This window comes from Camellia sinensis, chromosome 14 (genome assembly GCF_055761805.1).
Source record: "Camellia sinensis isolate YWXY chromosome 14, ASM5576180v1, whole genome shotgun sequence".
Taxonomy (NCBI): Eukaryota; Viridiplantae; Streptophyta; class Magnoliopsida; order Ericales; family Theaceae; genus Camellia; species Camellia sinensis.
In genome coordinates, this window is record NC_138974.1 from 46,531,609 (window position 1) to 46,603,697 (window position 72,089).

The 72,089-nt window shown below is 37.7% G+C and overlaps 3 protein-coding genes across 9 annotated transcripts; 2 read left to right on the forward strand and 1 right to left on the reverse strand.

Annotated features, from left to right (window-relative positions):
- The first annotated feature begins 3,252 nt into the window (after nt 1-3,252).
- Nucleotides 3,253-23,399, forward strand: LOC114300298 (uncharacterized). Of its 7 annotated transcripts, none has more exons than XM_082904408.1 (16): nt 3,253-3,459; nt 3,638-3,787; nt 3,900-3,943; nt 7,468-7,528; nt 10,064-10,163; nt 10,256-10,375; nt 11,987-12,040; nt 16,344-16,418; nt 16,513-16,608; nt 16,702-16,737; nt 16,842-16,877; nt 16,982-17,017; nt 20,822-20,860; nt 20,999-21,070; nt 21,481-21,714; nt 22,958-23,399. In XM_082904408.1, the coding sequence occupies exons 2-16, from the start codon at nt 3,702-3,704 to the stop codon at nt 23,036-23,038; spliced, it is 1,170 nt and encodes a 389-aa protein (XP_082760534.1). In that variant the 5' UTR covers nt 3,253-3,459; nt 3,638-3,701; the 3' UTR covers nt 23,039-23,399. The 7 variants fall into 7 exon arrangements, with proteins under 7 accessions (XP_082760534.1, XP_082760536.1, XP_082760535.1 ...); XM_082904410.1 differs by having other exon boundaries at nt 22,998-23,399; XM_082904409.1 differs by lacking the exon at nt 16,842-16,877.
- Nucleotides 23,034-24,896, forward strand: LOC114315781 (uncharacterized). Its single transcript, XM_082904416.1, has 4 exons — nt 23,034-23,245; nt 23,524-23,600; nt 23,818-23,884; nt 24,040-24,896. Exons 1-4 carry the CDS (start codon nt 23,065-23,067, stop codon nt 24,222-24,224), a joined length of 510 nt encoding a protein of 169 aa, XP_082760542.1. The 5' UTR covers nt 23,034-23,064; the 3' UTR covers nt 24,225-24,896.
- Nucleotides 24,897-29,086: 4,190 nt separating this feature from the next.
- LOC114300313 (small ubiquitin-related modifier 1) lies at nt 29,087-33,589 on the reverse strand. Its single transcript, XM_028245203.2, has 3 exons — nt 33,183-33,589; nt 29,613-29,762; nt 29,087-29,405 (listed from the first exon to the last, which is right to left on the reverse strand). Exons 1-3 carry the CDS (start codon nt 33,270-33,272, stop codon nt 29,334-29,336), a joined length of 312 nt encoding a protein of 103 aa, XP_028101004.1. The 5' UTR covers nt 33,273-33,589; the 3' UTR covers nt 29,087-29,333.
- Nucleotides 33,590-72,089: the final 38,500 nt, after the last annotated feature.

A 72,089-nucleotide genomic window follows, 5' to 3' on the forward strand; every position in this document is an offset into this window, starting at 1 on the left:
CCAGCACAGGTGTTCTGTGTTCGAAAAATAAAAAGGGGCCTCAAACGGTGTCGAAAAGAGGCATGGTTAGAACGGTTTGCTAAATTTTTGAGTTTGGAACATATTTCCAGAGAGTGTGAAGACTGAAAACCAGTAGAAGATGGTCAAATAATTTTTATAAGAAAACTGGACAGATTCTGTCACATTTTGAAAAAATTGGCGTTTCTCTCTCAATACTTAATAAAAAATTATGAAACCAGAGGCATTTGAAAGGTAACTTAAAAATATAACTTTTCCGATTTGAATCACTTGAAAATTCATTCTGTGGAATAAACAGTGACCTGGTAAAGTCAACATTGCTGCTGCCTCCAAACAGCAATGAAGTTAAAAATATATTCAGGCCATGAAACGTTGTCAAATAATTTTCTTCAATATTCTAGTACCATGAAAACATGTTAAATAACTCTTGTAGTTTCAGATTTTATGAAAGTGTTCTCATGAGTTTGTTTAGGGTTTATTCAAAATGGATTAAAAATCTATTTTGCTGGAAGTTCATTAGTTTGCGAAAAACGCACTTTGTATTCACCATGAATCACATGTAAGACTAAAAAAAAATGTTTCTTACTATTATTCCATGTGAAACTCTAATCCTTCATATTTACTTTCATTAGTGATAACAGAAAATAATGTTTAGGAAGAGTAAACACAAATTCATAAACATGCAAGATTGATTCAACAATGGAGAATACTTGAACACATAAGGAGCAAAATCAGTAGCTAAACCATCCAATCCATACTTGTAAGAAGGACAAAAATCATATAATCATAAGATTATCATTCTATCCAAATGTAACATGCATTGAGCATTTGTGTATTATCAATACATACTCTTGTATATTTTTAATGTATAGATTTAGTTAGGAAAAACATATAAAGGAAGATAGAGGTTGAGTATTCTTACCTCAATAAAGTAAAAAAAAATCCAAGTGTTGAGCCTTTCTTTCCCTCTCTTCTCTCATTTCCTTCTTGCTTTCTCTCCACTCTTTCCTTTCTTTCACAGTCGTGTGTATGTATTATGGCTGATGGTGAGGTCCCTTATGTAGGGAATATGGGAGCAACTTTTGTTTTATTTTATTATTTCCTTTCTTTAGCAAAAAAAAAAAAAAATAATTTATTTGCTTGGAATTGCCACCTTATGCCATGCTTACTTCTCTAGGGATGTTGAGTGTGAAATTGGGAAAACAAGCATGCCTTGCATGCAGCATAGCAACCTAGGGAAAAAGAAGTGACAGTCATCCACTTTTCTTGCAATTTGACCCTTTTTTATTTTTGAATTGAATTGAATTGAAATTGATGCCAGTATAATAATAGTATATATATAACCTTATTTTTATTTTATTTTATTATTATTATTATTATTTTATTTATTTATTTTTTAGTACAAAAATAAAAGTCAATGAATATATATATATATATATATAACCTAGTCACTAGATATTTTACTCCCTACTATTTTTTAACTAACTTAGTTATTATTTGTTTAACTCATTTACAACTGTATTTAGATACAAAAATTTAATCACATAAATAAATTTATTTAAAGGAGTTTAATATTGGTATTAATCATGATGCTATTATCATTATAATTTTATAGTTTAATAATCACTATTAATTGACTTAATATTATAATATTATTATATGTAACTAAAAGACTTGAGATTGAACCAATTAATCTCCATGGGTTAATATTTCTTGCATACAAATTATTAATGTAAAACTTTATACAGAACAATTATACAAAATAATGTATTTTAAGAATTAGATTTGTGTAGTCATAAAAGTGACGACAACGACGATGACGACAACAACAATAATAATAATACTATGAAGATAAAAATTGCACTAATTAAATAATTAAAAGTTGATTATAGAATTTCATCACAAAATGTTGTTACGGAATTGGGTTATGGCTGTTGATTACAAAATTTAAGTAGCTAAATATAATTACCAAAATAATTTAATATGCAAAAATATGGATTCTCACAAAAGCCCCAAAAAAAAATTCCCAAATTAGGGCTCACTTAATTTCTAATTGCAATAGAGCCCTCATTTGACATGTTGAGTTAGGAAGCTAAAAGGCTAAAAAAGTCACCAAAAAAAAAAAGGTAAAAAGTCAATAAGATAAAATATTACATTCAAATTATAATCATTTTATTTTTCTTTCACAAAAGTCAAAAAAGTCAAAAGGTCAAACCTAAACGAGATCACCCAAGCTAAAATAATTAGAAAGCCAAAAATAATATATTTTTCAAACCAAGCCGAAAGTGGATCCCATGAACTATTTAGCCCTGTTTGTTGCAAGAGTTAGAGTTGGGATTGGGATTGAGATTGAGATAGAGGTAGGACTCACTATATGTTATATTTGTTTTGAGAAATTGAGAGTGGATTCAAGAGATTAGAATGGGCATTGGGGAGAGTATTAGGACGGAGGCTTGGGACTTGGTATTAGAAAAATAATCTCCCAGACTATTTTTTATTTTTTTATTATTGGACATTTTTTTTTTTGAACATTAATGTTTAATGTTTTTGTATTTTTTTATTTTATATTTTTTTATATAAAAATAATTTAACAATTCTTACACCAACAACTATCATCAAAATAAATACTATGTTTGGTTAGGGGATTTGAGGAGAAATTTAGAAAAAAAAATGAAAAATGTGTGTGAAATTAGGTGAAATATAGATATATTTTATTCGTATTTCACTTATCTTTTCTATTTCCCTTTCAAAATCTCTGCTCAAATCACCCAACCAAACACAACATAAGGGTTTTACTATTATGAGTTGTAATGACCTCCGAAACTGTTGCACCAATCGTAAAATTCGATGCATCATTGGTAGCATGATTCTGAGACATTATTGTTTCATGATATAAAAGAAATGTTGTAGAGAACATTATTTTTGAATATTTTTGCTTTTGTTTGTTCTATAAACATTATAGGAAGTTGAATCTACTACTTCATTGAGGGAAAATTGAATCTATTAATTATTTTTGAAATTAAAATCAATCTTAAATTATATTAAATCTCGAAATTAAGGGGTTGTTTGGAATGACCTAAATAAGTGCATTTTTATTTTTTTTAAAAAAGATGTGCAAAAAAATAGAGAGGTGATGTGATAGAAAAAAGATAAAAAGATAAAAAGATAAATTATTTTAGTGGGGGTCAAATTTGACCCAAAAAAGAAATCCAATACATAAACTGCATGAACCGTACCGTATACGCACAAACCGCAACACCTACTTTGTCAGTTGCAGATTGAAATGTCTTTAAACTGCATACATGCAGGGGATCCAAACCGATCCACAAATCATCAAAAACCGAACCTGAACACCACTAGTCAGATTTAATAGACGAACCCTAGACTAGAGGATTTCTCTTTCACCAGGGTCGGTCGGGGCAACAAAGTTTTGTTCGTTAGGTCAGAATGTTGATGTTTGCGATGCCTAGTTTTCTTTCTCACATCTTCCTGAATGTTATTTATTATTGTTATTATGTTTTGATTGATTGTTTTGTTATTTGATGGAATGTAATAATTAGTTTGATTTTAATTGTTTTTTCACGATGTAATGGTTTGGCTGTGTGGTGTGGTGTCTCAGAGACGAGGAATATCACGAAATAAAAGAGGTTCAATCGAATCGAAGATTGAAATACAAGGCAGTGATGGAGGAAAACACCTTGATCAATAGTAGTGCTTGTATTGTTTCTGGTAGCGAGGGTGAGAACTTGGGTGATTATCGTAGCTCAGAGTAAGCTTTATCTGCACTTGTCTTCGTATCATTATGTTGTTTTATTGGCGTTTTTGTTTAATTTTTCCATAGCAATTCATGCTTCTTATGCATTGTGGGCTGGCTGAATTAGTGATTCTACTGCAATTCCGATGGCTTACGGTTGCTATAGCTATTATGATTGTTAGAATTTACCAATTTACTCCTCCACCTACCATCTCCACTAGCACCCACTTCACCTACCACCTCCACTACACTACACCTACTACCCAAACCCTCTCCTATATAATGTCACTCTGATTTGTAATACAAGACATCAATATACACATCAATTAATAATACATATATTTTTACATGGTATCAGAGCAAGGTTAAAGATCTTGGTCTTCTTCGCCTTTCGGCGGGCGGCAACCTTGCCTTGACCGCCCGCCGGATCTCAACCAATTCAAACCTCCCTCTCCCTCTCGGCACCTCACTGTTGCCATCACTCCCTGATGACACACAGATACATGCATACACTAGCTCTCTCTCTTCTCTTCCTCTCGGAAAACACACAGACAACCTCACCACCCCAGCTCCGCCGAATACTCTAGCCCCAAACCAAACCACCACGTCCACTCGTCTCAACCAAATTGTTATACCAAAACCCATGAAACAACAGATTACTTTAGCACCAGAAATTCCACATGTCAGCACAAGAAAAGTGATAGAGCAACCGATTATCCGGCGGCAGCCTCGCCGGACCAACCCGGTGGTGTGGTGTGGAGCAATCCTCTGTATGATTTTCAGCATCCTCCTCATCTTCTTCGGAGTTGCAACTTTGGTAGTCGTCCTCTCGCCCTCTCTTAATGTCTGGTCTCAAGTAGTTGGTCCACCTCAGTCTGCAACTTTTTTCACATCTCAATAGGCCAGCTTGCTTAGGAAGAGCACGCCAGTTTCCATGGCCGTGTTGAAAGCGATCAAAAGTTGATCTTCTTCAGCTGTCCATGGCCCTTTCTTCAGTCCCATCTTCTCACAACAAGGAGCTCTCCCCATCCTAGTTTGTTCTTTCTGGGACTCACTCTGCTGATCTGCCTCTCTCTCTCTGATGTACCTGGAAAAAGCGGTTCTAAACTGAAAAGCTCTGCAAAGACACCTGCTGGAATGATGGATTCACATCCTCCGCCGGAAGAAGCTGTCGTCGCCACCGTCCCTCCGTCGCAATCCCCGCCTTCTTCCGCCTCCCCTTCCCGCTCCCGATCTGCATCGTCCTCTCGCCGATCTGCATCGTCCGTCTACGGATGGCTCTGTCGAAGGACCTCTTGAGAACCTTCCCCCGTCGTCAAGCTCCAGCAGTTTACCTGGAACAGGGAGCGCAATATCCTTTTCTGGAGTGATGGATTCACAGTAGATGCTGGTCCCAGACGTATTCCCATGGAGGGTACCTCTCTCATAATCACCCCACATGCCCCAAGCTCTTTCACTTAAAGCAACCAAAAAAAAAAAAAAAAAAAAAAAAAAAAACAAAATCATTTTCCACTCTGCACTCACTACCCTATTTTATTTCTTTATTTAAAACACTTTTCCACTTTCCAACCCACCATTCTTTTTTTAATCACCCCACTTTGCATCCACCGCCCAAAATTAATTGGTGCACTCCCTTGTTCCCCACTTCCTTTATTTTGTATATATATATATATATATATCTTTTTATTATATATTAAATAACATAAATAAAATAAAAAAAAAAAAACATCATCTCTCCTCCGTTTGATTTCAATCTCTATTATTTTTATTTATTTTCTCCAAATCACTTTCCTTATTTCCCCATCTTTCATTTTTTATTTCACATATATTTTTATTATTTCTTTTCTTTATTTTTCTTTCACATTATTTTTAATCTTTTTCCAATTCCATTCATCCCATATAACTTTGCACACCAACCATATTTTATTCATCTCCGGGATCAACCCCGATCACAATTTTACACCAAAAAAAAAAAAAAAAAAAAAAAAAAAAAAAACCAAAACCAACACCAATCGGAACAGTGGGATTTTTCTTCTCTACTCTGCCGCCGGTCTTTTCTTCTTGCCTCCGTCCTGGGCGGTCCTTGACGGTGCTGCCTCCGTGTTTTCCACGCCGCCGAGCACGTTCACTCCCCCATACTCCTCCACTGCAGCATATGGCGGACCTCCAAATCGGAACATCACGGTGGCCTTCCGCTTCAGCTCCTTGTTTTCTGCCCTTAGCACGCTTATCTCTGCTCCAACGCATCCTGCCTCCGTGTTTTCCACGCCGCCGAGCACGTTCACTCCCCCATACTCCTCCACTGCAGCATATGGCGGACCTCCAAATCGGAACATCACGGTGGCCTTCCGCTTCAGCTCCTTGTTTTCTGCCCTTAGCACGCTTATCTCTGCTCGCGCATCCTTATACATGCGTTGGAGCAGCGCCAGTTGGCCGTTCAAATGCTGCACCTCATTTGTTCTACTCTGCAGCCGGTTCGACAAATTTGTAACCGCAGTCATGGTTTCCACACATGACTTCAGTGTATATTGATTGGCTTCAACATCTGACTGCCCTGCCATTCTTTGCTCCACAGCCCGCATCGGAAAGTTCAACGGAGCAAACTCCGGGGCGCTTGGTTGAGTTTCCAGTGCCACCGCACCAGTTCTCTCTCTCGTTGCCTCGTTGAGGTCGGGAAAGAGGGTGAGCAGCCCGCGGGAAGACGATGAAGCCATTTTCTAGGCACCAGAGTGTTACACAGTATCTCTCTCAGCACTCTCTCTCAGAAAACAGAGTGTTACAGAATCTCTCTCCAAAATCTCTCTCAGAATTTCTCTCGCAGGTTTTTTGCCTCAGCCTCAGCCTCTGTCTTATAGCCGAGGCAGCCACGCGCATCGCGCGCCTCTTCCCACCAGCCGACAACACGGGCGCGCAAGCCAAGGCGCCCACGTGCCTCGCCATCATGTCCGGCACGTCTTTTGATGAATTGGGCACGCCTTTTGATGGCACGCCTTTTGACAAAATTGGGCACACCTTTTGAGGGTGCAACTTTCTCCAACGGTCCGACAAGACCCCATAAACTGTCCCGACATTTGATTCCGGTTAGCCTTTTTCAACGGTCCGACATGACCCTATAAACTGTCCCGACATTTGATTCCGGTTAGCATCTCCAACGGTCCGACATGACCCCATAAACTGTCCCGACATTGATTCCGGTTAGCATTTTCAACGGTCCGACAAGACCCCATAAACTGTCCCGACATTGATTCCGGTTAGCATACAGTGTCCTCTACAACGTTATGACACCACCATCCAGTGTCCTCTACAACGTTATGACACCACCATACAGTGTCCTCTACATCGTTATGACACCACCATCCAGTGTCCTCTACCACGTTATGACACCGCCTTTCAGTGTCTTCACCAACGGTCTGACACGACCATACAGTGTCTCCTATCTTTTTTTTTATTTTTATGTATTTTCTTGTTTTGTAACTCTCTCCAAACTCAAGTTGGTTAGTTCCTATCCTCCTTGAGTTTGCGGGGGGCTGTTAGAATTTACCAATTTACTCCTCCACCTACCATCTCCACTAGCACCCACTTCACCTACCACCTCCACTACACTACACCTACTACCCAAACCCTCTCCTATATAATGTCACTCTGATTTGTAATACAAGACATCAATATACACATATAATACATATATTTTTACAATGATGATGATAATGGCATTCGGTATCAAAGGAAGGATGTCAGTTTTGTTTGGGATGGATGGTGAGTTTTAGTAATTACTCTTCTTGTTTATCACATACAAGTTTCAGTTGCCTTTACTTTTTTTACTGAATGAATAAATTTGTTCATGGTTGATTTGTGTTGAGGTTATCAAAATTGGTATCTTACCTTCCGGATAATGATAAATTTGATATAATGCATGCATCTTTTACGCTACCATGAATTGTTATATGCTCCCCTGTCCCAAACAAAAGCAATTAATATGCTCAAATTCAAATTCAAATTCAAATTCGTAAGTGTGGTTTCCCATCGTTGCCCCTTTATTTCTTACTTTAAATATATTCCTTGGCAAAATAAAACTTGTATGCATTGACTTTTCAAAGTGGACATGTGTATTGTGTGGTTGGGACATCCAAAAATGAAATTTTGGACTAACAAAGTGACTAGTATTTATTAATAGTAATTATTAATGACAATTGCTAAAATTGTAACTAATATTGATTTTAGATTGAAATCCTGTTTTCATTTCTCTCTCCATACTATAGTTGGTGTATTTTTATTTTTTTATTCTCTCTTGCTTCTACTCCTCTTCCCCCTTTTTGCTAATCCTTATTTTATGGAAAAGGTTGATTTTCTTTTGCATTACATGGCACAATCTATAATTTGTTTTGTTTCTTCTACCTAATAACGAGTAAGCACTACTATTCGTTGTGCTCCACTGGCAGAGAACACAATTCACAATGTACCTCCGTTTTTTTTTTATTATTGAAGTTGCCTGAGTGAATGGTTGATCCTTAGATCATGAGTTTGGTAGTAGGACGGTCTGTTGCTGTTTTAGAGAGATGCTTCATTTGACTAGTTTTTTGGTGGTTCATAATTCATTCAATGGTTGAGGGATTTTCGGTCTATGAAGGCCTCACTTAATTTGTTGTGTTTAAATATAAATTTAGGCCTCGTTTGGGAACAGGTTAATTTAGTAACTTTTTGGCTATTTGGCTAAAAAGGTAGGTTAAAAAAACTTGTATGTTTGGGATGATTTTTTGGCTAATTACGAAAAGATGTGCAAAAAGTAGAGAGAAAAGAGAATCTTTGACTTTTTGGTATGGGTTGTTGGCTTTTTGGCTAATTTAGTAACTTTTTGGCTAATTGGCTAAAATAGCCTCTTGCCAAACGAGGCCTTAGTAATAGTAGGGGGTTTAATTTGAGCACCCACTATGGATGATCGAACCAAACCAAATAAGCCTTGTGTTCTCATCAAATAGGGTTCGCCACATGATTCTTTTGGCCATTTTGCTCTATCAAGAGTTGTGTTAAGTTAAATTAAATAATTCATATAATTTTTTACTACCACAAACTACATGTCAATTTAGGTCTTCTCCTTCCTTAGACATTTCTATTGACAATGATCATATTCATATCACTTTTGTGCATGAATAGAGTGTTTTTTCCTTTCCTGGTTTTGATAGTTGCTTTATATATCTAGTATTGTTAGCTTGTGTTGTGACATTGAACTCTCTCCGGGTATAAACTTGCAACCTTTACGTATTAAGCAACATGTTTTTCTTGCAAGAAAAAATCTATTTTACTCTTATTTAACACATTTTAAAAAGTGATTGAAGTGTATTTTTACTATCTCTCTCTCTCTCAAGAAGGTATTGTTTACTATAAGAACAAAATGTTAGTGAGAAATGTAAGTTTGTGGCCTTGTTTTTAGTTCCCAAAACCATGTCCATTATGTACTCTCTTGTACTCTTGCTTATCTTTTTTTACATAATGGTCGAAATATCCACATAATTATTTTTATTTTTTATAAAATAGATATTTGTTGCATTAACTCATCTAGTTAATCCCAAAATTTTGTTTTTAATATGTTCCTCCAATCCTATGTGGGATTCATAGGTGCTAATCACAGTAATTATACTTTCTCCAATTACAAGTTTAATTAACATGATTATGTTCTGCCTCCAATTCTCGTAATTGTTACTACCTTATCTTTAAGATGTTTAGGCTATTTAGATACAATTAATTGTACATCTTTTTTAGTCTAATGTATTGTATACCATATTTTCTTTTGATAAGCGTAGTGTGGTATATGTGAATGATGGGAAATTAAGTTGGATGGTGCGTCTTTGTAGTCCTTACCTTGTTGCTTCATGTCTTAAAACAATATTTGTTTACGTTCCCAGTTTTCCCGAGTTATTTTACCTAATTAGTTTCCTATATATGCTCATCGTTAATGCTTTAGTAGTTCTTAGGGAAACAACTTCCTACTGAACTAGTACCTTGAAATTTTAACTTCATCCTTTCTCGTTCATGGATGTGTTGGCTTATCTATTTGTTTTGTCGATAAAGGAATGTACATATATAGCTTCAAACCAACAAAATTGGCCCATCATGATTCAGACCAAGGGAATTGACTTCTTGAGAGTCCTTACTCCTTGGTAATGTAGATGCATCTAAAATCTTGTTTATAATTATGGTGCATCTTTTTGTAAGCACCTCAATGCCTTTTTTTTCTTTTTGGATAACAAATTATCATTCTTCTTCACCTATATTTGATTACTCATTCTTAAACAGGGAAGCTGCTCTAATTGTGTCTAAACGAAATATGGCTTGCCAAGTAGATACTCGAGATTATTATGCTGTAAGAGTTCCAAAAAAAGAAGACAACACAAGGGTATTGGCTCACTCATTGTAGAATGCTGAATATACTTGCCTGTGTGAGAATTTGATCTTAAATCCCCCTCTCTTTTGCTGTCTCTTTTTTAGGTGATGACACTTGAAGAATATGAGACTCATCTTGGAAAAAGGAAGGCTAGGCAAACATTGGAGCCTGAAGGAAGAGGCAAAGTCATCCGAAAGGTTTCTTGCTTGTGTCATACTAATCAGGTAAAGGAAGAGGACAACCATTTGTTGGAGTTGGTCTGTAAATTAGTTGTTTATTTCATCAGTGTGTGTTCTTGATTTTTTTAGCTTTTTGATTCAAGGTGTTTCTGACTTTTCTAATTACTACTAAAGCATTTTAGGAAGGACAAGCCTAAGAAGAAATATAGCCTTTGCCAAGTGTTATGAGAAACGGTAATACATTTTGGATGCACGTTTTGAAATATGGTACACTTTTGTTCCAAAGCAATAAATTATCGATCCAAAGCGATTCAAAATTTTTTTCCTTCAGTTTCCTTAGTGGAAAATATAAATATAATGAACTAGTCTTAGAAGTGTCGAAGTTTTTGAAGGAAAAAATGTTGATAATGCTAATAAAAAGGGGTTTTTTCATGATAAATTGAAAAACATATAATATTTTTTATTGTATATCTAATCGTTGATAGCGATGGAAACTAGTCGGGATTTTTGGGGTTTCGCGCTCGAATTCTTGACTTTAAACTCAACTATTTTAACGATATGATTTCATACTTTACCCTAACTTTGACAATTTTTATCTACCTACCTCTATACTTCACCCTGCCTTATCAATGCTCTCCCAATTTTTTAAAATTAAAATTGGGCTGGAACAAATATAATCAAGTCGGGTAATTTTGCCATCCCTAATTGTTGAAAGTAAATCGCTCTAGAAGTACCTTAACTTCTAATATTGTAATTTATACAAGTCTACGCCTGTTGTATCACATTTTAGTGCATGTGGTGTGTTATGTTCTTGTTTTAGTTCCCATTGTATGTAGCATAATGATCCAAGTAACGTAGGTTGAGAGACAGAGGTGGTAATGGAATTTTTAAATTTATTTTGAATTCTATTCTATTCAAGGAACATTAAACTTATTCTTTTTTCTTTAAATTTTATTTTGATAAGAAACTTCATTGTCTAGTGATTGTGTGATTATGGGGGCATATTATGAAATATTGATGAATAAGAAACTTATTTTCTGTTTAATGTATGATCGTGGAGCATATTATGGTTTCATTTCTTACTCTTTTTTTTCATCTCGACATTACGAAATGCTAAATCATGATGTCTCTTGGCGTGTGTGTATGTATTGTCATAAAGTAATTCAATTATTATTACTTTCACTGCAGTTTGCAGTACTCCCATCTAGGTTGATAATCACTTTTGATAACTGACTGCACTTTGGACAACGCTATCTAAACACTAGATTGATTATTGAAGCCAGCATAATTTTCATGATCCATTCTCAGAAATTGCCTTTGCAGAAGGGCAAATGGGCATAGTTGATTAAGCACACTAGCTTTCGCCAAAACTTGTATTCTTGGGTGATTTGTGCTGAGTTTCCATTAAAGATTAACACAATAATAGTTAATTTGTACTAAAGGATGTCAACTGATGTTGAGTCAGTTTGCCGTTAGTCCCTTTTGTCCAACAGTAAAACCTGCATTGGTAGGTGTGGAATTTGAAGTATAAAAATAAGGAATGATATTGCTTGTAGTTTACCTGAAGGTATATTTAACCTTTTTTTCGTTTTTACTTCACTTATTGTGCATTGCCCTTCAATCCCTGAATTTTACCAAATTTATATTTTTAGGCAGTCCATGATGACTCATGGTGTGGGCCAATCGAAGAAGGACAATACATCAAGATTGGTAAGGCTATTGCAGTATTAACCGACAGAGTGATGGGTTATGTTGGTTTCCGTTCTTTCGAGAATCTAATTTCAGACAAGGCTTACAAGATTGTTTGAGAAAGTGTGTTTAGTAGTATTGCCAAGTTCGTCTTGAGTGTTTTTGATATGGTAATTTCTAAATTCTGCCTTAATGTGCACGTGGCCAATTATTTGTGGATATTGTTTTTGGTAGTAGTCTCGGAGAGCTTTCATCAAGTTTTTGTGTTTTAATATTTGCTTCAGTCTCATGTAACTAAAAAATTTATTTGATGTTCTGTTCAACATTTGATGTAGGTACATTAGATTTCTATTTTGTTTTGTCTGAACAACTTATGAATTTGATGGTGATTATTATATGTTTGTCAAATCGGATTTAGATGACTAGGTCTAAATTTCACTACATAGATATGGCTGAGCCTGATTGCGAATGAGTGCTGATAGGAATTCAGATTTCATGAGTCATTTTAACTTGATGTGTGCTGAATGAAAATAGTGAAGTAGTTATGTGTTTCTCTTTCGTGCTACTATGGTGGGTTAGGAATGGCCTCACTAGAGCTCTGTGAGGCTTATATGGACAACCAAGTTGTTGTGTTGTGTGCATTGTTAATTGACTAATGCAAGGATTTTAAATCTCAAATCATTTTTGCTCAAGCAGTGTTCATCTTACACATTGGTGTACTTTTTGTTTTGATGAATTAGGGATTCTTTGAATCATAAAACCCTCACAATTGCTTTAGTGTTCATCTTATCCTTTTATTTATTTATTTTGTGCGTCGATATTGCTGTACTTTTTAAAAGGTGAGTTTTGTAGTTGAATTAGTTGACTGACTGCTACTTGATTCTCACACAAGTGTGTAAAATAAATTGATGTATTATTATTGATTGATGTATTACAAGATTGTTGTGTATATTTTGTATATTACAAGCTATTATATAGGAGAGGATTTGGGAGTAGGTGAGGTAGGTGAGTGGTGATAGTGGATGGTAGTGGAGGTGGTGGGTGGTAGTGGAGATGGTAGGTGGAGTTGGTGGTGTGGTAATTTACACAATTTACAATTTACATTAACAGCCCCCCTCAAACTCAAGGAGGATAGGCACTAGCCAACTTGAGTTTGGAGAGAGTCACAAAACAGAAAAATAAACTGAAAAATAAAACAGGATAGGAGACACGGTATGGTCGTGTCAGACCGATGTAGCAGACAGTTTATGGGGTCATGTCGGACCGTTGTAGCAGACAGTTTACGGGGTCATGTCGGACCGTTGTAGCATAAAACAGGATAGGAGACACGGTATGGTCGTGTCAGACCGATGTAGCAGACAGTTTATGGGGTCATGTCGGACCGTTGTAGCAGACAGTTTATGGGGTTATGTCGGACCGATGTAGCACACAGTATCATGTATAAGTCGCTCATGGCGCACTCCCTAAGTCGCCTCCTCGGTGCAAAGCTATATGGTATGAATGAAATTTGAAAAAAAAAATAATGTGAAAGAAAAATAAAGAAAGAAATAATATATTTGAAATCGGCAATGGTGTTCGGTATATATATATATATATATTTTATTTATTTATTTTTTTAATAATAAAAATAATAATAATAAGAAGAATAATATATTAAGGAGGAAAGCATGTGTGTTGGTGGGTCGGAAAGTAATTGTTTTGGTGGGAGACATGATTTTTTTTTTTTTTTTTTTTTTTTTTTTTTAAGATAAAAAAAATAATAATAAATAAATAAATAAAGAAAGTAGTAAAATAAAAAAGTGTTGCTCTCTCTCTCTCTCTCAACTGTGTATGTGTGAGTGGTGTGTTGGGTGTATGATAATATATTATAATAGTGTGAAAGAGTGTGCTACAGCTGGGTGTGCTTAAAGGTGTGAAGTGTGTGTCCTCTCTCTCTCTACTATCAACACTGTTGTTTATTCCCACTATTCGCTCTCTCAAAAAGCTTGGAAGCTCCTTGTGCTTGTTCTGGAACTGTCAAGTGTGCGCACAGAGATTGCATACAAAGGTGGTGTAATGAAAAGGGCAATACCACTTGTGAAATTTGTTTACAGAAATTCGAAGCTGGCTACACTGCTCCTCCTCCCAAAAAGGCCCAGCTGGTTGATACCGTTGTGACCATTAGCGGAAGTTTGGAAGTTCCAAGAAGAGAGCGACGACAGCAAAATCCAGAATTAGTAGCCATAGCTGAAGGACAAATGCTTGAAACCAACTATTCAGAATGCTCAGAGGCAGCCGTTCGGAGCACCACTTGCTGCAGATCAATAGCTCTTATTTTCACGGTTCTCCTGCTAGCGAGACACCCACAGTGTTCGATAAAGAAGGATTGACATCCTGAGATCTGAATAAGGTTGAATCACAAGAAGCCAGTAGTTTTGAAAATGAGATCTCCACGCTCATCAACTGCAGATCCAGAAGAGAGATGATTCCATCAAGCGAGTTGTCGACAGACAAGGACGAACTGGAGTCTTCGACGGTAGCAAAGCCATCAGCAGCGGCGAGGCTCCTGCGGCAAAGATGCCATCAGCAGCGGAGATGACGGTGGTGGCGGCGAAGATGCCGGCGGCGGAGAAGTCGGAGTCCCCAAAGGCGTGCTCGAGCGGGAACGGGACTTTGGAGGCCGGAGTCGATGAGTTGGTTCGGGCCGGGCTAATTGGCTGTGAAGGAGTAACAGTAGCAGGTGGAGGAGGAATGGATCGGGTGGGGGTGGTGTGTTGAAGATCAGGAGGAGATCTGTGACGACGTGACTGGGCGGCTCAGCCTCGGCAGAGAGGCGGTCGAGGGAGGAGCAAGGGGCGCCGAAGTAAGCGACGGGAGTGAGAGGGAGCGGTTGGTCTTTGAGCTCCTGAGACATTGTGCCGATGATGGCGCAGAGGCGGTGGTGCATCAAATTCGAATCCTTCCATGGAGAGGTGGCACAGACAAAAGATGGAGGACGAGATCTGGTGGATCCAGTGATGGGTTGTACTTGTTGTGAAAGAAGCAGAGAAGAATAGAAGTGTTGTGAAAGAATCTGTCATTGAGGAAGAAATTAGGAAAATTTGGGTTTGTCCGGCGGGGTGTGGAAAAACTCCAGCGGGCAGCGAGGGCATGGTTGCCGGCCGGCTGCCCGCCGGAAAGAAAGGAATATAGGCCTAAATCTTATAGCTCTGATACCATGTAAAATAAATTGATGTATTATTATTGATTGATGTATTACAAGATTGTTGTGTATATTTTGTATATTACAAGCTATTATATAGGAGAGGATTTGGGAGTAGGTGAGGTAGGTGAGTGGTGGTAGTGGATGGTAGTGGAGGTGGTGGGTGGTAGTGGAGATGGTAGGTGGAGTTGGTGGTGTGGTAATTTACACAATTTACAATTTACATTAACAAAGTGTTTCTTAGTTCAATAAATTAAGAACTTTGCAAATCAAGCTTAAATTTCTTCTTTTTTTTTTTTTTTTTTCTTCTCTTGATGTGCTATGTGAGCCACGTTGTATGTACATTAGTTCTCTTTAGATTTTGACACCTTGGGTCATTGTTGGATGTGTATCATTTGTTGCTCTAATAATCACCATGTTTAGGCCAAGTTTAGGTACTTTTAAAAAAGCCAAAAAGTCAAAAAGTTACTCAAAAAGTTAAAAAGTTAACACTATTCACCAAAAGTCAAAAATTACGGCTGCACAACTCCCAATTCAAATTTTTCCCTACAAATCAATTTTTACAATTTTTTATTACACATTTTTCAATAAAAAGTCAAAAAGTTAACCCAAACATCCATATTTTCAACCTCAAATTTTTAGTCCAAAAAGACAAAAAGTGCACTTTTTTAGTCTTCCCAAACTTGGCCTTATTTTCTTTTCTTGCTGCTGACATGTTCTTGATCATTTCAAGATGTGCACCTTATCTTTTTTATATTTGAATCTTTTTCTTGTTATCGTTGGCATTTTTGTTGTGATGGTACATTATAATATAATATTATGAATGTCTTTGTTGCATGGTTTTCTATGGTTTGGAAGGTCTCTTTCCTAGCTCACTTGCATTGAATGTATAAAATGATATACATTGGCGGTTGCCAGTATGTGATTTTGCTCTTGTAAATGTGTCACTTCTGTCTTGTGTCATTATTGATGGACATGTATCTTCTTCTGATATATTTATTGACATAATTTTTGTATTTTGTGCTATAGCTGTGGTGTTTCTCATAATATGTTTCAATTTACACCGGCATTTATAGGGTTAATTGTTGAGGAACGTAGATGTAGATGCCATTGCTCTCATTTTCATTTGCTTTCTTATTCCAGGAAGATTTTGAGAGAATATATAATTGGAGAGTGGTTGAGGATGAGTTTTCAGAATTCTGTGCAAAACTTGAATCTGTAAGAATTTGTATATACAAGAATTTTTTTTCTTTTCTGATTGTTTACCTATTCTCTTTTTCTCAGATGTCAAAACTCCTTTGTCCATGTGCAGTGTAAATGTGATCCTCTTGTAGCTGTTGCTGAGGAGAAGGTGAAAGTTGATCAATTTTCTACACTAAGGGAACATGATCTTTGTGTCAGAATACAGGTAAGAAACTTTCTTCCTCATTCCTAGCAATTGCTCTGGCTTTAATAATTGTTAGTTTGTATTTTTCTCATTTGAATAATTGTCTTTATGCAGCAATATCAAAGTAGTGCCGATGAAGAATTTTTCATGGTAATTTTTATTTTATTTTGTTTTCTAGGTTGTGAAATAAATGCTTTCTTGAATAATAATTGTTAGTTTGTATGTTTCTTTTTTAAATAATTGTCTTTATGCAGCAACATCAAAGTAGTGACGATGAAGAATTTTTCATGGTAATTTTTATTTTATTTTGTTTTCTAGGTTGTGAAATAAATGCTTTCTTGCATAATAATTGTTAGTTTTTATGTTTCTCTTTTGAATAATTGTCTCTTTGCAGCAATATCAAACTAGTGCCGAAGAAGAATTTTCCATGGTAATTTTTATTTTATTTTGTTTTCTAGGTTGTGACATAAATGTATTCTTGAACGTCTATCCTGGTAATTCATTTTGTTGGTTGATTGAATTTAAAGATATTTTTGAAGTGTGATAGCTGTTGTCATGTCAATTTTTAATGTGTTGTTTGGATTTAATATTTTGCAGTATCTCCCCTACTTTATGAAAACTAGATAAATATCCCATCAAATTATTATAAATTTTCTTGAGGTGTGTTTGGTTTGGACGGCCTTTAGATACAAACAAATTGGGAATTTGGTCTTAGGTAGCATTTGATGTAATTTTGCTATCCTGTAGTTTGGTTGGATTAGTTTCTCTGGAAAAATTAATTGAAGAACGAGAAATATGCTTGATATGAGAAGAAAGATGACCTGTGTTTTGTAAATTTTTTCTGAACTATTTTGATGTCCAGCGTCCACTGAAGTAGTTTGAAACTGCCAGAGTTGGGCTGGCAACCCCTGCTCTGGCCGTGAAAACCGAAAAATGTAGTTGGAAGTAGGTATGTTGTTGGAGTTGGAGTTTAGTATTCACCTGCTGTCCACACAACTTGGAATATCTAGCAATGCGTGTTTTTTTGACCGCACGCATGTGCCAATGACCTAAGAATTGAGACGTTGGGAATTGTTTCCCCCTTTGTGGACAAGATATTTTTTGTGGCAGTTTTCTGTGTTGTAATTACCTTGGTAGTGCATTGTTTGGTTGGAAGATTTGGAGAGGGATTTAGAAAGAAAAACGAAAAAGGTAGGTGAAATGTGAATAAAACATGCCTATATTTTACATAATTTTACATACTTTTTTCCTTTTCTTTTCCAAATCCTTCTCTAAATCTCCCAACTAAACACAGCATAAGAGTGTCACGACTGGCTGTATGACTCTTCATTTTTTTTCCCTTTCTTTCTTTGTCTATTTATTTTGAGGAAGTTGAATTTTTTGTTCATACTGTTAACCTCTCTCTTTCTCTCTCTCTCTCTGAGTACTGCAAACCGAACCCTAGCCCAAACTCTCTACCTCCACCACCCATCTCCATCACCCTGACTTGATCTTTCTCCAAATGGCCCCCCAACCACCCTTGCTTCCACCGCCACCATTCCTTACTCCACCTCCCATAATGTCATTTGCCATATCTCTCTCTCTCTCTCTGTTCTTCAGCCTCCAACCCCTCCCCTTGTCCTCCTCCACCGCCCCAACTTCCACCATTTTCCTCTAAATCTTCTTGCCCCAGTCTTCATCACCTCCCCCAATCTCCACAACTCCCTCCACTGCCCCTAATTTCTACCCTCCTTCCATCTTTTTTGCCACTCCATCTTGCCCAACCATGATGCCACTCCATTGCCTCCAACCTATATTTCTAGTAACCCCAGATCACAAAAAGCTCAAAATCACATTTAACAAGAGAGCTGTGGTTGCAGGTCTCGATCTCAGACTTTGTCGCCGATCTCGCTGTTCGTCACTGCAAGTTTGAGACAGAGAGGAGGAGAGAGCTGTAGGTCTCGATCTCAGAGTTTGCCGCCGATATTGCTGTTCGTCACTGCAAGTTTGAAGCAGAGAGGAGGATGGAGTTTAGGGCAGTGTGTGGTGTTCATGGTGATTGCTATGGCTGTAGATTTGGTGGTGTCAGCCTTGATTTTAATGTTGTAGGAGGTTGTGGACAGAAGGGAGAGATAGAGGTTGGGTGGTGGAGGGTTCAGACGCAAAGGGGGAGATGGTGGGAGGCTATTTAGTGAGGAGTTGTGGGTTTGGAAGGTTGGGTGGGGTGGGGTTTTGGGTTTGATATTTTGTATCTAACTTTTGTATATGTGGTGCCACGAGACAATTTCTGTCTAAATTTGGACGGAAGGTAGCTTCAGGAATAAATTGTGAAAATTTTGAAACGCGAAGGGCCAAAGTGAAAAAGAAAAACCTTATAGGGTAAGCATTCGAACTTCAGGGGGCAAAGTGTAATTACCAGTTTAGATGGAGGACAAGTAGGGATAGCAACAACAGTGAGCTTTGGGGCTGACTTTAATCAGGTGTTATGGCTGAAATTGCAATAAGAATATAGAGGAGAAGGTTTGTTTTTGGTAATAAATGGGTAAGAGTTTAAGCATCCTAAAAGATGAGATTTTGTGACTGTTTGGGGGCTGTTTTAGGGTCTGTGAACAGTACCCATGAACAGTATTTGGTCTGTCAAAGTGCAGAAAATAAGTGAGAGAAAGAAAGAGAAGAAGAAGATAGTTTCTAGGAATTACTCCTTAAGGCCTTATGCATCACTCTCAAGGTTTGATTGCATCTCAAAATTCATAAGAAAGCTTTAAAGTTATTAAAATTCTCTAAAATATAAACTCTATTGAATCAAAATTATTACATGACTTTATATAAAATTAGAAGACTTCCTAAACAAACTAGAACTAAAAATAAAAACGACTGAAACTTTAACTTCCGAAACCTATCTAGACCTATGTAGCACGGACACAGACACACGGACACACAAATTTTCAAAAAATGAGGGACCCGACATGCTGGGACACGTTCAATATATATAATTAAATTTATTTATTATGTCATAAAATTATAAAAGAATCATTGAAAGGTAATAAAAAAAATACAAAATAACACTATTAAAATTATAAAAAAATAAACATTTAATTGATTTAACATCATATATATCATTCATAAATAACACAAAAAAAAGTTATACACTCAAATAACAGAGGCACAAAGAGAAAAGAAAAATAAAATGAAATTAGAAAAAAAAAAAATACAAGAGAGGGACATTCAGACAGATGTACACTCCCACATAGACCATATAAAAGAAAGAAAGAAAAAAATAAAAGAAAGAAAAAACAAAACAAATGTTCACCGCAGAGGATAAGAGTGACTGCGAGAGAGACAGAGAGACGGCGACTGAGACAGAGAGAAGATTGGAGAAGAAGAAGATCGCAGAAGAAGAAGAACGAAGAAGAAAGATGAAGAATGAAGCAGTGAAGTCGTACCTTAGATAACAGCCGACGACGACAAGCGAAGACGAGCGACCACCGAAAATGGACCAGGTCTTCTCTCTTTCTCTTTTGGTCTCTGTCTTTCTCTTTTGGTCTCTCTCTCTCTTCTTCTCTGTCGATTTAGGGTAAATATTACTCTGTTTTTGTTGTTTTACAAATTGGCCACAACACAAGTTTCATAAATTATGAAATTGACCCCCCGAACGTGTCCGGATGCAAAAAAATATATAAAAAAAGGCCCTCTCTGCTGCATGTCGGACACGTGTTCACCTCGTGTCCGACGTATGTCCATGTCCGACACGTGTCTAACACTGGTGAGCCCTCGGAGAGGAGAGCTGTCTGTGCTTCATACTCTAAGACCAAATAAAAAACATAAATAAAAACTTATTAAATAAGTTGACCCGCCATGATAGCAAATATGAAAATTATCAAAATACCCAGTCTAAAAACTAAAATAAGATTTTAATGACGTTTGTAGCTTGAAACCATGGCAATTTCCAAATATTGCCACTTCTTGAACATGGCTTTTTCTTGCTCTACTTGTGGATTGCATCAGCTGACTACCTAAGAATTGAGACTGAAATTGGGAATTGTTTCACCCTTTGTGGACGAAGATAATTTTTGTGGCAGTTGTCTTGTCTTTGTCGTAATTACCTTGGTAGTGCCACTGTTACCCTTAGAGTGTCATGACTGCCTGTATGGCTTTCTTTATTAGTTTTTCCTATCTTTCTTTGTTTGTCTATTTATTTTTTAGATATAATTTTTTTTGAGGAAGTTTAATTTTTTGTTCATACTTTTCGTTATAGGTTCATCGTCCATGGATTTTTCCTATTTTTGATCCCGAGGTATAATTTTCTTCAGTGTATATGCGATAATCTTGTCCAATTATTCTAGATAGGATTATTTTACATTGTTCTATTAACTTATTTTCAAAGATAATTTACTGAATTGTGCTAAGTTGATTGTTAATTTTGTGGATGTAGTTGGATGATATCAGCCCTGAAGACATAGCAAGTGCATTGGAGGTGTTTAGGAATTATGACAAGCCTCTAAAGGTACGAACTCAGAAGTTTTTAAGTTCTTGACTTCTCTGCTGAACTCGTACAAATTTGTCATTATTGTTTGTCCTTTTCTTTTAGAGTCATTTTTTTTTGACATTCAAAAGAGTTCGTGCTAAATTTAACATCATAATTAGTACTTTATGTTTTATTGTATGAAATCTGGTTCTGCCCATATCTGTAATTCTGCTGACATGTGTTGCTGCTTCAGCATGATGTGTTCTCAACACTCAATTGTTTGTTAATTTAGTAGTTGGAGCTCATTTTTCTGTTTCACTTTGGTTTATTTATCAGATTTTTTTAAAGGTTCTATATTATTTTCACTTTCTTAAAATTTAAGTGTTCAACTTTTAAAATTCAAGTGATCAATTTCAATCATGTCTGATATGTTTGTCCATTGAAACCAGGAAGATTGTAAAACGCAGCTTACCTTGGAGTTGACACATGAGAAAAGTTGTCGTATTCTTGATACTTTGGTTTTAGAGGCTTTGAGGGGCGTCAACATTAAAGAGCTAGAAAAAAATTTACCAAAGACATCAGATGTGTTTCTCTCTGACGATGTTAAAACTGCGTGCTCAGTTTTAGCTGATGGCATAATCGTTGGGCTCTATGAATACTTGGCTCCTATGAAAGCATCAGCGGTATCACTCACTTTCTGGTCTTTACCCCCACCCCCTTTCCCTTAATTTGTCTTGTGTGTGTGTGGAAATGTCGCAACTTTATGAAAATGGATGAATCAAAGTGCTTGTTTTACGCATTTTACTCTTTTAATTTTTTTTTTTTGGTTCCATATTTGAAATGTCCTTTCTCTAGTTCGTAAGTTGCAGATACACTATTAAGCATGTGGCTTGTCCGTGTTGGACACTTCTCGACACGTGTAGAACACACATCCTAACTTTTCCTATTATTATTTTTAAAATTATTTGTAGTACTGAACAAGCTTTACACAGTTGGGGTTATACATGGTCATTCGCTTAATTTGGGATGGTTCATAGTGTGGTTCATATATATTTGTGGTGTACTTTTGATTAATCTTTTTTCGATGAACTACCAACAGAACGACCATGAAAATGGATGAATTAAAGTGCTTGTTTTACGCATTTTTCTATATTTAAATTTTTTTTTTTGGTTCCATATTTGAAATGGCCTCTCTTGAGTTCCTAAGTTGCACATACACTATTGAGAATGTGGCATGTCCGTGTTGGACACTACTCGACACGTGTAGAGCACACATCCTAACTTTTCCTATTATTATTTTAAAAATTATTTGTAGTACTGAACAAGCCTTGCTCAGTTGGGGTTATACATGGTCATTCCCTTAATTTGGGACGGTTCATAGTGTGGTTCGTATATATTTGTGTTGTACTTTTGATTAATTTTTTTTCCTGCCTTCTTCATTTTGCCCGTCTTCAGATACTGTAGCTTTTGTCAATAGAATATGGCCTAATGGTGCATCCTGGGGTATTCTGTTGGTAGTTCATTGAGTTTCTTAGCTTCTTGCATTAGGGGTGTACATGGATTAGTTTGGTTCGATTTTGAGGAAAACCAGGAACTGCACACCAATCTGTTAGCAATAAACCACATGTCTAAACGATTGACTACTTATTTTGTGAAAAAAAAAAAAGACCTGGACACTAGGCTGTTTTTAGAAATATAAAGACCAGTTCAGACCTGTTTATAAATTAGTCGGTTTTTGTTTAACAGCTCTATCTTGCTTTGTTTGGTTATGTAATTTTTGTTGGTAAGAATATGTAAATGAAATTCGTAATTGAATTGTGGTGCCTTGAATCCCATTCTCAATGCTCTCTCTGTGGTTTCTATTTTATGTCTTCCTTCATTATGTCGTTTATTTTGTTTTGTTTTTTTTTTTTTTTTTTTAAACAGTTGAAGGACTTTGAGAAAGCTGTAATTTTTCCTTTATCAGATGTTTGCTTCGGACCTTGTAAGATGAGCTCACCGAAGTGATTAAGATTGCTAATCATGAGAGAAGAATGCAAGGTGAACGTTTCATTAGTGTGAAGCATATTTTGTTTGGCCTTTCACTTTCAAGTGTTGGTGAATGTGTCGAGAGGATCCTCAATGACAGGGGGCTAAATTGTTTGGGTGGATTTCCTTTGAAGCTCTCTTCATTTAGCATTTACAAGTTATCGCGCGGTGCGGCTACCATTCTTGGTTAGATCTCTATTTTTGTAATGACCTCAACATCCCATTGAATTTACTCTTTATAAAGTTATGTTGCAGGTGAATATTATGAATCTTTTTGTTTTAAATGGAGGTAAATTTGGTTGCTCTGAAAATTTTAAGGCATTAAATGGTCTCTCCTAAATCTAGTTCCGTCTTAATGTTGCTTCGGATTCAGTTGAGGAAACTGAATTTGTCCGGTGGGTGGATGAAGTAGGTTTATGCATATTCATGTTCTCCCCTCCCTCACACCTGAGCATATATTGCAGGTGATAAGGATGTTGGACTTGAGCACTTGGTCCTGGCAATTTTCTTTGGAAAGCAAGAAAGCAATCGTACAGGGACAGTGAGTTTAAATTTATTTGATCCTTTTTGTTAGATCATCCTATCTACTTATTTATGGATAACTGACCAAAAACGAAATGCCCACTGGCATACAAATTTTGGTTAGTTATCCGTGTTACTTTTCTGGCATATTTTGCTTGGCAACATGGGGTCTCGAGCTTCTTATTATGTTAATTAATAGTAACTTTTCTATAATTATTATTATATTTGTCTTGAAGGCTGCACAGGATGATTGCACTTCTTTGTTCTTGGACGAGGACAAATGGGATGATGAGCTCTTGAAATGTGAGGAGCAAATACCCATTCAGTGTTTATATATGATACACACAACTCTTTAGATATTTAATATATATATATATATATATATATCTGTAAACGGAGTTTTATTCAATAGACTACTTGTGCTCAATTTTGATTTTTGCAATCTTCGCTGTCCCCAGGTTTAAGAAATAGTAACACGGAATGTGGTGTAGAAAGCTTCGACGACAGTGAAGCTTTCAAATCATTGCTACCCGAAGATTGTTTGGATGTTGCTGGTAGACCGTATTCATGTGGCTTTTTCATCATGGAAGAGCTGCACAAGACTTTCGAGTGTGGCTTGAAGTTGAATGCTATTCGTGAGTAGAATTATTACATGGGAGATTTGGTTAAAATTTCTTTGTAATAAAACTTTAATGCATTAAAGATAAGTACAAAAAGTTTTCCTTGAAAAATCTAATACATATTACTATTATCAAAATATTAAACTTTAAAATAACATATCTTTTGATCTAGGAGTTGGTTTTTAATAAAATTAGTATTTTTAAGATATTCTAATTAAGATCTATCAAATAAGGTTTATGTTGACTATGAAATTTTTTTAAAAAAAAAAAAATTATTACCGTTGAAATTGATGTAAAGAGTAACATGTTATTTTGTTTGACAATCACATGTTATTCTGTTTCACAGTAACATGTTACTTTTGTAATATTATTCAAGAAAAAAAAAATTTATTTGCCCTTATTCAATTGTGTATTTTCTGTTTAAGAAATTTATGAAGTAAAACAAATTGGATTAGGTTTTTTACCAAATAACGATCTAATAAAAGAATTTTGGCTAAATTTCTTGTATTACGTTTCCTTCTCTGCGCTGGTCTGGATTTCATATTATATGGTAGTTTAGTTTGTTTATTTGTTGTTTGATACATTATAAATGCCCTTGTGAACATGGCCGGAAGTTTATTGTTACTTTCAAGATAGGGAATATGTATTACAACTTGCAAGTGAAGCCCCCTGTGTTTGATTTATTTGTTTGTTTATATTTTGGCTAAAAAATTTATTTAAACTGTGTTTTGTTGAAAAATTTGATAAGAAATGAAAAGATTTGTTTGGTTATAATAAAAATCACATGAAAAAAAATAGGAGGGGGAATGCAATTTCAAGTTTTTGATTTTTGGTTCACTTAGCCTTTTTTTTTTTTTTTTTTTTTTTTCAACTCAACCAAACGTAGTTTGAAATATGAATCTTATTATTATTTGCTCTTTTTATTTTATTTATTTCCCTTTAGCTCTTCATTTTTCTAATCAACTCCTTGAACCAAACAGTCAAAATGTACATTTTGACATTTCATGTCAAAAGTAGTAAAACATATATAGATGATAAAGAAGTGATTGTAGTAGACATTCCTAAGTAAGCATGTGGGAGATCAAAAGAGTGTTATATTAGTAATATGACTACTTGAAAATTTACGTAGACGACATGCTCGATTGGACTCTGTTGGCCCTTCTATTGTTATGTATCCTACAACGTAATCACTGATCACCAAACAAGGGAAGTGTATCGTATTTTTCTCAGTTAATGAGAAAAGGTTAGTTGTTACTTAACATTTTTTGGGTACAGATAATGGATTTTTTTATTTGGCGTTCGAAATAGGAGTCTGCTTTTTTCCTGTTTGTGGGTCGGCATCTATTTAAAAATTAGATTTATTATGTTGGTATTTTTTTTAAACAAAGATTAAAAAAAAAATTATTTTAGAGTAACTTACAACATAAATACGATGAAATAATGTAATTATAATTATTAAATATATATATATATATATATTTTGCAATAATCTGATCAGTGACTTAATAGATAAACCAAAGTGATTAGGTAGGGCAAATTATGTTAATAGTCCTTGTATTTTGGTTTTGATGTCATTTTAGTCTTCATAGTTTTAATTTATTTGATTTTAATTTTGAATTTATGATTTTATCTTAATTTAGTCCAATTGTTTACAATTGTTTGTATTTTTTAATGAAAAATATGCACATAAGTGGCATTGTCATGTTTTTTAAGATAAAATTATAAATTTGTTTAACTCAATGAGTTAACTTCAATCAATTTAGTGATAATTTTTTATCAAAATGTTAATGGTATTATTAATTAGATCAAATTAATATAAAATTTAAAATTAATAGTTAAAATTGAACTAATTGAAAGTGTAGGAATTACAATAACACGAGGTAAAACATTGGCACTACTGGTGTAATTTGCCTAATTAAGTATATGGTGGGTCGATGTCTCATATACAATGTGAGATAGATAGAGAGGAAAGTGATAAGAATTGAAGAATAGACGCATTGTTGCAATGGCTTTTTGCATTTTCTATGGGAGAAAGAAAAAAGTTAGTTTTGTGTTGTGTTAATTATATATATATATATAGATATAGTGTAAATACTCACCTTCTTAAAATTATTGAAACTAATAAGGATTATGGGTAGATATATAAATAACTAATGATAAATGTATATTTTAGTGTAAAAAATATGACAACAATATTTTTCATCGACAAAAGCTTACGAATTACTGATGAAAAAAGACTCAAGTACTATATATGAATTGAAATCTCAGTGGAGATTAGTGTAATTATGTCAAAAATGAGGCTAATTATATTTTTTCTAAACTTCTGAGATGTAAGTGTTATTTATCGTGACATATATATAGTGAATATTATCTAATGATTTAAATTACTTTTACATCATTTAATAGCTAATAATTTATAGGGTAAATTACGCTGACCTCCTAATAATGCCCAAAATGTACACATTTAGACCCTTTTTACTTGTAATTTTGAGTTGATTATAATGATAATGTGATACATTGAAGCATAATTTATTGAATCATATTAATCTGGACCAAAGAAGCTAGAAAAGGGCAAAAGAAGCAATTTTTGAACGTGCGACACTCATTCCTGCACGTGCGGCAGACAGCAAAGAGGCCAAAACGAGATTACACTAAACTGCACATGCGACCCCATTTACTACACGTGCGGCTCGACCTCAGAAAGCGTGTCAAAATTCTAATTTCACCTGTTTGGCTGGAAGAGGATAAAAAGAGGAAATAAATGTTGTTTTAAGGTTCAAATAATTTTCTAAAGAAATAAGAGGCTAGGGTTTTGAAAGAGAGAAAAGTTTGAGAGTTCAAGGTTGAAGGCGATCTTCCATGGCGGTTCCTTCTTCTACCTAATCTTTCCACTCCTCCATGAGCAACTGCACTTCTATTTTCAATGGTTTTGATGCAACCTCAGTCATGTAAATAGGCTTTCTTAGGTTTTTGATTATGTAATGGTTTGAATGAGTTGTATGGTTGTTTAGAAGTTTTTAAATACATTTTCTATTATTTTCTTAAGGTATTCTTCTTTCTGTGATTGTTGAATGCTTTCTATATAATTATTTTCATTTCGTTTGTATTCAAAGTGTGAGACAAGTCATGCTAAGAGAGACGAGTCGTGTTGCTACCTTAATTTAGAACGAACGACTTGTGTTACTTGAGATAATTCGTGTCTACACGTTGAACACAACAATTCTTTTGATCAATGCTTCAAGCTTGTAGTTGTGAAGCATTAGGTAGTTCAAACCGTTACGCAACCAGTTTCCGACTTTAAGACTCTATTTATGTGACTAGTGGCGGATTCTTTGTCCTAGAATTTTCTCAAAATCAATATCTCAAACCCTAATTTTAATTTCTTATTTTAATATTAATTCCTGTTTAATTCTCAATTCTCATCAATCTTTTTTTTAAAATTAATTTAGAAACCTAATAATTAAATTAGTTTAATTTCACAATTGTTCTGGTGGATCGACATCTAAATTTGCCATTATTCTAAGGAATTAAGTATAGTTTAGCGTTTATTTTTTGTGTGCTAAATGATCTACCACCTTCCTTGAGGTTATTGACAATTACAGAGACCTCCCTTAAGGTTTCTAAAATAACACTGACCTCCCCTACAACACTGATGAATCATGAAATAAAAAAAAAAAAATTAAGGTAGTGTTTGGTTTAATTTTTGGATTGAAAAATCAAAAAATGTGTTTGGTTTACCATTTTTAAAAATTATTTTTTCTTTCTTTTCCCTCCTTTTTTTTTTTTAACACATCAATCAATCACTTTTTCTCTCCTCTCTCCTCTCTCACATTCTACACATCAATCAATCAAATTTTCTTACACCCATCTATTCAACTACAAAAAAAAAAAAAAAAAAAAAAATAATTTACTAATCATTCCAAAATTATTTTCAAAACTCATAACCAAACAAGTTTTAAATTTTTAAAACTCTTTTAAAAACTTATCTTTCAAAATTAAACCAAACGAATCTCACAAAAAATATTTTTCTAATGAACTCTAAGCGACAAATACACATCCAACGATCCTGTTATTTTTTTTTGTATGTTAATGAATAAACCCACCCAAAATTTTCCTTTTATTTCTTCCTTTCTATCTATAATTATCAAAGCCAATGTGGGCCGATTGGTGAAGGAGCTAGCTAATGAAGGGCTGGATGAGGCAATCGGAAATGGAGCTGTGGAGATCGATTTTGGTCTGAGGATGAAATCTTGGGATGAGGGATTTGCAGTTGTGAAAGGTCAAATTATAGTAGTGGAGATTAGTTTCGTGTTGAGGTAATCGAGGGTTTAAGGGTGTAAACGCAGACCATGGTAGCGAACAAATGGTAGTACAACCGTGACGGATGAGTGGTGGCATCGATTGTTGGTGGATTTGGGGCATCATTGGTAGGGGTAGGATGGAGTGTGTAATTTCACAGTAAAATTTCACTGATTTATGACAGACATTTATAATTTTAGTCCTTAATTTGACATTTTTATTCCTAAATTTGTAAATAAGTATATAAATTTATAGTTGGCCATTAATTTTAAAATTTTAACCATCAATCATAAATTTCACTAAGTTGAACACATTGAAATTTTACTGCGTTGAAAACAATGAATTTTCATTTAGTACAGGCAATAAAGACAATTTGGGATCCCAAAAAAAAAAACACAAGACAATAAAGACAACAAAAATTTGTGAATTTTTATTTGAATTTTGTATATATTGGAATATTAGTGAAATTTCACAATTTGATGGTAGCAAGCTCAGTGAAAATTTCAATTTAATTATTTTGGAGCCTCAAATTTGAACTATTTTACTGTTGGAGCATATTCACACTATCACACTTCATCATTGTAGATAGGCACAAGGGGGAACCTGTAATAGATTCCATATTTCAGAATGGCAACAATAAAATCCAAATATACCCCATCAAGCAGGCTTGCCTTGCTAGACCAAAAACTAACTTTAGTCAAAATACATATTCAATTTGCATCAGATCCATTTTTCTTCATACGAATATTTCCATAGACGAACAAGTTTTTAGAACTAAAGGCAAATATCCCACCCACCATGATAGTCCCTTACATATGTAGACCAATTTGCAGCTAGAAACATACATGGCCACCTCCAGTTTGATGCAGCATTGCATCAATCTCGTCGCCATCCTCCATCTCAAGCTATTCCAAAAAAATTGATAAAAAAAACACAAAACACAAAAGAGGTCATTATTTTAAGTTCAACATGAGTCAGGAACTTGTGTTCTCTTGTTTGGTTGAGCTTACAACCACTAGCTTCAACTTGCAAGCAAGAGGACACGACGACTATCAATAGGTCAAAGATATAATCAGACCCCATTAATTTGGTATAACCAAACAAAAACACACCTCATCTGGAGTTTGCTCTGCGCGAAGTCGACGTCCATCAAATAAGAATGCAATGGAGTTGAACTCCACAGACTGCCGGTCACAGTAAGCAGTCATGAGCTTCCGTAGTTGAGTGCTACGTTTGATCCTAAAGAACACTTCATTCCCGTCCTACAATAGACAACAACCATTTAGAAAGCAAACAGAGCAAGTGTAACAACATTATAATTTGTCAATGCGTTCATAGTGCCAAAAATCGAATGCACCCTTTATTCAAAGACATAAACACATGATTTGATATTTCTCATAAAATTGGCCGCATCACAAGTTGAATTTTGGCCATTGTCTTGTTCCTCATATTTATATAGATATCTTAACAAAATTGCACTACATTTACAAGATGACATGTTCAAACATCTCACAACTGTATGATCCAGCTACAAGAAGACATAAATTATTCACAAAATTCCCAAGTTCTCATAATAAAAATGAACCGCAATCTCAATACCAAACTAATTCAAAAACTCCAAAATTACACATCCCTATATGGCAGATATTTTCCTAAATTAGTCCAAGATTCCACTATCTATACACAAAAATCCAGAATCCCATGTCACCTCCCACAATTACCAGTTTTCTTTTCTTAATTTTTCTTATCACTAATTCATTATTTTATTTTCTCTATCTCAATACTTGGTGACCAGCATATAGAACAGTTAATTCCGAATTCAAAAATTTGCCAAAATCTTGAACAGTCTGCTATTCTTAGTACTAACTCCATACCAATAGGTGCTCATTCACTGGATAATGCCCAGGGATTTCTATTCTATATCTACAGTCAAGATCCCAAATATTTTTTTGATAAGATAATCATGATCCCAGAATTACTGTTATATAAAAGTGACTAACCAGCCAATTGATTTGCAGATAATATTCGCATATCATACATTTACTAGCATTGCCTGCACTATTTATCTCATTGTAGTAGTTAACAGGAACATTGAAGATTTAATTTTGGTAAAAAATAAAGCTAAAAAATAGAAGCCTGAAAGAAGAGACTTAAGCAAGTTAAGAGATTGCCATTAATGAGCAAGAGAAAACATCTGTCTCAATAACTTTAGAATCTTTTATAGGAGATTGTTTTACATGTTCCTCTATGTTGGAGATTAATTTTACAAATCCAATGGTTAAGTTCAAATTAGATCTTCCATGAAACCTTTTGCCATTGGTAACAGAATCGAAAACATATCTCTATCTCCTCTTGATCACATTACTAATATTCTCAAAACCTTCACAAATAAATTTCTTATATATTTACTTTAACTTTCTAATCGCAGCAACACATGCAGACACCCAAAAGGGCTATAAAACCGCACACTATAAACAACAAAAAGTAAAATATTTTCATCAAAATAATGTTGTTGCAATCATCCCCAGTCACAACAACATGAAATCAGAAAGGGTGCTTGCATGGCAACATATTAGGCCAACTCCATGGTTCCATAAATTTGGCACAACTGATATACCATACCCATGATAAGTAATTGGAAGTTAATATTTTGCAATGAATAAACCAGTTGACTCAATCAATTCCATCCAATTCAGATGGCATTTTCTTATTTACAATCAGTTTCAGGATCTTAAAAGCCCAACTCAAGTTCAACCAATGGTAGACAAATAAGAATTACATTGTTGGGGGAAAAGTATTGACCTAAAGGCAAGGGGCCAATTAGCACAAAATCATATATAGTTACCCCATCAAGTAAACTATACACCAATTTTGCTTTGACTAATGTAATCATATACCATTTAATACAACACTCAATTAGACATCCACAACAATTTTTGTATATACTCGTATTCATATTTCTTCCAAAATTGTATAGGTTAGAACAACAAAAAAAAGTTGGTGATTCTTTGATAGTTCTAAAAATGATTTACTTATCCTTTTTTCAAAAGATTAGTTATCTGAAACTGTTTAAGGCCTCGTATGGGAACAGACTATTTTAGTATTTTTTTGGTTTTTTGACTAAAATATGAGGTAAAAAATTAGTATGTTTGACATGGCTTTTCATGAAAAGATGTGTAAAAAATAGAGAAAAAAAGAATCTTTAACTTTTTTATATAGGTTGTTGGCTTTGTGGATTTTTTAATTACATTTTGACTTTTAGACTAAAATTGAATGTTGACAAATGAGGCCTAAGTTCAAATAATAGTAACAAACAGATGAAGAAGATCCACACATATACGACATTTGCATATAAAATAACAATAAGATTTATCAGAACAGAGCAATATAAATGAAGCCACAATCAATCAACATTCTCATTACCCTTATTGTAATTAAAAAAATAAAATATCAGTGACTAGTTTTCCTCCCATTGCATTGAAACTGTGTTTGGCAGGTTGCTTTTTTAGTTAGTTTTTTTTTTTTTTTGGTGGTTAAAATAGTTAATAAAGACAAAATAGGCTAAAATAGTCAATAAGACAAAAGTATATTTTGAGAAGCAGGTTAAAAACTATGTTTTTGGACTTTTTTTTGAAAATACGTACAAAAAAACAATAGCGCGGTGATGTGATCCAAAAAATGAAACGATCGCGATTGGTAGCTCGAGATTTTTGGCTCGAAATTGGCTCGAAAAAGTGAGAGAGAAGGAGGACGAGGAGCGAGAGGCTGGAGGAGGGGCGAAGGAGGAGGAGGGACTGGAGGGGGCCAACATATCGGGGCGGAGGCGGAGGCGGGGGGCGGAGGGGGAGAAGGGGCGGGGGCGGGGGCGGGGGGTGGGGGCTACGAGGCAGAGGCTGCGACGACGATCGGCGGATGCGGGGCTGCGACGATCGGGCAGAGGCGACGGCAGAGGGCTGCGACGGCGGGCGGAGCGCTGCGACGGACAACCTGCCTTCTCTCTCTTTCTCTCTCTCTCTCTCTCCCCCTCTCCCTCTCCCTCTCCCTCTCCTCTGTTTCAGACCAGCATGACGAAGAAGAAAAAGAAGAAGAAGAAGAAAAGAGAAAAAAAAAAAAAAAAAAAAAGACAGCCCAAAACGACGTCGTTTTGGGCTGTCGAGCCAAAATCGAGCCAGTCATTTTCGAGCTACCAGTCATTTTCGAAAATGAAAAAGCAAAAAAACTGACTTTTAACCAACTTTTCAAAATAGGCCAAAATGTCAAGTTCAATATATGATCATTCTATTTTTTCTCCCACAACCAACAAATCAACTAAAAAAAACTAACTATTTTCACAAACACAGCTATTTTAGCCAGGCTAAAATAGCCAACTTCTCAAACAGGGCAATCGTTGACCATCAAAATTCTAAATATTTCACTTCCAAAATGTGAAAAACAAAATAAATAAAAACTTTCTGAACTCGAATAAAATCATTCAACAGCTTGAAATAGTTAATTAATGGCATAGCACACCTACAATCTGAAGACAAGTACATTAACAACTATCTAGAACAAAAAAAAACGAATATTTGCAAATCTCACCATATCAGATCAATAAATAACACAGCTATAAATGCTATACACAGATTTGGAAACATTATATGGACAAAATATAAGTAAAAAAACAGAGATACAGCTGATTATACCTGGCCTTTGACCTTGAGATTGATGTGGCCAGACTGATCCATGGGCTTCTTTTCTTCCTCCTGACCACCACCAGCACCGGTTGCAGACATTGTCAAGAGCTTCTAGGGTTTTTCTCTCTCCTAGGGTTTTTCTCTCCGTCAACCGTAAAACAAAACAAAAGAAAAAGCACAGAAGAACAGAACAGACGCACGTTGCTGGAGCCTATGTACGCGTAATATATACGCATATGCGTTGGGAATTTGACAAGAAATTTAGAAGAAAAAAAAATACAGGTGAAATTTTTAAAAATTTCTTTATAAATTCTTTTTTTTTTTAAAAAAAAAAAAAAATTCTTTATAAATTTTCAACTAAACACAGCTTATTGTTTATCCACAGAGACTCATACTTTGAGTCCCCAAGCATATATGAGATGGCAAAGGTATTTCATATATAGTTGAGTATTATTGGCTTATTTTTCGTATGAAAGAAAATATCATAAATGCGAACGTGTTAGTAAAAATTGAAAAATATTTACAGATTAAATTCAAGTCAATTATCCAATGATTGTGTTGACGGTTCTTTCACCTCAATAAAGAGGACTTGAAAATTGCCAAGTATACAGAAAAGAAAAATTAAAAAAAGAAAGGGGAAGATGGAGAAAGATGATTGAGTGAACAATCAAAGTAATAATTACTTATTTCTACTCCTATACTTTGAAAAGAAAGTGCATAAAATGCTTTAAAAAGGAAATGCTGAAAATAAATATTTCGAAATATAAATCTATGTTAAATTACTCCTAAGATAAGGAAAATATCAAGAAATATTGAAATCAATTGTCTTTGATTTGAATTCTAGATTTTTACAATATAGCCATGAATGACTATTTATAGGCAAACATTTGTAGGAAAAAATTACCTAAAACTACACACTCTTCCACTTCATCCATTTCATACTCTATGATCTTCCATAACTTCCTTCAACCTCTACTTCATGCTCCATGTTCTCCACTTTGTTCTCCATCATCTTTCCACATTTCATAACTTTTCATAACCTCCAAATGAGTAGGAAGATGCCACATGTCCTGCAATTATATAAAAAATAAATAATAATAAAATTACAGATTTATGGTGCTAACATTACCCCCCGCGGCCCTTAAAATGATGTTTACTTGAATTTTTGAAGGGCCGAACCAAGCACATGACTAATTTAAGTAACAAAGTACTTCGAATGATATAATAACACTAATAAAGTGTTTCGAATGAGCATGAAATTATGATTAGATAACCCACAAATAAAGTGCTTCGAATGAGCATGAAATTATAACTAGATGACCAATAACAAGTTTTGAATGTGGTATAAAAGACCAAATTCATCGTTCGAAGGTCTTGCGGCACAGCTTTGTAGGAACAATAGCACCTCTCGAAGGTTGGAAGCATTGATATAGGATGATGATACTTACAATGAAGTTTCAAGGTTAGGCTTGATGCTTCGAATGTATCTTCGAAGCTTTATACAGTTTCAAAAATGAAGTAATCAACCTTCGAAACAACTCTTGATGCTTCGAATGTATCTTCGATGCTTTGATTGTGTGCATACAAACAACTAACCATCAATTTGAAAAGATAAGCCATTCTCAACCACTTATTTAAATGCATAGGCTTTTCCTAACCAAGTTCATGCATTTTAAATGGTCATCCCCTGTTCTTAGTGCTTCGAACTCATAAGAACAATTTGTTAATTTTATTAGCCACATCATCAGAATTATATTTTGGTGTGATCCACAAATCCAAAGCAGGTTTTGAACACCAAGAACCATAGTACAAGATGGCCTTAAAAATTCAAACAACTTGATATTTTGAACAATTTCAAAAAATTTAAATTCATGAACATTAAATTGTTCATCATTCTTAGCCATGTTTGGGTTGAGAACATGTTCTTTAGCCAAAAAACATTCATCATTTATTGACAAATGGGACTGTTTTTCTATTTTAGCCACTAATGGCTTTTGAAAACCCTCCATGTGAGTTTAATCATTTTTTGGCCTAATAGTTTGTTCCATTTTAGCCATTAATGGCTTATAAAAATCCTTCATAGACATGTTATTTCCATGGTTTGACTCTCTAAGAATGATTTTTTCAACCCCCCGAGCTCTATATGGAACATCATTTTTAACCATGCTTGACTCAACAACATGCTTTTTATCAAAGTTATTTTCATAAGTTGACTTTTTTAAAAATGGGTTTTTTTACCCCCCAACCATTGACGAAATTACATTTTCACTAATTTTAGTCACAAATGACTTAAAAACATTTTGTAAAACCCCACAAAATTCAGTCATTAAAGACTTGATAAAAAGGGTTAATAACTCATGTCTCCATTGACAAATTTCTACATCAAGTTGATGAGTTACTTCAATTAAATGGTGTATTTTTTCTTTTACCAAATAATATGGTAATGAAGAAACAACTTGGAAATTTTTTTCATCAAGAAAATAGATATTTTCTTGAAAATCCAAAATTTTTCTTTCACGCCAATATATTTCATATTGACAAGTTCGAATTGCGAAATCCAAATCGTTTGTCATTTCTTACACTTGGCAGTCTCACTAGGCGTGCCAAAAATTGTTGGCTTATTTTTCCTATAAAGGAAAATATCATAAATGCGAGCATGCCAGTAAGGATTGAAAAATCTTTACAGATTAAATTCAAGCCAATTATCAAACGATTGCGTTGACAGTTCTTTTGCCTAAACAAAGAGGACTTCAAAATTGCCAAGTGTAGAGAAAAGCAAAATTAAAAGAAGAAAGAGGGAGATGGAGAAAGATGATTGAGTAAACAATCAAAGTAATAATTACTTACCTCTACTTCTATACTTTGAAAAGGAAGTGCATAAAATGCTTTGAAAGGAAATACTGAAAATAAATATTTCAAAATATAAATCTATGTTAAACTACTCCTAAGATAAGAAAAATACCAAGAAATATTGAAATCAATTATCTTTGATTTGAATTCTAGATCTTTACAATGTTGCCATGAATGGCTATTTATAGGCAAATATTTGTAGGAAAAAATTACTTAAACTACCCACTCTTCCACTTCCTCCATTCATACTCCATGATCTTCCATAACTTCCTTCAACCTTCACTTCATGCTCCATATTCTCCATTTTGTTCTCCATCATCTTTCCACATTTCATAACTTCTCATAACCTCCAAATGAGTAGGAGGATACCATGTGTCCTGCAATTATATAAAAATAAATAATAATAAAATTGCAGATTTATGGTGCTAACAAGTGTATAATTAATTAAAAATTAATACTATTCAAATTAAATTATGAGAATTTTTTAAATATGTTTTATTTTTTATTATTTCTTTTTCTTTTTTTCCAACAACAAGTACAGGGGCTTTAAGTAAATGCAAAAGAAGCAAACGCCAAGGCTGAGGGAGCTTCTATTTACACACACCCATTACATTCTATACATATCTTTTTCAATAAATAATTGGTTCGGAAGTAGCATTCTGAAAATAAACAATTGGTTCGGAAGTAGCATTTCGAAAATAAACTTGTTTGGAAGTAGAATTCTAAATTTTTTTCATTTTTTCAACATTCAACTTCCGAATGTGTTTATTTGATGTCCATAATAGTAATTTCACTTGAAAATAAAATTGTAATAAAAATAATTATTATTAAGTGTATGCAAAGAAGGGAATAGGGATGTGCAAATAGAAGCTCCCTCGCAGGCAATTGATTGGGAAAAATGGTAAATTGGTTTTTCTATAAAATATTTACAGTATAAATTTATGAATTTTTTTTGTAATTTTGAATATTAAAATTGATAAATTCTTTTATTAATTTGTAATTTCTTTTAGAAACTTGCAAAAGTGCAATTTCTCCCAATTAATTTCCCATGTGAGCTACGGAATTCCAAAAAATAAAATAAAATAAAATATAAAATAATTTTTTTTTGATGGTGCTGGAGCAAATTCATATGGTAATTTAACTTGACATTCATTGAATAAAAAAATAAAATTCAGTACTTTTAGTTGGCATTTTAACAGACAACTTGACATTTGTCAAATAATAATAGTAAGAAATGATGCTCGAAAATTATCAAATAATCACTCAAAAAAAAAAAAAAAAAAAAAAGTGAGCTTGCATGCACAGGCAATTGATTTCTATTTATTCTCATTAGTATGGCTTTATTAATATCTTTTTAATTAAAAAGTTAATATGTCTAAAAAAATATTTAAATTTTTTTAATGAAAAATTTGACTTGATATTTAATTTTTTAAACAAAAAATATGACTTATTTAACACATTTCAATACTCTCTGAATATTGAGAAACAATATATATATACACATACAAATAGATAAAAAATAAAAATAAAAGTAGATTTTACTAATTATTGTATTTGGGTATAAAAAAAAAATCATAATTACGTAAATTTTTATTTTTCATGAATAAAAAGTACGATCCATATTATTTTACATCAAATTTTTATATATAAATTATGTTTAAGTAATATTGTTAAATATAAAATTTATTAGTTTGTAGTAAAATACTTATCAATGTTAAGAAAATTTATAATGAATATATTTAGGTTGAGCGAGTTTCTGTCCAGGAGGATATAGTGAGCATGTGATGGTGTTTTTGAGAATCTGAATTTATTGGAAACAAACAAGAGAATCGTGATTTTGACTTGGAAAAAGTGGAGAATAAAACTAGACGGCTAAAATTGGGTGTGGATGAATCTGAACGGACGAGAATATACTAGTTTCAGGCAATCACTCTCCAGCATTTTATTGTTAGTGCTTAACGGTTAAGATTCTTCCTTATCCACACATGAATTGAGAGTTGGCATTGGCAATAGCTTTAAGAGCAATGCTAGATATTTTTTTTAAAAAAATTAAATATATTATACAAAACATGTATATTTATATGAGTGTGTATATGTGATTTATATTAAGTAAAATATTTGATAATTATGTTTTGGTACCTAGTATTTTTGTAACTTTAATGTCGTTCTACTTGCATAAAAAAATAAAATAAAATAAAATTTGATAACCAATTGTCTTGGTCAATCTGTGAGTATTTTGATGATTTTCAAAAATTTTAACTATTTGCACAAAAATTACCCACAAATTTTTTAGGGATTTTTTTTTTTAAAAATCTCCAATATTAAGATTTTATAAGATAAATGACATACAATATTTTCATAGTAGTTAAGGTCCTAAAGAAATTCTGTCTGATTCAGAGAAATTTCGCCCCGACTCAGAAAAATTTAATTTTCACAGAGAAATTTCTCTGTGAAATAAGAGAAATTTCTCTATAAAAATTGAAATTTCTTTGAGTTAGGGCCAAAACTTCTCTAAGTCAAATGTTCTCTGTGAAAATGTTTCGGGAAGGAAAAAAAGATTTCTTCACTGTAATCTCATAAGCAGGAAGCTTATCTATACATCAATTACAAGCTAAAATAGGAAATAGAAAATAAGGACACAATATTCCACTGATTATGATCTATCACACTAATTATGTTATATCACAGCTACACAATATATACTATATCAACACTCCTCCTCAAGCTGAAGAGGAGATGTCAATCATTCCTAACTTGTCACATATAGAGTCAATGGCACCTTTGGAAAGTGCTTTGGTAAAGGTATCTGCAAGTTAACACCTTGAAGGAATAAAAGGAATGGAGATTTCTTTGAACAGTACTTTGGCTTGCACGAAGTGAGAATCAACTTCAATGTGTTTGGTTCTCTCGTGAAAGACGGGGTTGCTAGCAATATGAATGGTAGCTTGATTATCACAATAGAGAGGAGTTGGGGCTTCTGTAGAAAAACCAAACTCTCGTAAAAGAGTCCTCAACTATGTGATTTCACAAGTAGTATGGCCATTGCCCGATATTTAGCTTCAACACTAGACCGAGAAACTACATCAATACGTCCTCATTTTAAATTAAAAAGGGTAAAGCGAAGTGTTAGAACTTAATTATAATGACTAGTTATATAAATGAATAATTTTGAATTTTAATAATGTGTTGCAATATCGTGAATTGAAATAATTTCATTTATTTATTTATGAAATGAAGAGAATCAAAATACAAGTGACACCATCGCATCTGGATCTAGATCCTCCATTGGATGGATTAATCAATAGTTGTGAATTTAGAAAAAATAAAAATAAAAAATCACGTCAAAAAAATTTTATTTTAAATTTAGTAATAGATAAGGAGATTTTTAAAACTCATAATAATTAATATTAAATTTTGATGATTATTACAAACTTTTAAACTCATATGAGACATTTGTTAATAGTTGTTCGTTGCACATCTTGTTGGTTCTTGTGTGATAATGCATGGACTCATGGAGTATTCTTTTTACATTTTCATTTTTTTATAGGTTCAATGTGGACAACAAGCCCATCAGAGTGTTCAAGAATGGCCCAGGAATAAAATTTTCTTCAAAGCCCAACAATATGGAGGCAACCATATGGAACGTAAGTTGGGCCGGAAGTGTTGATTGGTCCAAAGCACCTTTCATAGCCCACTACAAAGTAGTCAGCATCAATGCCCAACAAGTCTTAAAAAAAGTTGTTTTTATTTGGACTCGGACTCAGACTAACTCTACTATGGAGGAGTGGGACTCAGCCCTACTCAAGAAAACATTATGCAGAGTCTGCAGACACTAGAAGGAAATATCTATGTTGGGACTACTGTTCGGACAAGTCAAGATATTATCCAGAATGTGCAACAAAATAATCATTGAATTGAATTTGTCATCAAAACAATAGTAATATAGTATTAATAGTAGTAGTTGAGAAATTGTTAAACTCAATAAGATCGAATTTGTAAAAGATGGTACTTTTTCAGTGAGTATAATATATTAATAACACTCTTTTTATATAAACGTAATTATTTGTCCTTGCAAAATGTGGACTTAATTGATTCATTTTTAAAATCTAAAATAGGCTCTAACAATGGCCCTGTTTGGAAAGGGTTATTTGGGTTAAAATCGCTAATAAAAATAAAATAAACTAAAATGAGTGAAGAAGTTTGTTTCTCTGTAGTTCAGGCAGTCTGTAAAAATATTGGGATGATCGATTCTGTGTTCGAGCAAACTTTTCATTGCTCAAGCGAAGGCACTTATAGATTCTCTGCATACAAGTCACACTGTTCGAGCGACTATTCTTGCACTCGAGTGGTCTCCACGACCCTATTCACTATAAACCTGCGCGAAAGACATATTCTAGGGTTATGGCGTCGAAATCTACATCTTGAGAGTTTGTGATTGCTTCTAGAGCTTTTTTTTACTTGTTTCCCTTGATGTCTTTGTGAGAATGTTTCATGAGTTAAGTTGGTTACATCAAGGTCATTGTTTGATCATTCTATTTAAAGAGAGTTTGTTCGGTGGATTCCGAAGGTTCCAGCGTGAAGATCTTGAAGGAGTTCAAAGTAGCTCGTTGTCGTGGATTCAATGTGGGTGTTGTGGATTCAATATCAGACTAATTAATTCCGAGACGAAGGTGTTAGTGAAAGAGAAACAAGTGGGGTAAATTATTTTGATAATCTTGTGTATTTTCATTTTTCAAAGTGAATTGATTAGTGGCGTGTCGCCTGTGATTTTTTAATCACAGTTGGAGGCGCTCAAATTGTGATTTTTTCTACGTAAAAATCATTTGTGTTGATTTATTAATTGTGAAATAATAATCTAAATCACTTTTGTATGTGCTAAATAATTTAGATTGTTAGTTTTGATTGTTTGGAAATTCTTGCAATTCAATCTATTTTGAATCACAAATCACATAGGTTTTACAATAACCATAAGACAAAATGTTAGTCCAACTCATAATCATTTTATCTTTTTTTTTTCACAACCATTAATTCAATTATAAAAAAAAAAATCAACTATATTCCCAAACATAATTTTTTTAGTTAGATTAAAATAGTCAAAGAAGTCAAAAAATAATTAAAATAACTAACTTCCCAAATGAGACTAGTATTTTGTGATAATGTTGTGTTCTAAGTAATAGCTACTCGAACTTCTTTCATGTCTTAGCAAAAAGAGTGAAAACATGGAGGCCTCATTGTAAGATTAGACAACTAGTCTCTTATATGGTTGTGGAGAAGTGGTTTGAGAATACTCTTCTGATCTTGGGGAGCGCTCGAGATCCGCTGATAGTCACCTGAAAAGGGATAAACACTCCGGTCGGGGGTGCTGGAATTAGCACTCTAACGGACAAGTTAGTCTTCACACTCAGGAATGCTTGTATTTTAAGTTAAGCACAATAATTCTCACATACCTGCTTCTGGCTGATGTCTCTTCTATTTATATCTTTTCTTCTTTGGCCTTGGGATTAGGTCCATCCCCCACCTCATATTCGGCACATTTTATAAACAACCGAACTTCACTCGGCCCCTCGCTTAATCGGTTATTTGGCCGAATAGGGCTGGGTTTGAGCTTTCGAGCTAATGGCCGAGTGCTTTGAACCTCGACTCTCCCAGATTCAACTATCCGGAATCTCTACGACTCCCGAATCTCGGCCCCCACAATTGCCCCGCAAGCATTCCACTAACGACGGTTGGCTGGAGTGTTTGGCTTCGAACTCGAAGAGTTAGAGCCGAAATTTGGCGGCTGACCGCATTCCAACGCAAATATCTGTACACACGCTTTTCGGTTATCATTTCAACTTCCCGCCCCCTCGTACACTTCTATTTATTGTGATTTAAAATTTTGACGTCTTTTCAGACACATACACGCTTTTAGACGCCCGTCGCTGGACTGCCTCCCGAACTACCTCTGCAACCTCCTACTCCTCTCTATCTCCTTCGCCTCTTGTAAGTTCTCTCCTTCTTTGCTTCATTTTTTGGCTTAGCATAATCCTATTGGCTGAGGGGAATGACGAAACATTTAAAAGATCTCCTCTTATCGGATCGAATTTCTGGCTTCCGACGCCATTTTTCCATTCCTGATGACGTTCGTCTGTCATTTGTGGCAGACGGCACCGTCGATATGGAGAGGGTTGATAAAACCACGATCGTCTTCCCTCTTTTATCAATCGCAGAGGGTGGGGTCCGTTTCCCCCTTCACCCACTCCTTAGGGCCGTGCTTTGCCATTGGGGGTTAATCCTTTCCCAACCCAACGTCAACTTCTTTAGGGTCGTGATGGGGATTATCGCACTAAACTGCCGCCTTGGGCTTAACCTTGGCATTCCCGCTATTCGGCATTGCTACGCCTTGGCCAAGTCTATTGGTCGGCACGGGCGCTATTTCCTTAGGGCCAAAGACACCGACCATCAACTAGTGACTATGCTTTCCAGTTCTGGGAAGTGAGTCGATGATGTTATGGTCGTCGTCCAAGGAAACTGGGAATTCAGCGAAGTATTCCTAGACGGAGGGGCGAACCAGGTGGCTGAGTATCTTCTTTTATTTATTTACTTGTTATATTTTGAAAACCTTATTTTTGGGACCTCCTGGTTTTGCTTTTGTAGGAAACAATTTGAAGAAAGTCTTGACCTCAACTGACGACGCCGTCTTTTCAAAAATCAAGACTGCGCTTAAGTATTACAACCGAACGAGTCTTCAGAAGCAGGGGAGAGCAGCCCACGTTCTGCTCTGCTACGAGCCGACTTATACGACCTTTTCGGCGGCGAAAAACATCCCAATTCCGAAGGGTGAGGAGTTTCTCATTGCCCTTATCTTGACTGATTTCAGAAATTTCAAGCAAGTCGGTTGTGAGGGATCAGATTCGGAGTGACCGAAAGTTGCTGAGGCAGCCGAGTCAGACCAATCCGAAACTGAGGTTGACGAGGCTTTGAAGTTAGCATTTGAAGAAGTCGGCCTCAATTCGGCTGATCCTCCATCCACCTCGGGTCATGAGGACTGTCCGCTTGACGATATTTTTCACGGTCTGGAGGACCTTCCTAGCGCGTTCCCAGAAGATATGGCTGGGTTGAGCCTCACTAAACTTGCGAAGAAGGCGAACGTGGAAAGAATGGCCGCATGGCGAAGGGCAGAGGAGATTCGGGCTGCCGAATCTCAGTCCCAGTCCTCCTTGCCTGTTATTGAGGGGACGGTAAAGAACGGAAGTAGCGAGGCGGAACCTTTTGTGCAGGCAAGTGTAGAAGCTGAGCAAAGGGTGGAGAAGCGCCCTGCCGATGTCGAGGCCGGCTCAGAAGAAGACCGTGTTGACAAACGACCTCGTTTGGAGGAGTCTGATGTGATCGTACCATTTGTTATCCAGCCTAAGATAAAGAATATGCCGATCTCCTTCGATGCTTCGGTGATCAAAGATCCAGCGGTTGCACTCAGCTTGGCGACGCCCGTTTCACTACCTGCTGACAAGGCGACTTTTCGGGCAGAGTTGGATCTGGTTCCAATTGGGTTGGCCGCGCAATCAGCTCTTTTGGTATATATCTGCACTTTGTCTTTTCTCTTTACACAAATATTATTTTGTTCTTATCTTCCTGTTTGGTCGTCTGAAGGATAACCGACATGGGTCGTCGCTATCACGATGCCGTCGAGCTAATTGGCCGTTTACAAGCGGAGGTTGAGGGCTAAAGGAGTAGGGCATAGGCGGAGGGCACCCGTGTCGAGGCCGAGATGGAGAGAGCCCCCAATGCTGAAGAATTGAGATCAGTCGCTGAGAAGAGGGCGGATGCGAGCGACGATGCGCTTAAATTGGCCCAGGAGGCGATCTCTAAATTGGAGGTTGGGTTGGAAGAGATGAAGGCGTCGAAGGAAACAGCCGACCAGAAGGCTTCCAGCGCATCAATGCTGGGAAAAAAATCTACTTTTTGATGATTATGTAGACGATGTCTCCAAATTTGAGAATTGGGGATTTAAACACGGCTAGCTCAAAGCCCTTGCTGCTGCTGATGTGACATTGGCTATGCCAATTCCATATGAGCAAGTGGATGTTGAGCCGCTGGAGTCTGACTCCGAGGACTAATTTGGGCGGCTCTTATTTTTTGTTTTAGGATTTGCATGTAATTTTCAGCTTTTTGCAGCTTTTTGTCTAGTAATTTTCATATGTAAAATGGTTACAACTTGTGCCCAATTTACTTAGTGAAAATTCATTTTGTACTTTGCTGTTGCTAATGAACGGAATTGTTTGGTTGCTGTTTTGGATAAAACGTTTTGTATACTTGCCGACTAGATGATTAGGCTGTTTAGATAGTTAAGCCGTTTAAAAAGCCAAAAATTAGTGCATGAAGTGGCTGTGGCACATATCAATCGGCATGGGGCCAAGATGCTCGGCCGGTTAGATTAATAAATCTGCCCTTGCCCCAGCCAGTGCATGGACTTTAAGGCATTCTCCCATAATTGCTGTTTAGATAATTAGGCCATTTTAACAAGCCAAAAATGAATGCATGAAGTGGCTGTGGCACATATCAATCGGCATGGGGCCAAGATGCTCGGCCGGTTAAATTAATAAATCTGCTCTTGCCCTAGCCAGTGCATGGACTTCAAGGCATTCTCCCATAATTGCCGTTTAGATAATTAGGCCATTTTAACAAGCCAAAAATTAATGCATGAAGTGGCTGTGGCACATATCAATCGGCATGGGGCCAAGATGCGTGGCCGGTTAGATTAATAAATCTGCCCTTGCCCCAGCCAGTGCATGGACTTCAAGGCATTCTCCCATAATTGCCGTTTAGATAATTAGGCCGTTTTAATAAGCCAAAAATTAATGCATGGTGGCTGTGGCACATATCAATCGACATGGGGCCAAGATGCGTGGCCGGTTAGAATAATAAATCTGTCCTTGCCCCAACTAGTGCATGGACTTCAAGGCATTCTCCCATAATTGCTGTTTAGATAATTAGGCCATTTTAACAAGCCAAAAATTAACGCATGAAGTGGCTGTGGCACATATCAATCGGCCTTCGTCATTTGGAGATTGCCAAAAGCGTTAATGAAATAGCCTCAGGGTCGCTGCATACCTATGAATAAATGGGGTGATTTCGCGCCAGTGGGTCCACTTATTCTTATTCAGACTCGATTTGAACTAGCTTGGGGCGAGGGCGAATGTCAAACAGACTGTTCTTCAATAGCAGAGAAGAGGGACGAACCCTGGCTGAGCTAGATACTACGATGAATCATAGCAGCGAGCCTGCTATAGACACTCCATTTTTGACCGCCCTTAAGACTTGGGCACCACTGATGTTTTGCTTGGCGGAGAAAGGTGTGCAGGGTAAATGTTCAGTTTCTTCGGCAAGGAGAGAGGAAAATCCTTCAAAACACTTTGTTCAAGGGTTTGGAGTTGAAGAAGAGAGGAAAGGAAAGGAGAAAACTAGTTTGGGAGAAGTTCGGCATGGATCCGGGTAGAAGCGAGTCGAGCAGCCCTCGCTGAATCGGGCTTATCTATCTATACACTTGAAGTTTAGCTATGGGGCCACCACCGTCGGAAAGCTTACTTCCGGGGCTTCATTTTGCACTCAAGAATCTCTTAAATCCATGTCCGGGTGGGGGAGATATGATTGGTTGAAGTTGGGTATCATCCCGGTTGGATCGAATCTGCGCGGCTTCACGAAAAAGGGCATAACCTTTTGCATAGAAGGAATTTTAATGCAAGGTTTGCGCCATTGGAAAGCTAACTTCCGGGGCTTCAATTTGAACACCAACCGGCTGTTTTTTGACCTTACCGGCCATCCAACGGCACTATATTTATCCGACCGGCCAGTATAAATTGCAGGTCGGCAATATATTGTGCCGACCTGCCATTTATTTTGCCGATGACCTCCTTTCATGGCCGATATGCCCCTTTTTCATCCCTCAAGCATGGTGCATGCCAGCTGTGCCAGCTGGGATGCACAGACCCTACTCCACGTGCATATATGTGGCTATTTTGCACCCTTTGCACACCCTTTGGCCCCTTTTCTTGCACCCTTTGCTCAAGGCTTCTTGAGGAAGCCTTGACCCCTTTTCTTGGCTTCCCCAAGAAGCTTACCAACTGTCCTAGCTTCTCCAATAAGCCTTGACCTCCCCTCAAACCCCTTTGACCCTTTGTAGCTTGTCTTAGAAGCTTAGCCTTGCCTATATAAGGGGCCTCTCCTCCTCCATTGTTGAGGTTGGATTTTTGGAACAAAAAACCAGAGATATATAGATATATCTAATATATACATACATATATCCCTTCATCTCTGACTATATCTCTCCCATTCAACCACCAAACACCCTTGTTCTTGGGCCATTTCTTCATCAACTCATAGCACAAGGCATCCTTACTCCATTGCAGCAACTTGAGGCTGTTCTTCAGAGCTTAGGAGCACCTAAACTTGGTCCAAGAGGTGCTGGTTTGCTGGTCTTCAAGGGTGAGTCCTCATCTTCCATTTTCTAGTCTTTTCTTGCTTCATATCTAAGCCATAGTTGCTTGCATTTTTGGGCTCCGACCCAAACTGTAAATCATCATATTTTGAGGTCCTCTTCATGTTAGATTGAGGACCTCTTGCTGTTTGAGGACAGTAGCTTGCACTTGCTTCATTATCCTCCTTGAATGCCATTTTCTTGCATGCTTTGGCAGCCTATTATGCTTCCGTTTTTGGTCTTTTTACAGGCCTAGAAATAGTCTTATTTTGGCCCATTCTTCATGTTTTATTAAGGGTCTTTGGCTGTTTGATGAATATTTTGTATACTTTGTGTTATAGCCTCTTTTGAGCCTCATTTTGCATTGCATTTCTAGCATGTTTGTATACTGTTTTGGGGTTTTTACAGTTCTGTAAATGTGCATATTTTGGGCCCCTCTTCAATGTTGTTGAAGGGCCCTAACCCATTTGGAGTCAGCAGCTGTGAGTTGCTTCATAATCTCATGTTTAGGGCCATTTTTGCATGCCATTGTTGCCCTATCTTTGCTTGCTGTTTGGCCATGATTTGTACTAGTAAAATACTGATTTTGGGACTGCCTTGCTACTGTCTATTCATTGCATGTCCATGTTGTGCATATTTGGTATAGCTATAGGCCATTTCGGGTGCCAAAAGTCCATGTTTCGGGACTATTCCATGCATCGGGTGTGTTTTCGCCTCATTTCGGGGCTGTTTTCCCCCACATTTCAGTGCTGAAATTCCATTAGCATGTTTGTGTATCATTTTCCATGCTATTGCATTACATATGCCATTGTCTCGATTTGCGTGCCCGTGTGCACGCGTTTCGAGGCACTTCATTTTCATCCATCGGCCTCTTATGTGAGTGTGGCTGAGGCTCTCTCATATTAGTATAAGTCCATGTTGCATTCTATATGCCATTTTAGCCGTTGCATTGCGTATGCCATTGCCTCGATTTGCGTGCCCGTGTGCACGCATTTCGAGGCACTTCATTTTTATCTTATGGCCTCCTATGTGAGTGTGGCTGAGGTCCACTTGTATTGGTGTAAGCCCATCTTGCATTGTGTATGCCATGTTTCAAAGCGTTGTGCATGTTATGTTGTTAGCATTGTGCATGCCATGTAGTTGCATAGCATGCTTGTATTCTTGTTTGCATACCTAGGTTGCATTGCATTGGCATGCATGCCTTGCCTCTTGATCATGTGATAGAGGTTGGGCTTTATGTGTTTGTTTGGTTTGCATGACATTTGAAATCAAAGCGCATACTTGGTTTCTTGAACCATCACGCATCGAAATGCGCAATTGGTGGTCCGAGAATCAAGGAACACACCCCTTTGAGTCAAAAGCATGATAAGGGATGTGTTGGTGCACACATTTGCTTGAAATTTCATGCCATACACTGCCTGTCCTTTGTTGCTGTCAAAATTGTCTTCTGCAGGAAGTTTCTGCCGACCGGCAACATTCAGTGCCGACCGGCTATTTATTCAGTGCCGATAGCTTTATCTCCAGCCGATGGATATTGTACACGGCCGGTGGCTATTCCTCCCAGCTGATGATGTTCTGCAATGCTCATAGAAGGTTCTCTGGGACTTTGACAAGTTTTCAGAGAAGAAAAGGCAGTGAAAACAGAGGCAGTAGTGCTATGGCAACGAGTTTCCGGGCAAGTTGGATCAAACGTGCATTATTCACGCATCCCAAGGCGGGGGCTGCGGCCATCTTCCCTTGGCACCTTCTTTTGATTAGACTAGAAGTTTTGTAATAATTATTCGGGCTGTATTATTATTTTGGTCCCTCCGAGCGAGGGCGTGTCTGTAATAAGTGTGTGTGCGTGGTGTGCATGTCTTCCAACCTCCACTTCTTTCTTCCCTTTTATTTACCTGCTTATGATGGTAGATTAGGGCACATTTATTTTAGCATACCTTATGCTATGCATGCGTGCATTCATGCATTTGTTGACATGTACCGGGCTCGGTACATCATACAAACTACATTGTACGTTTCAATTCCAAATTGAATACATGTTACTTGTAGCATTTCATATGCCATTTTAAGGTTAGCCGAGCCTGTTTAGATTGCATCTTTGCATGTGTTGCATTAGCCATTTTTAACATGAACTAGGATCATGCATATGATTACTGACTAGTTTCTGTTTTGGCTCGGAGTACTAGGTAAGCTTTTGTGCTTTAGCATATCGCATGCGTGTGAGTGTTGCCATGACAGTATGATTACCATGAGGCTAGCTGCTTATGTGATATAACTGCTTGAATGCCTGTGGATGGAGGTTGAATTACCTAAATTGGAATAATGCATTAAAACTGTGAGTTTTAAGCCCACTAGATAGTGGCAAAATCATCTTTTCTAAAAGCCCACTTGAGGGTGGCAAAATCTGCATTTTAGCCTACTTGCGAGTAGCAAACCATTTTCAAAACAAACATGAAATGTTTTGTTCCAATTTGGGCGATTTGGTCTATACTTGTTTGCTGCGCGCATAACATAGTAATTCTAGGCTAACAATTGGTTTAAGAACACATAAAGTTTTCGAAATTGGATATCATGGTTAGTAGAGGCCGATCTTCAGATCGGGCGAGAGGGGGTGCTCATAGCTGACCTTCCCCAATCGTACCCAAGTTCCTGAGTCGAGACAACTTTGGTGATGACGGACACGTGGCCTTTGGCACCGAGTCAGGGTTTCCTAAATTCCCCCAAAATAAAATATTTAGGTGGCGACTCTGTATCTGGCAAAGCAGTCCATGTTTGGCACTTCTTTTCAAAAATCTGTTTCTCAAAACGATTTGCCGGATTTGGACTCTTTGGTTCAGATTAAGAACCGCAACAAAAATCGAGTCCGAACTGTAGCATGAGGTCCCCCGCGGGCTTGTTACACCTGCGCGTACGGGAAGAAGGATGTCCAAGGAAAGCGAAAAACGTCAACTTTCAAGCTGTCGAAGTAGATCACCCCGAAGAGAGAAGCATCAGCGGGGAAGCTCCCCGCGACCACGACCAAGGAATGAGTCAAACGCGACGCCACGACCATTGATTTTTGCGGTGTTCGTGGGGAATAAACCAATGACTGAGGCAGATTCCATCGTCAATGATCCGGGTGTAGCGGTCGAGTTCGTTCGACAGGTCTTTCCACCGGAAGTCCAACAATCGATGGTTTGATGATGAGATTTCGAAGTGTTTCGAGAAGGTATTCATGGGGCGGTGAAGGGGCTGTACATCGCCTACGAAGTCAGCATGCGTCTACGCGCCACGCGGTGGGAGATGGAGAAAATGGACTAACGGGTCCGCAGTTCGGAGGCTCGTGCGGAGAAAGTCGAGGGCGAGCTTAGGGAGCTTAGGAAGGTTAAAGTCGCCTATCCGCATGCGGCGGGTCAATCTAACCTGATTGTGGACGAGAAGGTGACCCAACGACTATTGAGTCATGCCATCGCCGACCGAGATATGGCAGGTATGTTTGCCATACAAAATGCGAGGGCCAAAGGTTACGAGGAGGGGTTCTATACTGGTCGGAAGGTTGGGATCGACAAAACGAAAGAGATGCTTGCTGAGGAGGTGTGCCAATGCGAGAATCGGGGTTTCAAGCATGGTTGGATTGCGGTTCTTGAGGCCGTGGAGGCTCTCCGAGCAAAGGATGTTGATTCCAACTTATGTGACCTGGATCATCGTGATCATTTGCCATTTGCTGCTTTTGAAGTTGAAAAAAGCGATGATGAGGGCGACGCCGAATAAAAATATTCGTTGTAATGCTCAAATGCGGATCGCATCTAGAATTATGTATTTATTGGTTGGTCAAAATAAAAAAGAACTTTATTTTCAATGTTTTGTTATAATTTTTGTTCGGCGCATACATGCCTGCATGTGTTTTATTATATACATGTTTGAATAAACATATTTCAGATGAGTAAATGAACATTGATCGGTCTGATTTAATCGACATCAGTGTTACACATGGCCCGAAGGCTTAATCGGCTCAAAGACGTCATTCGCCGATGGGGCTCCAAATCTGGGGACTTTATTTGGCCAATCGTGATATCCACGATGGGTGCTCCGAATCCGGAGGCTTTAACGGCCCAAAGACGTCATTCGCCGATGGGGCTCCGAATCCAGAGACTTTATTTGGCCAATCGTGATATCCACGAAGGGCGCTTCGAATCCGGAGTCTTTAATGGCCCAAAGACGTCATTCGCCGATGGGGCTCCAAATTCGGAGACTTTATTTGGCCAATCGTGATATCCACGAAGGGCGCTCCGAATCCGGAGGCTTTAACGGCCCAAAGACGTCATTCGCCGATAGGGCTCCAAATCCGGAGACTTTATTTGGCCAATCGTGATATCGACGAAGGGCGCTCCGAATTCGGAGGCTTTAACGGCCCAAAGACGTCATTCGCCGATGGGGCTCCGAATCTGAAGACTTTATTTGGCCAATCGTGATATCCACGAAGGGCGCTCCAAATCCGGAGGCTTTAACGGCCTAAAGACGTCATTCGCCGATGGGGCTCCGAATCCGGAGACTTTAATCAGAATATCTTTGAACTAGATTCTGTGGTAGGTGAATGGGAATCTTTGTATAAGTGTCTTTGTATTACAGAAAAACAGATGTACATGGTGAGCAGTTCGGAACAAGCATTATGTCCCACAAGTCGGGTTAATGATAAAATTTGCGTAAGTGCGTGGAATTCCAAGGTCGTGGCAGACTCCTTCCTGACATGTCTTTGAGCCAATATGCCCCTACTCCAGTGATCGAATCGATCTGATAGGGGCCGTCCCAGTTAGGACCCAATTTTCCATCGGCCGGTTTCCTGTCAGCTGGAGCACCTTCTTCAGGACCAACTCTCTTGGTGTGTAGTGACGCAGCTGAACGCATTGATTATATGACTTTGCCAGCTGCTGCTGGTACCGTGCCTTGGACGCAAGGGCTCGGTCTCTTCGTTCTTCGATTAGAATCAAATCCAAAGCTAACATCATGTCGTTTCGGCCCGTATCAAAAACTTGCGACTTGAGTGTCGGGTGGCCGATCTCCAGGGGTAAGATTGCCTAGGTTCCAAAGCATAGGGCAAACGGCGTTTCTCCAGTCGATCTTCTTGGTATAGTTCGATGAGCCCACAGTACACTCGGCAATTCTTCGACCCATTTGCCTTTGGATTTCTCCAGCCTTTTCTTGATGCCGTCCAAGATGGATTTATTAGAGGCTTCGGCTTGGCCATTGCTTTGGGGGTAAGCCGGTGTAGAAAAGCAAGGCCGAATACCATATTTACTGCACAGCTCTCGGTATACGCCATAATCAAACTGGGTGCTGTTGTCTGAGATAAGAGCTCTGGGAATGCCAAATCGTGTTATGATGTTCCTCCACACAAAGCACTTAACGTCAGCATCTCGAATGTGTGTTAATGCCTCCGCTTCAACCCATTTCGTGAAGTAATCTGTTGCGACGATCAGGTATCGCTTGTTCCCTGGGGCCTTCGGCAATGGTCCTACGATATCAAGCCCCCACTGGGTGAACGGCCAAGGACTGGTGATAGAGTTCAACTCTTCAGCAGACAAATGTTTTAATGGGGAGAATTTCTGGCACTGTTCACACTTTTTTGCATAACACTCGGCGTCCGTTCTCATTGTCGGCCAATAATACCCCTGCGTTATAGCTCGATGGGCCAAAGAGCGTCCGCCAGAATGGGCACCACAACTGCCTTCGTGTATCTCAGTTAGAAGCTCCCCGACTTTGTCTGGGTGTACACATTCCAAATATGGGCCAGAGAGTGACTTTTTATAAAGCCTTCCTTGCGGATCCAAGTAGTATCGCATGGCTTTGTTTCGCAGCTTATGTGCTTCTTTCTTGTCCTCTGGGAGTTGTTCAGAAGATAGGAATGCAACAATGGGATGCATCCAACTTGGTGCAGATTCTATAACGTTAATTTGGACTTCCTCCGAAGGGCCAATGCTTGGCTCTGGGATGAATCCTACTTCGATGGTCCATTTTATCTCTGAGTTGATTGCGGAGGCTAGGTAAGCCAAGGCATCTGCATGGGTGTTCTGATCACGTGTTATCTGGTTCAACTCATGATGGTCAAATTTTGCCAACAGGGAGTTGGTTGTTTTCATGTATGCCGCCATACGGTCATTTCTTGCCGCGTACTCCCCCTTTAGCTGATTGATCACCAGTTTTGAATCGCAAAACACAAGCAGACGCCGAGCACCTAGAATATGCGCATTCCGCAAACCGGCTAAAAGGGCTTCGTATTCAGCTTCGTTATTTGATGCTTCAAACCCGAGCTTGACGGCTTGCTCAATTATTGCGCTGCCGGGGTCATGATTACAACTCCGGCTCCACTGCCCCGCTAATTGGACGATCCATCACAATACAACTGCCAGATGTCCCCAACATAAATCCTCCAGTTTGGCTTCAGTCGAATTTCATCTGACTTGAAGTCGGCGACATCAGACTTGAAGTCGGCAAGGCCCCTAGTGAATTCGGCGATAAAGTTGGCAAGCACCTGCCCCTTGATTGAGGTTCTGGGTAGAAATTGAATATCGTACTGGCCAAGTTCCAAAGCCCACTTTGAAACACGTCCAGATGCTTCCGCACTGCGTAGTACTAATCGGAGGGGATAATTTGTTAGCACCCTAATGCTGCCCCTGGAAGTAATGCACGAGCTTCCTTTCTGCCATAACTAAGGCTAGGATGAGCTTTTCCAGTGGAAGGTTGCGTGTTTCGGCGTCAACCATTGCCTTGCTCACATAATACACTGGTCGCTGCTCCCCCAGCTCTTCCTTTATCAATACGGCGCTGATGGCTCGGTCAGAAACTGCCAGGTACAAAATGAGCGGGTCGCCAGTAGAGGGTGTTGTCAGCAGTGGTACTGAGCGGAGGTAGGTCTTCAGGTTGTTGAAAGCAGCTTGGCACTCAGCGGACCATTCAAAGGCCTTGCCCTGCCGTAGTGTATGAAAGAATTGTCGGCAGCGATCTGTGGACCGGCTGATAAACCTGTTGAGTGCGGCAGCCATCCCCATCAACTTTTGAACCTCCTTTACTAAATGAGGGGAGTCGAGCTCCAAGATTGCTGTGATTTGCCTTGGGTTGGCTTCGATTCCTCTGTGGTTGACAATGTAGCCGAAGAATTTGCCAGAGCCGATACCAAATGCACATTTGGAAGTGTTCAACTTCATTCCATATTTGTGTAGGATGCCGAATGTCTCTTCCAGATCGGCTATATGATTCTGCTCTTCTTTGGATTTGACCACCATGTCGTCAATGTATACTTCCATAGTTTTGCCGAGTTTCTCCTTGAACATAGTGGTGACCAGTCTCTGGTAGGTTGCCCCTGCGTTCTTCAACCCAAAAGGCATTACCTTATAGCAATAGGTTCCTCTTGGGGTGAGGAATACAGTTTTCTCTTGGTCCTCCGGATGCATAGGGATTTGATGATAACCTCTATAAGCATCAAAGAAACTTATACGCTGATGGCGCGCCGTAGCATCTACAAGCTGGTCGATCCTGGGAAGAGGAAAACAATCCTTTGGGCAGGCTTTGTTTAGGTCTGTGAAGTCGACGCACACTTGCCAAGTCCCATTTTTCTTCTTCACCACCACTGTATTAGAGAGCCATGTAGGGTAGGTCACCTCCGTAATTGCTTCGGCGTCAAGCAACCTGTCAACTTCCTCAACAACGGCGGCAGTGTGCTCTACGGCTGACCGCCGACTTTTCTGAATGATCGGCTTACACTTAGGATCGACATTCAAATGGTGCTATGAAACTGACGGATCTATACCCGGCATCTCGTAAGGAGTCCATGCAAAGACATCGAGGTTGCTGAGCAGGAAAGATATTAGCTGCTATCTGTTGGCCTGATTCAAGGAGGTGCCAATCATGAAGAACTTGTCTGGGCTTCCATGGATTTGAACTCGTGCTAAGTCTTCCGTTGCCTTTTCGTTTGGAGGCCGCCCAACATCGTCGAGGCTTTCTCGATCTGACAACTCAATGGAATTCACCTGTAGTTCCTTTGGCGCTTTCTCAGCAAGAAGATAACATGCTTGTGCCGATTTCTAGGGGCCACAGATTTGTTTAATACCACGTTCTGTTGGGAAACGGAGCAGCTGATGATAGGTGCTGGGCACAGCTCGCATAGTATGCAACCACGATTGTCCCATGATGAGATTGTACGGCGACGGCAGCTTGATGACCAAGAATCCCACATCCACTGTTTGGGAACCTCTCGAACGGGAAGTCTGATTTTCCCCAACGGGTACTCTGGATTGGCATTGAAGCCGAAAAGTGGATAAGGGGTCGGAGAGAGATCCGATTCGGAGAAGCCAAGTTTGGTGAATGTCTTGTAGTACATAATCTTCGATGTACTGCCTAGATCAATGAGTACGCGCTCAATTGTGAATCGGTTTATGCGTAACTCAATTACCAAGGGATCAATGTGGAGCAGTGTTACTCTGGCCAAATCCGAATCATCAAAAGTGATAACCTCGGCTTCATAGGGCCGTTTAGCCGGAGTGAGTTGCTCTTGAGGGTTAAACTTCGACCGAATCACATGCACCGCCGATGACATTGGCAGGCTGTATATTATGTGGATCACGTGGAGTGAATGTGAATCCTGTGTCAAGGTTATTGCTATGGTTGGGTTGCCTTTTCTGACGTACGGTTGTAGTCGGCCATCTTGTACCAATTTACCGTCGTACAGGGTGAATGACGGTGCATTGAATTTCTTGGGTAGTACTGTCTTTGCAATCCGTCGTACAAAAGGATCGTGTTGACCGTCATCTAAGCTGTTTCTTCTTCGCTTATGCCTTGTACGGAGACTCTCTTCAGAAGAACTGGAAATTTCAAATCGTCCCTCCTTGGGCTCCGAGGATATCAAGTCAGAGTTGCTATTAGTATCTTGTTGTCGGGCTCGAGATCGTCGACCAGCTGCCCTCTCGGGTCGTTCCGGGCCTTGGTATGCAACTTGTTTGGACTTCGCCACCTCCAAGGCCAAATCCTGACAGAGATGTTCGTTCTCTGCAATCATGTTCTCAAATCTTTGTTTGCTTTGCTTTGCTTGTTCCAGGAGCGCTTGCATTGCTTCGTGCTCCGAAGTCAAGGGTGAGGCGAAATTCGAGGCACGTCTTGCGGCAATAGTCTCTGTTCCAAGCATGTTTGTTGGAGTGGTTTCATCTTGCAGTATAGGGTCGACGGTGTCTATCGGAGGATCTTCCGTCACGCTCGCCATGGATGTGCTTGAGTATTCCCACAGATGGCGCCAATTGTGGAGAAGTGGTTTGAGAATACTCTTCTGATCCTGGGGAGCGCTCGACATCCGCTGACAGTCACCTGAAAAGGGATAAACACTCAGGTCGGGGGTGCCGGAATTAGCACTCCGACGGACAAGTAAGTCTTTACACTCAGGAATGCTTGTATTCTAAGTTAAGCACAATAATTCTCACAAACCTGCTTCTGGCTGATGTCTCTTCTATTTATATCTTTTCTTTTTTGGGCCTCGGGATTAGGTCCATCCCCCACCTCATATTTGGCACATTTTATAAACAACCGATCTTCACTCGGCCCCTCGCTTAATCGGTTATTTGGCCAAGTAGGGCTGGGTTTGAGCTTTCGAGCTAATGGCCGAGTGCTTCGAACCTCGACTCTCCCAGATTCGACTATCCAGAATCTCTACGACTCCCGAATTTCAGCCCCCATAATGGTCATCAATTATGAAAGTCATCAACAAATATATTTTTTTGAGTAATACTAAGGATCATAAAAAAAATATCATGAAGATTATTATGAAAAATGTTGGGGAATTTTCAAAATGGGTTTTTAAATTTATAGTTTATTTTTGGTTGTTTTCAAAACCTTCCATGTTTTTCTTTGGGAAGCATGAAATTAGCTTAGGGCTTTGTCCTACATCGGAAAGAGAGTAAAACATGAAGCACTTAATAAAATGTTACATGGAATATTCCTTTGAATATGGAATTGTGAGGTGAAAGCTAGTGTGCATGCACCCACACTGCAAGGATGGTGCTTCGTACCACTTGTACACGCACACGCGCACGTGCGCACGTGTGGCATGGGTAGTGAGCTGTGTGGCGTTCTTTGCACTTTGCACTTAACACGGGCACCATGAGGGAGCTTTCCTATTTGCATTGGACAGGTTGGAGTGATGACGTGGCATGGGTGACGTGGGATATAGTCAGCTCCACGTGGTAGTGACATGTCGTCCGTTGGTGATGAGTCAACCAACCAATCAAACGGTTGTGTGTCCAATTTGAAGTGGGTTGATCATAGCCATTGATTGGAGATACGTGCGATCGTACGGACGAGATGGCACCCGATCGTGATTAGGTGTGATTAGTCAAGGCGTCTATTATTCGGTGTAAGAATGATCTGCACCGTAGATCGTCGATCCAACGGTCAGATCTGATCGAATGTGATCAAGGGACATGACCATTCGATCAGGTGCTTCAAGGCCTATAAATAGACTACGAAATTAGCCATTTCATTCCATCCAAAAATTCAGAATTCATTTATGCAATTATCTCTCTCTTTCTCTCTCTCCCTCTTGATTTAGAGTTTTCAATCAAGAGTTTCTTAAGCAATTTTTTGTTTTTCTTATTGGTAATCAAGTTCTGCAGATTTGATTATCAGTGTCTTGGTTTTCTTTGATTATATCAAGAGTATTCTGATCTACTGTCGTCAGTGCAGACACCGGTAGATTTGATCTTTAGATCAGGCTTCATTGTATCCTGGAGGCAAATTTGCTGTAACCCCCTGCACACCTTTTGGTGGGTGCAAATATTGTCTTTAGAAAAGCGACTGAGTAACGCGACTTGAAGCACCAAATTTCTGTCCTGCATGGACAAGATCATCGCTAAGTTTTGAAGACCCGAAGACCACCAACTTAAGAATTCAAGACAATTTGCTCCAACAATCTAAAGACAATATTTAGATATGGCGATGTCTATTCAGAAAATGACTCAAGATTTCATGAAGCTTGACCAGTTTGATGGGGGCAATTTCCGTCGTTGGCAAAAGAATATGCACTTTTTGCTTACCATTCTCAAAGTGGTCTATGTGCTGACTACCCCTTATCCGGTGGCGCAAGAAGATGAGACTCTGGAGCAAACTCGTACCGGAACCAAATGGGACAATGTCGACTACATTTGTCGAGGACACATTCTGAATGCGCTATCAGACTCTCTGTTCGATGTGTATCAATATTTGGAAACGGCAAAGCAACTCTAGGACATACTATAGTCAAAGTACCTCACCGAGGATGCCACCAGTAAGAAATATCTTGTTAGTAATTTTATGCGTTTTACTATGATTGATACAAAGCCCATTATGGAACAATTCCATGAGATCCAACATATTCTGAGTCAGTTTCGACGAAAGAATATGAACATGGATGAATCTATTGTAGTTTCGTCTATAATAGAGAAACTGCCATCTTCTTGGAAGGATTTTAAGAAAACTCTGAAACACAAAAAGAAATATCTAACTTTAGAGGAATTGGCTCAACACCTCCAAGTTGAGGAAGAGTCAAGACTTCTTGAAAGTAAAGAAAACCAATTGGCTTAGACTTCTAAGATTCACATGGTGGATGATGGCAAGAGGTTCAACAAAAAGAAGCATAAGCGTGAACCCCAACTCGAAAAAAATGCTAAGAAGCTGAAAGGTGCTTGTTGGCACTGTGGAAACCCAGGGCACTTCAGGAATGAATGCCGGGCATACAAGAAGAAGCCAGAAGCATCAGATGCCAAGAACAAGTTCGTGGCTGTTGTATTCGAGGTGAACATGCTTGAAGATGCTGGTGTAGCCCGACTTTTTCGTGCCCTAATTCAGAAGTTTGAAAATATAGCCCTACAGTTCGGACTCCCGTGGTTCTGAATCTAATCTCACAAGTGTAATGTGAAATTGATAGAGACCAAAGAGTCCAAATCCGGAAAATCTTTTGAAAAATTGATTTTTAATCAAAAAATGCCAAAATTAGACTGCTTTGCTAGATATAGAGTCGCCACCTAAATATTTTATTTTGAAAAAATTTAGGAAACCCATGACTCGTGCCAAAGGCCACGTGTCTATCATTACCAAGATTCTCTCGGCTCGGGAACTTAGGTATGAGAGGGGAAGGTCATGAATACATTTGAGCACCCCCGCTCGCGCGATCAAAGATCGGTCTCTACTAATCATGATATGAATCTTATGTACATTATATGCTCTTGTTCTGGTTTATTAGGCTAGCATTACTATATGATGCGCACACACAAGTATAGACTAACTTGCAAGATTTGGAACATTTCGAGTCATGTTTGTTTTGAAAATTGTTTCGAATTATGTACCACTTGAAAAAGTGATCGCATATGAACATTTACTCAAATTATTCCAATTCAAGCAATTAGCCTTCATCCACAACCATTCAAGTAGTTTATAGCAATTAAACACTTAGCCTCATGGCAAGCATGCTAGATATGGCAACATCAACATTTCATGCAAGATGCTAAAGCGAGTAAAGGCTCACTTAGTACTCTAAGCCAAAAAGATATGAGTTAGAAAAATGCATGATTCCTAACTATGCAATATGATTAATACAACACATGCGATATGCAATCTAAATAGGCTCGGCCACTAAACATGGCATATAGATCAATTAAATAGGATGCGGTCTAAGTACGTATTCAAAGAAGTACTAAACTAACAATGCAGTTAGAATGATGAACTGAGTCTCAGTGCATGCAAAACAAGTGGATGCAAGGCATGAAGAATGCTAAACAAAACATGATGTCCCTAAACTAAGCAATTAAATAAAAGGGAGAAAGACGTGGGGTTGGAAGACATACACATTATTACATTGTGCTCTTACAAAGGAGAGTCCGAATAAATAAACTAGCTAACTAAGCTAAGCTAGGTAATTAAGCTAATTATTACGACGCTTGAATTAACAAACTAGTTAACTAACTAATTAAATAATTACAACACATGAACCAACTAACTATTCTAGTTAATTAAGTTATAATAGTTGAACAAAATTAATTAGTTACAACTAATTAATTATAATAAATATTTATTCTAAATATTTAAACTTTAAATAAGCTCGGAATGCAAAAGATGCTTATGCATGTGCTCGGTTTCCTCCCGAGAAGCCACTGTTTTGCTTCTAAATGTCTCTGTTTGCACAGTTGAACACCAACATTGCTGCTTACTTTGCTCTGCCTTACAAACTCACTGCTCAATTTTACACCAGTGGCCAGTCGGCCAGAGATGAAGATTGCCGGCAACCTGCCGGCCATCAAAGGTGGTCTGCCAGCCACCTGCCAGCCATGAAAAATGGCCTGCTGGCCACTTCTGCACAGGTTCATCTTGCTGCAACAGAGGACAAACAAAGCATATACAAGGCATTTCAAGGGTTTGTTTGCACAACTCACCCCTCCTTTTCATGAGTAAATCGAAGGAGTAGCAAGTTTGGTTTACAAACCATCAATAGATGCAATTCCATTGCATGATGGCTTGCGAAACCAAGTGTGCAAGCTCAATAAATGCAAAATAAGACACGGACCTCCTCTCTTTCATGAATGATCAAGAGAAGAAGTTAACCTTGGAGACTTGAATCATTTCATCACTAGCAAGTATGAAATGGTTCAAGCTTCCATGTGTTCAATTAACGTCCGATTGAACACAACCAAATTATTATCTTGCTTGCTTTTAGTTCCAAGTTTTAGTTACTCATTTTAGTTTACCAACCATTCTTTAATCCAATTAAGTCCAATGGTGAATTAAAGTCTTCTAATGGAGTGAAGTACCAAACCAAGAGTTAACTTAAGACATGAAATATATGTCATTCCGTTGATAATGAACCCCTAAAAGGGATTAAACCATTAAGTATGACAACCTCAATCTCATGCTTAAAAGAACAAGAGGCTTAAAACAACTCTCAAAGAAAAACAAAAGCCAAGAAAGGAGGGAGGTTGCAAAGATTATTATTGCTGAAAATAAGAGAGAAAAGCATAAATAAATGCTATCAACTAAAAGGAGATGGTGTCTAAGACCTAAAACATCCAGCTTATAAGGACTTCTACACTAGAAGCATGCAAAACAAAACTCAAATGTAAACAACAGCCTAAAATAGTGCTAAAACAGATTAAAACAAGTCCTAAAACATACTGGAATGAAGCTGAAAAAAGCTAGATTAACATGCTCAAATATGGCACAAACTAGGCTTGTAAGCAAGACACAAGGAGGGGAGGCTAACGCCTCCAAATTTGGATTTCAAAACATGATTTTGGCCACTGAAAAAGCTCTGAAAATCGGTGTTTAAAAGTTTGGAAAAAGATAGTAAAAGGGTGGGAAACACAAGGGCAAAGGCCTCCAAAACAAAATATAAAGAAGGGCTATCAACCTCTTAACCTTTAATGGCTTTAAACCTAAGCTTCAGCCCAAAAAATAGAGTTTTGATAGCCCAAAATAATGGAAAAACAGTAAAGAAGAAAGTAGAGAAAGCAAGCAAATAGGTAGAACCTTGTACCTTTTGAAGAGAAAAAGCAATTCCAAGCAACAAAACAAGCAAACAACACCCTCTAGAGCTAAAACCAAGCTCAAAAGTACCTTAGCTCAAATGTGATGAGATTTGGTTAAGGGTGTATAGGCAAAGGTTGAAGAATTGTCAGCTAAAGTGTAGAGATTTGGTAGAGAGAGAGAGAGAGAGAGAATTATAGAGAGAGGAAAATTTTTGAAGCTCAAAATTTTCTAACCTTTAAAACAATATGAGAGGTCTTTTATATATAGAGAACCAAGCAATTCCCTCAAAACATCCAGCCCTACACGTGGGTGAAGATGCGTGCATCTGTGCAAATAGCTGGCATAAAATATCTACAAAATACAGTAGTGGCCGGCTGGCCATCAGTGGTGGTTGATTGGCCATCATTGGTGGCCGGCAAGCCACATTAGTGGCTGGCAACCCAAAAGTGGTGGCCAGCAGGCCACCAAAGGCTGCAGGCTGGAAAAGCTAGGCTTGGTCCAAAGTTATTGTGGCATTTTCGCTGAGGACTTCGAGCACTTGATGAGCATATAAACTCATCATCGGGTGATCAACTAGTGGCGCCTAAGTCTTAAAGGCAGTCAAAAATGGGGTGTCTACAGCTGGTGACTGGTGGATTGACTTAGGAGCAACAAGGCATGCCTGCAACGACAAAAGTCGTTTCATTACTTATGAACAAGTGAGTGATGGAATAATTCTGTACATGGGCAACTCTTCAACTGCTACTATCAAAGGCAAAGGGACGGTGGATCTAGAGTTCACATCTGGAAAAGTCTTAAGTCTTAATGATGTTTATCATGTACCTGATGTCAGGAAAAACCTTGTATCTGGAAGCCTGCTTAATAAGTATGTTTTCAAGTTAGTATTTGAATCGGACAAATTTGTCTTGTCTAAGGATGAAATTTTTGTAGGGAAGGGCTACATGTATCAGGGAATGTTCAAACTTAACATTATCAATAATACATCTATTTCTGCTTATATTGTTGATTCTCTTTCTTTATGGCATGCTCGTTTAGGTCATATTAATACTAGGAAAATACATGAAATGGTTAATTTAGATTTAATTCCTAAGTATGATATTGATATGTTTGAAAAATGTAAATTTTGTGTGCAATCAAAAATTACGCGCATTCTATTTCTTAAAGTAGATAAAACTACATCTCTGCTTGAACTTGTGCATAGTGATGTATGTGACATGCATAGTACTTCCACTAGAGGTGGTAAGAAATATTTTGTAACATTCATTGATGATTTTTCTAAATACTGTCATATCTATCTTTTGCATTCAAAAGATGAGGTGTTTGATAAATTCAAGATTTTTAAGACAGAAGTAGAAAATCAGTGTAATGTCAAAATAAAGAGACTTAGGTTTGATAGAGGCGGTGATTACCATTTTCTAGAATATTGTGAAAATGTTGGTATTATTCATAAGAAGTCTGCACCCTACACACCACAACAAAATGGAGTAGCTGAGAGAAATAATAGGACATTAATAGAAATGATTAATGCTTTGCTTTCTTACTCTAGTTTAAGTTCTGGTTTTTAGGGTGAAACCTTGCTCACTGCCTGTCACATACTCAATAGAATTCCTCTCAAGGGAAGAAATGTTACTCCTTATGAACTTTGGAAAAAACAAGAAACCTAATCTTGGTTACTTGAAAACATGGGGCTGTAGAGCAATAGTCAGATTGCCTGAACCTAAAAGGAAGAAATTAGGTGAAAAGGGAATTGAATGCATATTCCTTGGCTATGCTATACATAGCAAAGGATATAGGTTTCTGGTAGTAGAGTCCAATGCTTCAGTGGAAACAAATACCATCATTGAATCATGTGATGCGATATTTTATGAGAATTGTTTCACAACCATTCCAAGGTTGGATTCTAATCAAGAAACTGAATCAACTCCTTTGATGTCTATAGAGGAAAGTGAATGACATGAATCCATTGAGCCTAATGAACCTAATGAGCCTATTGAGCTAAGGAGGAGTAAGAGGGCTAGGACTGAGAAGTCATTTGGCCCTGATTTTGTTATTTACCTTGTAGAAGGAACTGGGAAAGCTTATTGTAAGCAAACAATGATTTCTTTGAATATGGATTCAGATCCATTAACCTTTGAGGATGCTATGAAGTCTCAAGATGTTGCTTTCTGGAAAGAAGTAATAAACGATGAGATGGATTCTATCATGGGTAACAATACCTGGATACTTGTTGATTTGCCACCTGGACCCAAACCAATTGGTTGTAAATGGATTTTCAAAAGGAAAATGAAAGTTGATGGCACAATTGACAAGTTCAAAGTAAGATTAATTATTAAGGGTTTTACTCAAAAGGCGGGTATCGATTATTTTGATACATATGGTCCGGTGGCTAGAATCGCCACCATTTGAGTGTTGATTGCCTTAGCATCAATCTATAAGCTTGAAATCCATCAAATGGATGTTAAGACCGCTTTCCTAAATGAAGAGTTAGATGAGGAAATCTACATGCAACAACCGGAAGGATTTGTTGTACAGGGTTAACAGCACAAAGTGTGTAAACTCGTGAAGTCACTATATGGATTGAAACAAGCTCTAAAACAGTAGCATGAGAAATTTGACAAAGTAATAGTGTCAAATGGTTTTAGGATACATGAATCTGATAAGTGTGTGTACAGTAAGTTTACTGGAAATAGAGGTGTAATCATATGCCTATATGTAGATGACATGCTTATTTTTGGTACTGACAATGATGTCATTAAAAGTACTAAAAGTTTCTTGTCGTCTAGCTTTAGTATGAAAGACATGGGCTTGACTGATGTAATTCTAGGTATTAAGATCAAACGAGAGGACAATAATTTGATTCTAACCCAGTCGCACTATATTGAGAAAATTCTTAAGAAATTTAATCAATATAATTGTACACCCATGTCTACACCTTTTTGATTCAAATTTGAAATTGTATCCTAATACTAGAAGAGCTATTGATCAGCTAGAATACTCAAGAGTAATAGATAGCTTGATGTATGCCATGACTTGCACTAGACCCGATATTGCTTTTGCAATAGGAAAACTTAGTAGATACACTAGTAATCCTAGTAGTGTGCATTGGCATTTTGTTAACCGAGTACTTAGGTACTTGAGGAAAATAATAGACTATGGAATAGTCTATAATGGCTATCTAGCAGTGCTGGAAGGATTCACAGATGCTAGTTGGATAATTGACCGTGAAGATCACTCATCCACAAGTGGTTGGATTTTTACTCTTGGAGGAGGAGCTATCTCCTGGGGTTCTAAGAAGCAAACATGCATAACAGACTCAACCATGGCATTAGAGTTTGTGGCATTTGGCTTCTTGTAGCAAAGAGGCAAAGTGGCTAACAATCTCTTGTTAGAGATTAAGATATGGCCAAAATCTATGCCACCAATATCTTTGCATTGTGATAGTGAAGCAACTCTATCATGAGCCTATAGCTATGTCTATAATGGAAAGTCCAGGCATATAGGACTAAGACATAGCTGTGTTACGCAGTTAATCACAAAAGGTGTGTGTAGACACCCCATTTTTGACCGTCCTCAAGACTTGGACGTCATCATTTGAACACTCGATGATCATCCATGTTCGTGTTCGTCTGGAGTTCTCGGAGGTTTCGGTCGCGCGCCTTGCCTCAAGACTTCTCGACTTGTTTGTTTTGTGCTTGGTTGTGTATCAAACACTTGTGTTTTTGCTTCTGAGGGCAGGGAATGGCTTGTTGGCCATCCCCACACCTCACCGGCCTTGGTTTGAGGCCACCAGCCTTGTTTTCTTGCTACCGGCCAAAGATTTTGGTCAGTCAGCAATGGTTTTGGTTGGCCGGCCATTTTTGTTGGTCAATCGGTCATATTTTCCAGCCGACCCCTTTCCATCTGCTTTTGGCAGATATTTTATGCCAGCTGTCACAGCTGTTATCCACATTACACCCCCTCCATACACATGTATGGAGGGATTTGCCTCTTGCTTAGCTTGCTTAGGAAGCTTGGAATTTGAACCTCTATAAAGAGGGAGCTCTTCCTCCCTCCTCCAAGGTTCAGAAAACTAGGGTTAGAGAGGATAGATATAGTGTTGTATCTATTTTTCTTGGTTTGGTCTTATTTTGTGCCCTAAAGTGAGTTTTGTCTTACTTTTGCACTAGAGTACCTAGCATTACACCATCCTTGGGTTGTTGAGGCCTTAGAAGGTTGTTGTTAGGGTTCTTGGACTGGTTTTGACCAAAGAAAGGTGCTGGAGCTTTGTTCCTAAAGAAGGTCTACAAAGGTGAGCATCCTTATTTTAGTTACCCCTTTCTTGCTTAGGCTTTTAGCCATTCTTGCTTATTGTTTTAAGCTTCGACTATAACTGATAAAAGTTCTAATTTTGTGTGCTTTAGAACTTTGTTTAAGGTCACTTTGAGGTTTGGGGTTGTCTCCCCTCTCCAAGGCCTTTTTAGGCCTTGTTTTAGGCCATACCTTTTGGCCATTATTTTGGTCTTTGCATGACCTCTTTACCACTGAAATCTAGAGGATTTTCAGTGGTGAAGAGGTGGTTTTGAGGTCCTAAAAAGGAGAGGGTCATCCCCTCTCCTTGTTGGCTTTAATGCTTGCATAAATGGCTTCTGTGGTAGCATGTGTGTTTAGTTTGTTTTAGCTCCATTTCAGCATGTATTAGGCTTTGTTTTGCCATGATACACCTTTGTTTTGAGTTGGTTTAGACATGCCATGCATGCTTCATACACTTGTCTTATAATCCCATGATTTGGCCTTAACATGCATCGTGTTGTAACATGTGTTTTTAGCATGATTTTGGCTCAACTCCATGAAGCTTTTAGCCTTGTTGTAGCATGCTTAAGCTTTGTTTTTCATTGTTGTGGTTATGCTTGCATTGTTTTGTATAGCCACCATGCAATCTAGGTTGTTAGCTTTGAGTGTCCAAGTTGCTAGCATGCTCTACGTGGATCATTTCAGTGGTTTGACATCACCTAGAATGTTATTTTAGTCCATATTTTATGCTTATAAACTTACACTTATCACTCCTTAATGTCTTAAAGAGTTTGTGTTTTATGCCTCATGAATGTGTCATTGTGTATGCCATCATGCTTAGGTCATTGGGATGCCATCTAAGTGGGTTTTTGGGCTCATTTTGACATGTCATAACTCTATTTTGGGTTGCTTAAATCATGCCATGTTTGGTTGTATGAGGTGTAGTGTAACACCTCTTTGATGGCCTTGCATGCCTCATGATTTTGCCCATTTGTTTTAGCTTGTTTTGGCTTTGGTCATTACATGTTTTGGGCTCACTTTAGCATGATTTAGGACTGTTTTGGGTCATACTTGCCATATACTCTTTGTTTTGTGTAGTTTTGGTTCAAGTCCCTCGACTAGTCTTAGGCTTCAGTCTTGAGCATGCCATGCTTGACTTATTTATGTGATTTGGCATCGCTCCTAGCTTCATTTCAGAGCATGTAATGTTGTCACATTTGCATGCTTTTCATTCCTTTTAAGTGTGCTTAAAGGTTGCCCTTTTGTGCTTAAGTATTGGATTATTTAGCATGCATGTTTGTATGTGCATTTGCCCTCATGCCCTTAGCATTTTGGCCACTGTTTTGGACCTATTAGAGAGCTGTCCATCTTGGTGTAAGACCATTCCTGCATGTTGTTGCATGTTTGCCTTGCATGTTGTCGCATACTTGGCCTATTAATATGTTGTTGCATGCTTAAGTGGTAGTGCATTTGGCATGCATTCTTTTGGTTTTACGTTGCTTAACATGTTGTTACATGTTTGCCTCACATGTTGTTACATGATTGAATGAAGTCACATGCTTGTTTGCATGCTTGTCTTTGCATATTGTTATATGCTAATTGCCTTGTGCAACATTATTTGTTTGCATGTTCATGTTGCATTAGCTTGCTTGTATGTCTAGGTTGCATAGCTTTAAGCATGCATTCCTTGCCTCTTGATCAACTATGATGGAGGTTAGGGCCCCCTTTTATTTTGTGTGCATTTCATTTGACATTAAAATTCACACTTGGCACCTTGGGCCATCATGCATTGAAATGCGTGATTGGTGGCCCGAGGGTCGAGAACCATACTCCTTTGAGTCTCAAACATGATAAGGAGGGTGGTGGTGCAAACATTGCTTTGAAAATGTATTGCCATGTTCTGTCTGTCCTCTGCTACAGCAAAACAGGATTCTGCAAGAAGAGATGGTCGGTCGACCATCTTCAATGCCGGCCGGCCATTAATTGTTAGCCGAGATTACCATAAATGGTCGATGACCAGTTCCCCATGGCCGGTGGCCTCACGTCTTGGTCGGTGACATCCCATAGTGCTCAGGGAGTGATTCTGAAGCTTCCTTGGGACTTGTGAAGTTTTTAGAAGTACAGATCAGTGTAAACAGAGGCAGCATGAGTATGACGATGGATTTCCGAGCGGAGCCGAGCATGCACGCATTCATCCCTCTTCCCGAGGCCTCTTTACTGCTTTCTTAGCTTAATTAATTTGTTTAATTAGTTAAGTGTTGTGTAATATTTAATTAGCTTGTTAGTTAATTAATTTGTATTATTCTTTCGGTCCCTCTCTCGAGAGGGCGCAATTGTGTAATAAGCGTGTGTGTGTGTGATGCATGTCTTCCAACCCCCACTTCTTTCTCCCTTTTATTTAACCGCTTATGATGGTTAGTTTTAGGGCATATTTGATTTAGCATACCTTATGCTATGTATGTTTGCATTCATTTATTTGTATTGTATGCACTGGGCTCGGCGTATCATACTAACTGCATAGTAGTTCAATTCCAACTTGAATACATGTATCAAATTGCCGCATCTCATATGCCATTTTAGATTAGTCGAGCCTATTCTAGTTGCATTTTGCCTGCGATGCATTAGCCATCTTAACATGGACTTGGATCATACATTTGATTACTAACACGTTCTTTGTTTTGGCTCGGAGTACACTGTGAGTGTTTATGCTTTAGCATCTTGCATGTATGTGAGTGTTAACATGAAAGTATGCTTACCATGAGGCTAATTGCTTATGTGATATAACTGCCTGAATGTCTGTGGGTGAAGGTTGGATTGCTTGGATTAGAATAATTCATCGAAATCCGTGATTTAGTCTACTTACGAGTAGCAAACTTCAAACCGTTTTTCCAACAATAAATATGCGATGTTTTGTTCCAAATTAGGCGACCTAGTCTATACTTGTGTGTTATGCGCATTACATAGTAAGATTAGCTAATTAACCGGAATAAGAACACATATGTTTTCAAAACTCGATATCATGCTTAGTACAGGCCGATCTTCGGATCGGGCGAGTGGGGGTGCTCATAGCTGACCTTCCCTAATCGTACCCAAGTTCCCGAGCCGAGGCAACTTTGGTGATGACGGACACGTGGCCTTAGGCACGAGTCAGGGTTTCCTAAATTCCCCCAAAACAAAATATTTAGGTGGCGACTCTGTATTTGGCAAAGCAGTCCATGTTTGGCACTTCTCTCTTAAAAATCAGTTTTCCAAACCGATTTGCCGGATTTGGACTCTTTGGTGATTTATCAATCTCACATCGCACATTGTGAGATTAGATTTAGAACCGTGACATATTGTGTCCGAACTGTGGAAAAGCATAAGCCCACGGGGCGCGTCCACAGTGTGATTACCATTAGTTATGTAAAGTCAAGTGAAAACTTAGTTGACCCCTTAACAAAGGGACTTGCAAGGGATTTGGGGTGGAAAACATCAAAGGGGATAGGTATTAAGCCCACTTAACATAATCACTCCTGGTGGAAACTCGACTTAACGCTTGAAGAAACATCAAGTCTTGAGCTCAATGAGCCCAAGTACACCATATGTCGTGATTGCAAGCACTTAGTTTTATTTCATTTTCATCCCAAGGTTGAAGTGCTTGGTACCTGTAATGTGAAAAGAAGAGGATGAGTTAGCAGACTCTTAATAAGCTTTACAACTGAGTTGTTAGGGTACTGTAAATTACAGGGGTATTCTTAGTAAGCTTACCTATGTGAGTGTAGGAGGTGGTGCCACTTCCTATGAGTCCAAGGGCTTGAACGTGTCGATTTGTTTGGATACTTGAGGTAACCTGTACTGTGCGTGAGACATGTCTGGTTAGTCAAATAAGATTGCTAGTTCAAAGACAAGTGTACTATGCCATCTTGATTAACTTTGAGATTTCTTCACTAAGTGAACGATTTAAATCATAAGATATCTTCACCTATGCATAAGGCTATCAATTGAACCAAGAATCATCATCTGATATTTTGAAAATGGTGGGGGAATGTTGGGGAATTTTCAAAATGGGTTTTCAAATTTATAGTTTGTTTTTGGGTGTTTTCAAAACCTTTCATGTTTTTCTTTGGAAAACATGAAATTAGCTTGGGGCTTTGTCCTATATCGGAAAGAGAGGAAAACATGGAGCACTTAATAAAGTGTTACATGGAATATTCCTTTGAATATGGAATTGTGAGGTGAAAGCTAGTGTGCATGCACTCACACCGCAAGGATGGTGTATTGCACCATCTGCACACGCATACGCACGCGCGTGGCGTAGGCAATGGGCTGTGTGGTGTTTGATGGCGCACTTTGCACTTAGCGTGGACGCATCGGTGCAAGGCGCCATGAGGGCACTTTCCTATTTGCATCAGACAGGTTGAAGCGATGACGTGGCATGGGTGACGTGGGATACAGTCAGCTCCACGTGGCAGTGACGTGTCATTCGTTGGCGATGAGTCAACCAACCGATCAAACGGTTGTGTCTAATCTGGAGTGGGTTGATCATAGCCGTTGATTGGAGATGCACGCGATCGTATGGACGAGATGGCACCCGATCGTGATCAGGTGTGATTAGTCAAGGCGTTTATTATTCGGTGTAAGAATGATCTACACCGTAGATCGTCGATCCAACGGTCAGATCTGATCGAATGTGATCAAGGGACATGACCATTCGATCAGGTGCTTCAAGGCCTATAAATAGACTACGAAATCAGCCATTTCATTCCATCCAAAAATTTAGAATTCATTCCTACAATTCTCTCTCTCTCTCTCTCTCTCTCTCCCCCTCTTGATTTAGAGTTTTCAATTAAGAGTTTCTTAAGTAAATTTATGCTTTTCTTACTGCTAATCAAGTTCTGCAGATTTGATTATCAGTGTCTTGGTTTTCTTGATTATATTAAAAGTATTTTGATCTACTGTCATTAGTGCAGATGCCGGTAGATTTGATCTTTAGATCAGGCTTCATTGTATCTTGGAGGCAAATTTGCTGTAACCCCCTGCACACCTTTTGGTGGGTGCAAATATTGTCTTTAGGAAAACGACTGAGTAACGCGACTTGAAGCACCAAATTTTTGTCCTACATAGAGAAGATCATCGCCAAGTTTTAAAGACCCGAAAACCACCAACTGAAGAATTCAAGACAATTTGTTCTAACAAAAAATTCGCCACTCTTGGATGAAAAATTTTCACGAAACATTTCATGATATTTTTTTTCATGATCTTCAGTATTATTCATATTTTTTTCTACAAATTTATAAATTTAGAATGAATGGTTTAATTTTTATATAATCCTACTAAATGGTTTTATTATATAAGAAATTTATTAATCCATTTAGTCTCACTTATATCGAATGTTAGGAAATAAAATCATATTTTTAAAATTTAATAATTTTAATGGCTAATTCATCCTGGATTTAAATTTAAATAGCTATAGAGATAAACATTTTATTTTATTTTTATTTTATTTTTGTAGAGATTTGCATGGTATGTATAGAAATAATTCATTTATGGTATGTGTATCATAAATGTTTCATTCTTTTATGGAGATTTGTATAATAAATGGTAAAGCTTCCTGTAAATCTTTTTTTGGTGTGGGTGTGTGGAGATTTGCATGATATGTATATCATCGTTCATCATATTTATTATATATCATTGTAAGTTTGTCGATCGAAAATGTAAAATTCACACTTATTGTGTCATAATTTTAAGTGTAAATATTCACTCTTACAATAAATAAAATAGTATGAATTTTCACAATTATAACTTTCACACCTCTCAAAAATTCACTCTATTTGTTCATTAGAAATATAAGTATTCATATAACTTTTGTAATAATAAGTCACACTATATATATACACGGCGTCCACTATCATGTTTTGGTAGTATATATTCAGTCATTTAATGCTAGATGGTGGGTTGATATTTGAATTTGCGTTTAGATAACATACCCTCCGTTTGAATAATGTGAAATTAATGGTGTAATAGAATTTGGTGTAAAGAAAATGTCAACATTATTGAAATCTCTCCGATCAAAAGTCTCACCAACCATAATGAGATCAAATATGACAACCTGTTTGATTAAATTATAGAGGAGGGAAACATACATACATATAAAATACAATAAAATAAAAATTATGAGTGAGTGTTTTTGTCATTTCTTGCGTATAGGACTTTTAGGGTTAAAAGAAAATACATAGGATTAAATGGTATATGATTTAGTGTTTAAAACTGTTTATCACTTTTTTTGGGTATGTAATATGTAAAATTTAGATATTTTGAATGATATTAATCACATTTAAGTATTATTTGACATGACATCTTAAATGGTAATAATCGCATTATGTAATATTAGTATTGATTGTTTTCAAATAAAATATGGAGTTTATTAGGTGGTGATAGATTTGGTGTATGCGATGTGTCACGACTCAAACCCGCCTTTATAGGTTAACTGTCGTAATCGGCCAGTAATTCGAGATTACCGAAGGCCTTCCAAACATTACTTAACAAATCAGACGGAATTAATTTTTAATTAAACTTCCCAAATGACTCCAAAATTTCCCATTAGCATATCCATGTGCTCAATTTCAGTTTCTGAACCCAGTAAGGTTGCCAATTTCAATTTCGAAGTCGAAGCTCCAACATATATTTTTCCAATTCAGACTGATATTCACAAATTAAATCATATTAATGCATAATTAAATAAGGATAATTGTGACATGCATTTGGGGCCGTTACATTCTCCCCACCTTAGGAAATTTGGCCCTCCAAACTTATCTTACCCTGCAGCAAGATCAGAAACCTCAGTCTCAAATCATTAT

What these genes read in the sequence shown, in the direction of transcription:
- LOC114300298 (XM_082904408.1), top strand. Translation starts at nt 3,702, where the DNA reads ATGGAGGAAAACACCTTGATCAATAGTAGTGCTTGTATTGTTTCTGGT. An exon ending in TTACGGTTGCTATAGCTATT is followed by an intron (nt 3,944 to 7,467) that starts ATGATTGTTAGA and finishes TATATTTTTACA; the next exon opens with ATGATGATGATAATGGCATT. An exon ending in CCGATGAAGAATTTTTCATG is followed by an intron (nt 16,738 to 16,841) that starts GTAATTTTTATT and finishes GTCTTTATGCAG; the next exon opens with CAACATCAAAGTAGTGACGA.
- LOC114315781 (XM_082904416.1), top strand. Translation starts at nt 23,065, where the DNA reads ATGCAAGGTGAACGTTTCATTAGTGTGAAGCATATTTTGTTTGGCCTT. An exon ending in CGGTGCGGCTACCATTCTTG is followed by an intron (nt 23,246 to 23,523) that starts GTTAGATCTCTA and finishes CATATATTGCAG; the next exon opens with GTGATAAGGATGTTGGACTT. An exon ending in AAAGCAATCGTACAGGGACA is followed by an intron (nt 23,601 to 23,817) that starts GTGAGTTTAAAT and finishes TTTGTCTTGAAG; the next exon opens with GCTGCACAGGATGATTGCAC.
- LOC114300313 (XM_028245203.2), bottom strand. Translation starts at nt 33,272, where the DNA reads ATGTCTGCAACCGGTGCTGGTGGTGGTCAGGAGGAAGAAAAGAAGCCC. An exon ending in ATCTCAAGGTCAAAGGCCAG is followed by an intron (nt 29,763 to 33,182) that starts GTATAATCAGCT and finishes TGTCTATTGTAG; the next exon opens with GACGGGAATGAAGTGTTCTT. An exon ending in CAGAGCAAACTCCAGATGAG is followed by an intron (nt 29,406 to 29,612) that starts GTGTGTTTTTGT and finishes TTTTTGGAATAG; the next exon opens with CTTGAGATGGAGGATGGCGA.